The sequence below is a fragment of the Wolffia australiana genome, chromosome 8, assembly GCF_029677425.1.
Source record: "Wolffia australiana isolate 7733 chromosome 8, ASM2967742v1".
NCBI classification, from domain to species: Eukaryota; Viridiplantae; Streptophyta; class Magnoliopsida; order Alismatales; family Araceae; genus Wolffia; species Wolffia australiana.
The window spans coordinates 12,654,148-12,726,236 of NC_135842.1; the positions used below are offsets into that span (position 1 = coordinate 12,654,148).

Below are 72,089 nucleotides of genomic sequence, written 5' to 3' on the forward strand. Positions count from 1 at the left end.
ACTCTAGAGAACACTAGGCGCGTGTGTGGCGCATGTAGACACAACAGCAGGCTCGGAGGCGAGCGTGGTGGTGAGGATAATAGTGCTGCAACTAGGCACAATGACGGGCTCAAAGGTGGGTGCGGTAGCGAGGACGGCAGCACAACTAGGCGTGGTGACGGGCTCGGAGATGAGTGCAGTGACGAGGACAACCGAGGCGAAGCTAGGTGCAATGATGGGCTCGAAGGCAAGCGTAATGGCATGGACAACGGCAGCACATGTAGGCGCACCAATGGCTCAGAGGGGAGCATGGTGACAAGGACGACAGCGGTGTGGGTTGGCACAGCAGCGGCACAATGACACGATGTGGTGGTAGATGCAGCCCAGGCAAGCAATTGTGGCTACGGCTGCGCGGCTGCAGCTACGGCTGCTACACGGCTATGCGGCTGCGCGGCTATAGTTGCGGCTTACCATGCGGCTGCGTTGGTGCGGCTGCGGCTGCGAGTGTATAGCTGCAGTTGCAGTTGTAGCTGTGGCTGTAGTTGCGTCTACGGCTATGATCACTTGGCTGCGTAGCTATGCGACTACATGGCTACAGCTACGCACTACGACTGCGGCTCTGTGGCGGCATGGCTACACATCGGTTGGGTTGCGGGGTTCTGGGTACATAGCCAGGACGACAACTGCGGCCCCTACAGATAACTGTAGCTACTCCGGCAGCTTAGGGGGCTCCAACGGCTACGTGAACAGGACAACGACTGCGACCGGGCAGTTAGGGCTACTCCGATGGCTGTAGGGGCTCCAGCAACTGCGGCCACTATAGGCAACTGCGGCCACTATAGGCAACTGCGACCACTCTGGGGACTACGGCTCCTAAGCACAAGTGTGACCACTGCGGGAAAATGCGGCTGCTGTGGGGGCTCCGGTAGTTGTGGCCACTACGGCGGCTGCGACCGCTCTAGCGGTTGCAGCCGTTGCGGGTGGCTATGGCCACTCCTGCGTTTGAGGCTGCTATGGCGGTTGTAGCCTCGTCCCACGGCAGCGAACACCCTTGCAGCTGCGGTTGCTGTGGGAAGCCGTGGCTGCTCTAGCGGCTGTGGATACTTCACCCGCTGCAGGCGGCTGTGACCGCACTAGCGGCTACTTTCGCTGCGGGCGGCTGCGATCCCTACGGCAGCTAGGGTTGTAGCGGGTGATTGGGCTGTGGTCGGGTGGTGGCGTGGCAAACTAACAAACAGGGGCGGTGGCATTGGCGGCGGTAGAGACAGCGGTGCTGGCGAAGGCGTCAGCAGCACTCCAACGAAGGTACGATGGAACCCTAATTTTCCCCTTCTCTAGGGATATTTTCTAAAATACCACAAACTCTAAAACTAATAATAAAACTAACTAAAATAACCCATAAAATAACAATGGACTATATTTTTAACTCTTTTTTCTTCACTTGGCTCTCTTCTCTTATGATGGTCCCCCCCCTCTTATAGAGGAAATATGGGCCTTCCCCCATGGAAAAAAGGAAGAAGGCCCAAACGTTTCAAAGGGATGGCCCAAATTAGGGGAAAAAAATACAAATACACGTCTGGTGTGTGAAAAAACATAGAAGATATGCCTTTATGGCTGGATGGTCTTCCATCATCCTCCTAGGGTGGGGAAAGCTCGACCTCATCAAGCTTAGGAGCAACTACCACGCCTTCAAGGCTCTGGTACCAATATGATGTAACACGACCCCCCGGGATCAAACAGCTCGTGTTACACCACAAGGAGAGGAGGGCTGATTAGTAGAGCGGCATCATAGGGCAGCCGCGTAGGTAACAGTGACCGGGTGAACATCGGACTTCAACAACGACAACGTTAGGCGCCGCTACAATGGTGTTGGTTGTCGCTGACTAAGTCTAACTATCAGCGAACGGAGGTAGGCACCGGTGGCGACAGCGGCTGCGGTTCATCATGTACCAGCATGAACTTCGTAGCGCTGAAGTGGCAGCGGTGCGTCGTCGGGCGATTGCTCTCCTCATAACTCTAGAGAAAACTAGGCGCACGTGTGGTGCATGTAGGCACGGCAGCAGGCTCGGTGGCGAGCACGCTGGCAAGGTCAATGACGGCATAGCTAGGCGTAGTGATGGGCTTAGAGGCGAGCACGATAGTGAGATCAGTGGCACAACTAGGCACGGTGATGGGCTTAGGGGCGAGAGTAGTGACGAGGACAGCTGAGGCGCAGCTACGCACAGTGATGGGCTCGGAGGCAAGTGTAGTGACAAGGATGGCTGAGAAGCAGGTAGGTGTGGTGACTGGCTTGAAGCTGAGCACAGTGATGAGGACGGTCAAAGTGCATGTAGGTGTCGCGATGGCTCGGAGGTGAGCATGGTGACAAGGACAGTGGCCCAGCTAGGCGCGGTAATAGGCTTGAAGGTGAGCGTGGTGGCACGGACAATGGCGGCGCATGTACGCATGGCAATGACTCGAAGGCGAGCGCGGTAGCAAGGACGTTGGCACAACTAGGCGCGGTGACCGGCTCAGAGGTGAGTGTAGTGACAAGGACGGGTGAGGCTGCTCCAGCGGCTGCAACGAATGTGGGCGGCTATGGGCACTCCAACGGCTAAGGCCGTTGCGGCTACTGCGGGCGCCCGTGGCTGCTCTGGTGACTACGGCTGCTGCGGCATGCGCTTGATGCAAGCAACTACGCCTGTTGTGAGCGGCTGAGGCCCGTGCGGCAGCTATGGCCTGGTCTGGCGAGTGCAGCCTCTACAGGCGACTACACCCGCTATGGGCGCATGGTGCCACTACAGGCAGCTGCGGCCGCTACGAGTGGCTGTGACGACTCCAGCATCTGAGTGACAAATCCACTAATGGCATCTACAATGTGGGCATCAGGGGCGTGGGCATTGACGGTAGCGCCAGCAAAGTTGCTATGGAACCCTAATTTTCCACTTCTCGAGGGGTATTTTTGTAAATACCCCAAACTCTAAAACTAATAATAAAACTACTAAAAATAAACCAAAAAATACCAAAGGACTACATTTTTCACTTTTCTTTTTTCACTTGGCTCTCTCTCTTACGATGGACACCCCCCCTCTTATAGGCAAAATATGGTTCTGCCCCCTTAGAAAAAGGAAGGGCAAAGGTTTAAAAGGGATGGCCCAAATTTAGGGAGAAAATATAGATACACGTAGGGCGTGCAAGAAAACATAGGAGATAAGTCCTTGAGGCTGGATGGTCCCCCATCATGACTTGCTCTCGCACAAAATGAAAGTCTATTTTAATATCAAATGTAGTGGATGTCTAATGTAACAAGTATTTAGAGTTTTAGTGTGTGGATAGATGGCTTTTTTCACTCGCTTTACTACTAAGGCTCGAGGGGCTGTGAGGCTCAATGATAGGTGGCATAGGTTGGTACCGGACCAGATCGCTAACGTTGAAGGTGGGAAAGATCCCCCAACGCGGCAAGATATCCTCTACGTAGGCGTTCGCACCGACCACACAGACTATCAGAAAAGGCCTGGCAATATGAGCATGAAGCTTCCTAGCAACCCCAGGAGAGTATCTCTCGTGCTCAACCTGACCATGACAAAATCTCCCTCAGTGTAGTGAACTGACCTACGACTCACATCAACGGTGACCTTGTACTTCTTGTTTTGCATGACAATGCGAGTGAGAATGCCATGATGCAACTTTCTTACATGATTCATAAATGCAACTCCATATTCTAAGAACCTATAATGCATAACTAAGCCTGTAGGGTCGGGTGGCTTACGTGGTATCTGGCCGTGCATGGAATCGAACATAATCAACTTGATGATGTAAATCGCTAGCAACAAGGTAGCGAGCTCTTCCTAGGGAGTAATCCATTCCCACATTATGATATGATGTGGGAAAGGGGTAACTCATAATATGATGAACTCGTGTATCTCGGAGAAGCCACATCGACTTCCATAAATACCTCCCAAATATAACATCGTGATTGCAAAGGAAATACGAAGGTGCATCGGACCTCCTCTCGTGAATGCAATTTGTATCCATGGGGACACGATGTATATGTCTTAGCCTGAAAAGCACGGCTATCACCATCTCAATCGTGGGGTCAATAATGCGTACAAACTTATGCAGTGATCGGGAATCATCCATAAACTCTCTCAGGATATAAGCAGGAAGCATGGCAAAAGGCGGTTCTAAGTCTAGATCAGTACAAAATCCAAGTTGCAACATCACCAAGGGTAGAGGCGTTTCCAGAGGCCCTACCGGGAATCGATATCTAAAGGTAACAACATTTCAACTAACTCTAGAACTACAGGAACCGTATATTGTAGCGTATGTAGTGGTAGAGGCTCTTCCGGCTGCTAGTCCGAGAATCCATCACTAGACTTAGCCCCGAGTTCAGCTAGCTTAGGCATATCCAGAGAGGTAAACTGAAGATTCCCAAGTAGAGGAAACTCATCTAGAAGGTCTTCCAGGAAGTCGTAACATCTCCTAGCATCGAGCTCTACTAGCTCCAAATCAGTGAGTAAACTACCCTGAATGGTTTGTTGTGGCAGACTCTCTATCGGAGTCTCTATTGGGGGTCATTATTAGGCGTGGCATCGAGCACATCTACGTCTGGCTCAGTAACAAAAGTAAATTATAGCCTCAATAATGGTAGAGGCCCTTCTGGTGGGTCTACTAGGAAAGTAACACTCTACACAGTCTTGAGCTCATGTAGCTCAAGCGCAACAAGGACACAAGAAACTGGTGGGGACTCAGTAGAAGTCAAAAACATATGTGTGTCTCGTGCATTACGAGCACTTCTCCTAGTCCTCCAAGTGGTCATACCACGACGAGGTCTACAAGGAGGCTTTATAGCATCATCATAATACTCGTCGTCGAACAATCGCGGATAGGATTCATCATACTGCGGACCATAGTAGTCCTCATTGTTCCGCGGGGGCTCATTATACTAAGTGTCATACTCTAAAGCAATGTGAGAAGGCCGGTATGTGGCCGGGAGTGTATAAGTTGCTTGAAGCTCAAGCGATGCTAGTGGAGCACAATGTTCAAAGGGAGTCCACAAGGTGAAGGATGCATGTCGCAGGTGCAATAGGTCGTGGTGAGGCCGGCGAAGTCTGGTAATACCTTGAAGGTGGTGTAAAGTGTGTAGCCAACGCACGAGGAGCGGGCAGCGCTGGTGGATTATTCTGCCTATACGGAACTGGTGGCGCATGTGAGGCATACGAAGTATGCGCGACCGGTGGGTAGACATGCAGCGGTGGCATGTTGGGCCCAACACAGGGTGTGGGCTGCACGTAGGGCACAACAAGTACGACAGAAGTATGCTAGGCGAGGGGCGTGAGTGGGGCCCCATAGGTGTGCATCGCAAGAGGTGCGTGCAAAGCGTAACGCATCGGCGGTGCATGAGGGTATCCTTGCCCATGCGGGTCCGGGGCAACATAAGGGGCTGGTGGTGGGTATGGTCCACCCGATGTTGGGTACCTGATAGAAATCAACTCTCGATGTAGGCTCTGGTGGTCGTAGGGTGATCCTCTAGTCTCATGTATGTCATGCTGCTGGCGGCGGTCATCTTGTGGCTGGGGACGATCATCTGGATATCCATAGTAATCGCCATGTGGGCGGTAAGGATCGTCCATGCGACAATTGTCAAGGTAGTGATCGTCCTGAGGTCATTAGAGATCGTCATATTGCCTAGGATCGTCGTCATGCAAACGATAGCGGTCATATTGCTCTTGATAATGATCATCCTTAAGGAAATATATGTGGCCGGCAAGCCAATCACACATTCCACATCTCATCCCATATTCATTAATACAACATATTCATATAGTGTGCGTGTGATGCTTATAATGAAGTGTGTGAATACATGATCGGACTTAGTGAATTATGATGAGATTGTAATACGGAGAACACTAGTCTTTAAGCATGTGTTCTAAACATTCCTATTCAAAGGATACGCAAGAAAGACATCAAAGTATCTGGATAGAATAGCACTATCTAGCCTCATTCATATGATGAGTATGGCCGGTCCCGTAGCCATTAGTGTGGAGACAATAAGGATAAATAGTGGGTGCTCTTTAGTGGAAAGAGTTCACTGAATTGATCTGTATGAATCCATGAATAGTATTATACCGAACTGTCAATCAGGTCGATTCACGTCATAGTTGTGTAAGTGGTTCTTAGACCTGAGACACCAAAGACGTCTTGTGGACGGACGGTTGTACTTTGACTATGGCCAAGGAGTTTCTAATCATAGTATTCTAAATGATCTTAGTTCAGGTACATCAAGAAGTTCACGAATACGATTGAGTAGTCAAGATGGGGTCATCCACCCTCGGTATAAGGGGTGACAGCTCAAGGAAGATGAAGCGATGAAGTCCTTGGCCAAGGCAATGAAATATCGTAAAAGAGTTCTCCTATGATTTCTGAATGCATCGGTAATAACTCGGATGACCGATTAGGGTTTGACAGTTGACCATACCCTAAGTCGTCCAAGGAGCATCAAGTGGGTGAGGGATTATACATACACGGTAACCGACAATGAACAGGTTCCATGAGTGAGTCGATACACTCCGTTGTATATTCTAGGACACGAGGTGTAGCTTAGCACCCCACGTGTCGGAGACTCGACCTATCTATTGGGTAAATCGATCCGACGTTAATTAATATATATGATGATATAGTTAATTAATTTGGAAGACCAATAAAGGTTATTAGGCCTCTGGAGTCGTTAACTAGACTGATACATGGGCCTAGACGGTCACACGCAAATGGTCGTTTGGACGTCGGAAGATATACTTAAGTTTTGGGGGTTTTATGAAAAATACCCACTTAGTATAAATAGGGGAAGGCCCTGAAAGAAATTCACCCAGGCCAGAATTTTTCAGGGGCCTTCCCCTTCTTCTCCACTCTCCCCAAACCCCCTCTCCATGCCCGATGCGATCGGGACGGCATGACGACGATGGTGGAGGTAGAAAAGGGATTGTTAAGGAGAAGGAAGAGATTCAACGTGTCGAGGATAACGTGGATCTGTCTAAAGGCTGCAGACGTGAGCAGCTCAACTCATCTCACTCCGGGATCCAAGAAATCACGAATGTGATCCGTGCAAAGGTACATTGTTTCAATGATTTTAATGATGCCATTTGATTCCGTCCAAGGCTTCTGCTACGGAATATTTTGATTTATTCATCCATGTCAAGGCCTCTAGAACCCTACACATCCTAGGGGTGGTACTCGTGGTAGCGATCGTCCTCCTGGTGGTACCGCTGTTGATAGTGATCGCCCTGGTGGCAATCATCTAGGTGGCGATCATCCTCATAGCAATCGTCTCGATAGCGACCATTCTGTTGTCGATAATGATCGTCCTGATGGTGACCACCCTACTAGCGATCATCCGAGTAGCGATCGTAATCACCTTGATGGCGATCATCCTGGTAATGATCATCATGGAAGTGATCGTGATTGTTTGGATGGTGATCGTCCTAGTAATGATCGTCCCGATAAAGATCCTACTGATGACGATCGTCCTCGTAGCGATCATCTAGGTAGGAATCGTGATTGCCCTAATGGCAATCATCTTGGTAACGATCATCTTGATAGAGATCTTGATCCTTCGAATGGGGATCGTCGTGGTAACGATCATCCTGATTTACTTGATTAGTAACTTGATAAACCTTACGAAGAGGTTTAGTTTTCATAAGAATACTAGATTCAGGAGTATGATCAAGAGTAGACATTACCTCCAGATATTCTTGTAACATAGAATCAGAATTTATTTTTACAATAGACAGAGTCACAAATGGGGAACTATGATCAGAGGCTGATGTTGGAATTTTGATGTTTCCAGTAGTTTCTTCTGATATGGGCTCATTGAATAAAGTTACAGATGGGTTTTCCCATGTTTGTACTTTAGATGCGAAAGATGGTACACTTGGAATAGATGGAGTAGTTACAAGAAGGCCAGGACTATCCCTTATTATATTAGATGCAAATGGGAAATTATTTTCATAAACTATAACATGAGGGGAAATAAAAAAAATTCCTGTATTCAGAGAAAGGCACATGTATCCCACATGTAGAGAACTATAACCCATGAAGACACACTTTTCTGACCTGGGATCAAGCTTGTTAGTAGATTAAGGACGTAAATAAGGATATCATAAGCATCCAAAGGTCCATAGTAGAGAATAATTAGGTGATGTTTTAAAAAGAATTTCATACGGAGATTTTTGTTAAAACTGGTGTAATCATACGATTCACCAGAAATGCTGCAGTAGATACCGCTTCATCCCAAAATTTATGTGGCATATAAGCAATTTTTAAGAGAGAAAGTGTGGTTTCTACCAAATGTCTTTGTTTCCTTTCAGCAATTCCGTTCTGTTGTGGTGTATGTAGACAAGATAATCTGTGTAGTATGCCTTTTATTTTAAGGGTGGAGAGATTGATATTCTACACCCCAATCGGACTGTAGATAGAGTATTTTAGTATTAAACTGATTCTCAACTCGAGACTGAAATTCTCCAAACACTTGAAGAATATCACTTTTTATTTTGAGAGGGTATAACCATGTATGCTTACTAAAATCATTGATGAACACTACATGATACAAATACCCTGAATGGGACACGATGGAGCTGGTCCCCATGGATCAGAATGTATCACTTTGAGACATTTTAAAAATGTGTGATATGTGGAAGAAAATGGTAGTTTATGTGATTTAGCAACATAACAGGAATCACACACACATTTTTTTGTTTCAAAAAGTAGATGGTAAGCCAAAATTTCTAATAATGGCCTCCAAAACACGTAGTTGGGGGTGTCCAAATCTGGAATGCCAGGTTTCTGTTGATGCTCTTTCCCCAACTAGCACTGCCTTATTCCATCCTTAATTGTTCCTCATAGTAGAATCTCGTGCATAGCTTTGTTCTTAACCAAGAAACAATATTCATAAAATTCAACATATACATTATTATCAATGGTTAATTTTCGTATGGATAATAAATTTTTAGTAATGTCAGGTACATGCAATATGTCCTTTAAATTTCATGTGCTGTTTTCAGTGGAAATTTTTGAAAAACCAATGGATAAGATTTCCAAACCTGTTCCATTTCCAATTTGTATAGCATCACTCCCATGGTATTCTGGTGTTTGTGTGATGACATTCTGATTCAAAAGCTACGTGATGTGTAGTGCCGCTGTCTGGATACCATTGTCCGTTGAGCTTGTATTGACAGCTTGTGCAGTGTTAGCCTCTCGATTGTATGTAGAAGATGATGGTCTCCAGTTTGGATAGTTTTGTTGAAGTTCTGGATTTTCTTTAGCCCTGTGCCCAAATTCTGAGCAGAGCTGGCACCGAGGTTGGAATATCTGATACTTGCCTCTTCCTCGCCCACGATGCTGCGTGAATTCACGAGTACCACCATATTCGCTCTTTGTATATGATGATTGTGCTTTCTGAGTTTGAGCATTATTTTCTATTGGAGGAAATGTGGCATTTTGCTCTTCTTGTGAGAACTTGAGATAAGCGTCATGTGCTTTCAGATTGGTGAAAATTTCATCAAACTTGAGACGTCCAAAGTTCGCATTTATTCTAACCACAAACTGAGCATACGCTGAGCCAAGGCCTCTTAAAAATGCGTTGATTCTAGCTGACTCGTATGGAGGTTGCCCAGCTGCTTCTAAATATTTGTCAGTGTTCATTGTACCTTTTCCTCATGACGTGGAATGGCCTTTGAAGGTCCATAGTGCGCTCTTGATCCCATCCAACAAAAATGCTTTATAATTTTTCCCAGGCTTTCTTTGTGGATCTAGCTCTGATGATGTATGGAGCGATTGACTCAGAAATAGTTTGATGAATAAATCCAAGGACCTGTTGGTCAGTCCTCCACCATTTCTTGAATATTGGATTCTAGAATGATATTTCCATCATTGTCTGGAATAGAGACAGGTGGAGGAAATTCTTCAATGCAACGCATAAGGTCGTGGCTGTTTAGAAGCGGAATCATAGCGCTTTTCCAGATTAAAAAATTTTTGTTGTCGAGCTTTGTCAACACCATTCCTCCTGTGGGAATTATGACAGGGACTTGTCCTGTGGCTGTTGTAGACAGCTCATTTTTCAAAGCAGATGCAGTTGCGGAGCTTTCTCCCATCACGTTGATGCTTGCTCCAGGCTCTGGTACCATGTTAGAACTGGAGTATTTCACAAGATCAATAACAAGGAGGAAGAAGAGAAGGAGAAAGAGTAGAGAACACGAGAGATGGTGACACTGAGAGATCATTCTTAATCCATCAAGAATTTCATTATAATTGGTTGGTATTTATAATAATAACTATGACGTAAATTTAGTTAGTTTCTATAACATAATCGTAGACATTATAACTTGTTATAATGGTTATGTTACGTTTAATCCTGACCACTAGATCTTTGCCTATCTATGTTTAATCCTGATCGCTAGATCTTTGCCTATCTATGTTTAATCCTGACCGCTAGATCTTTGTCTATCTATGTTTAATCCTGACCGCTAGATGATCCTATATTTAATCCTATCCGCTAGTTTATCATAATGAGTATAGGACACGTGTCGGATTCTTACTAGCTAATCGAATTAAGTGTCCTATGTGGAGGTCGAGCTGGATGCTGATGTGGCTCCGAGTTCTCATGTGACGCTGAGTTTCCAACTCTATCAGATAACGATCCCGAACCGGGATCGTATCATGTCCCAAGAGAGAAAAATTGACAAATAGCGGCAGTTTTTATCCTCCACCATAGTTTTCTTTCTATAAAAAGCGTAAATTTATTTACAATTGTCATACAACTTCCAATCGAATTCCCTGAAGAGAGCCGAAATTAAGGTGACAGGAAATTAGTCTCAAGGCTTGTCACCAAACTTCCTAGACAAAGATGATTTCTCGCCGTCGTGTCATGCCGGGTGAGAATCCGTCCCCGAGCGAACTGATAGTTACGAAAATAACCGATGATCTGTTCATGGCGTACTCTTACAGTCTGTACTCTCCCATGGGAAACTTGTTCACCCAGTCAACGGTTAAGACAAGTAGAGCAGAAAGTAAGAGAACTAACTAAATAAATTCCTTGACCAATAAGGCGGATGGAAATCATAATAACCTCGTCTAAAAGGGTGCTTCACTGCCCTATTTATTCCAGATTGGTGGCAGAATTCTCACAGGAGGATGCAAAATAAGGCGTCTTAAAAGAGAGTAATCCTAAAGGCATGAATACTCGTGAAAATCATTGACCTTAACACATGCGAGCGTTTAGTAATATCTGGTCGAATGAATACTTTCGGCAATTCAGTATGCAATAGCGACTCCCCCATTGCGTTCCCCGCACAGAGACCGTAAAATGGTTCAAAGACCCGCCAAAGTAAACCGCCGCAACAGTCTGGCTAGTCTAAAACATCTGCCGGGTAGTAAGCTAAGTAAACGCCATCGATCAGATACCATTACAAACTGAAAACTCCCCATCCAAACACAAGTGGGTCAAATCGAATGTACCATTCTTCAGCCAAACAGAGTTCTTAAAACTCAGGGGACGTGTCGACAAAACGCAAATTTATTCTTCAAACAACTTTTAAACGTCACGATAAGAGATTTATTGTAGCAACTGCCAGCATCCGTGGTGTGGCCCCGTTTCTTAAGCAACCTTGGTGTTGGTCTGCCAGTAGGCGGGACCGTAAAGCACAACGTTACGGTCAGGCTGGAGGACGAGAATGTAATAGCCGAAGCCTCTGGCAGTGTTGGTCGACCACAGCGCGGTGCCAGTCCCGCTGTAGAGAACGAAGTTGCCGTCGTTTTGAAGAGTGGCGAAGCAGTTGGTGCCCCCGCCGGCGGTGTTCGTGGCGAGCACTACGTTGCCGTTGTCCGTCAACACGAGGTTACAGTCTGGCCGCACGGTCACGGCGTACTTTCCCTCTGTGAGAGACTGCCCGGAGCGGAGGGTCTGACCGCTGAGAAGGATGTTCGTCGCTGCAGAAGACAGAGAGACGAGGCAAAGAAGCAGTGACGAAAGAAGAAGCGCGGAAGCTCCTCGGTTGGTTGCCATCGCTTTAGAGTCAAGCTCTCTTCTCTCTCTCTCAGTCTATCAATCTATTTTTCTGTTCAGCTCTCCAATGATAATCAAGCTGGCGTGAAGTTTCCCTCTACTTATATAGGTCGATTATACGTCTTTGTTTGAGCGATATATCACGTCTGCGTATTTAAAGGAACTAATTCGCCTCCTAACTAACAACTCTTCGGCTTGAAGACGATCCGCCAGCGGATGGACGCTAGAGTTCATATTCATATCTGGATAAAATATATTTAAGATTTTCCACGCGTCAAATGGATTACGGGGCTCTGAGTTTAGGACCCTTGTCAAGCGTTGAAATGTAGTACTCATTTAATGTTTGATCGTATTGCATTTGCTGGTCGCGGTCTTTACACGGCAGTGTCAATGGTAGCCTTAAATATATTCCCAAGGTCAAAGGGGTTCACAGCAACTGGCTTGTGATGAAAACTCTGGCAATCACTGAGATAATTGACGACACTTCTTACGCATGGTCTCAAGCACAGTAAGGACGCTTAGCCGAATGCTGAGTTATGCTGTTTCTTCCAAGAAGAGACTCGAGAGAGTATTGAGACGTATATGTTATGGAGGAAAAAAAATATGATATTACGATTGTCCCTTAAAAACTTTCAAAACGCAACAGTATATCTCGTTTAAGAGGAAAGTAACAGAATGAGTGTACCAAGACAGTAGAGAAGATCAGAAGAGGTGAGACTCAAGATATAGTTGATCGGAAGCGGCGAATGACTCGTATTAGAATGACGTGTTTTCTACTCTACAGTGGCCTTCCTGTATAGATATTACACGGAATGTAATGTGTTGAGGAAGGAGTCAGAGAAGCAAACTCGGCGAAGCAAACTCTGCGACCTCCTGTTAGGACTTAATCAAGATTAGTTAGTAAAATAAACATATATCATATACTCATTAGAGACTAGAAAATAGGATTCCACATAAGTTCAAATATAGAATAGGATTCAACATAGACGGCTAGGATTCAACATCAGATAATTATAATGGTCAGGATTAAATGATATATATAAATATATATATATATGTATCCGTTATGACTCATGGGTCTACAGCACCGTTCAACTGTAGTGATCGGTGCACCCACTTTGTTATAACGGCTCAGATTAAATCAGATGTACACGTTATAGAAAGAGGTCTACGGCACCGATCAACGGCAGTGATCGGTGCACCCACTTTGTTATAACGGTTCAGATTAAACTATATTTTAAACGTTATATATCCATTGTAAACCGTTACAACGTATAAATACACAAACGTAAAGATTACTATTTTTAAACTACTTTATATGTATTATAATTACTCAACCAATGTTACACTTTAGTTTTAAGGGAATACAACGATCTTCTTCTACTCTTCTTGTTCCTCTTCTATCTTCTCTTCTTTCCTTCTCCTCAATCTCTCTTCTATCTTCAAAATCTGAGATCTTCAACATTATGAAGTATATGACCGTTTCAAAGACTGATTCAAGTGTATAGATACTGAAGATTGTTGGATCAAATATCCCAGAGTCACTGGAGTTTTGTATGCATCTTGATATATCCATGAATCTCTTCGATCGATTTCATACTCTTAATACGCCCTTTCAAGTTACATCGGTCGCCAATATTCAGCTTGTCTCCTAGTCGTACAAGTGTTTTTTAGGAAATGAATAAAATGTGGAAGTAGTGTGATGAAAATTGTTCTCGACAAAAGTGTAATTATGTTTCAACATGCATTGCATGTGCGTGGAAGATGTAAAGAATTGGTGGTTGCGAGAAGAACAAAAACATGAACCAAGAGAAGGATTCAGAAGAAAGAGTGAACAAGGAGAGAGACCCGTGGGCAAAAAGGTAGTTTTGTGTATTGAAATCCCAATAAGAACCTTACAACTGGTCAGTATATATAATAAAATATTTAACGTAAACTTTTTACCTTTTAGATCTTCTGTTATGTTACCGCTTATGTTTTAGATCTTAATCCTATCTATATTTAATCATGTGGTCTAGATTCGATCTATGTATGATCCTATGATATAGATTTGGCCCTATCTATGTTGAATCCTATGGTCTTGATTTGATCTTATATTTAATCCTATCAACTTAGTTTGTTAACCAGTATATTTGTGTGTATTCTTTTATTACTATACTCGTTATGTTAAATCTTACTGGGCGGGTGCTGACTGTATGATAGGTGGCCTAGTACCTAACTCCTAATTAGAATATTGGGTCGACTTGTCACAATGTCGACCCAAATTTCATTCACAAGTGAATGAGTCATTTGGATGGATATTTGGATGTTAATTTTCTGAAATATAGAATAAAGCCTTATTATTTTAGATGTGGTATTTTTTGGGATTTCTACAAACTTTTGTCATCAAATTGTGTTGTGATTTATTTTTTACACAACTTTTCATTGTTCAACCTGGGTTGGAGAATGCAAGACTGTCTTTGCCAGGTTTTGAGGTCCTTGCATGCTTTAGGCAATAAACCATTTGTTAGAAAATTCATTAAAACTATCTATTATTACCATTCACAATTTAGGTTATGAAAATTTCCTTCAGATGATGGATTTTAGGTATGAAATTCATGTCAAAGTTTTCTAAGAAATACAGTAGACTGAAATAATTCAAGAGAGCAACTATAATCCGCATGGCTTGCGAAAGTGCACACCAGTAGAACGGAACTCCATTCTTAAGTATGCTGTGGTGGGAGCAATGGGACGCTTGAGGTTTCCCAGCAAATACCACTTCACATGTAAGCTTTTCAGGGAAAATCATACAGTAGTCTGAAATAATTATTCATGGAACATAGATTTTTTCTGAAGGACTAAGATAAAACAAGCACTGAAAACTTTCTTTGTTACACCACGGTTCAAAGGGTAATACAAAATAAACACCAATTCGATCAACAAAAACATGAAATCATATATATAAGTAAAAGTACACAGAATAGTAAACACCAAGGAATACACAGAGGCCAAATCTTTTATGATCACGTAGCTAGGTAAAAGGAACATCCAAACACAAAGAGAAATGATAGTCTAAAATATAATTTTAGAAAAATATGTGAAGATGAGTTAAAGTGTTCAATAAATTTAATGCATTATCACATTTTGTCATCTAAGACTACATTACTATGGTTGATTATGATCATTGTTGATCATCAAAAAACAATATAAGTCTTTTCGAGAATGTTTTATTTCACCAATTCTTGTGATTTGCTCAATGGACACAACAAACCTCAAAGATATTTTGATTCCAGCTAACAACAATGCTATCATCTCAATCAAATTGCTTCTTAACAAATTTGTTGTTGTACCTTTTGTTGAACTTTTTACATTAAAACAATTTTATTATTAATTGGCGACATCCATAGATTTTTAATTCGACTTTTCTGCATAAAAAAAGTAAAATATCAAATGTAGGACAGTCATCCACTATTCCTATTGCAATTTTAGCTGCAAGTTGACCTCGATTCAGGTGATGACGAGGATGACAATAAAGATGGAACATTAGTTTAATATAACCGAGGGCATTTTCTATTAAGCGAACGATAAAAAATGGTATTCACTTTTACAAATGTGTGTTTACCCGGTTGTTTTCTTTCCTAGCATAATAAGAACACTTTTGGTACTTCCAATTGAATCATTGCACAACATACCCATGTTAAAATGCGAAAATATTTTTTGTTTGAGTTATATCAAAATCTCTTGAACAACTAGTTGAACTTGTCGCTTGCTTTTCTCCTCTGTCAAGGAGAGAGATGACAGAGGACGTGAATATTATTCTTTACCTTAGATATGGGCCACCAAAATATTGGCAAAAAACATCGCGGAGCGGCTCCGGCGGGACGACAGCGAGCACACTTTCCCAAGCGCCTGCGAGGTATCATCCATGTATCTCTTCTTTCCTTTAAAATGGGCGTGGACGAGTGGGATCCGAGTGTAATTGGGATATATATACTCGCTCCACGCCTAAAATCATTGAAAAACACTCCACTTTATAAATAAAAACCTCCTGGGTGGCGTCCAGGGCACGGATGGATCGGTCTGCGGGCACAACCCTGGGGTTGGCCGTACCCGGCACCGTGTTTTTTGCTAATAAAAAAAATAAAAATAAATAAATAATAATTAAAAAAATTGGGCCACCAAAATAACATTTTCAAGAATATTTCACAATTAAGAGAAACAATTTGGCTGTTTAATGCATGTATCAATTTTTTAATTTATCATATCATACATTGTTTAGTTAGCATATCATGTTTTGTCTTGACTTCATAGTCTTTGTATTCAAGTCCTCCATGTGGGGCTAACTCACTTGATAATTCTATTGTGTCTCATGGATGAGGCTTTGGTTATTTACTTCCTCTAAATACCGATGTTTTTATCTAGCTTCTTGTCACTCTAATTTTATTTCACTCTAATTAATGTGCATGTTTTCATTGAAATAATCATAAATCCATGTTCTCAACGGTTAAAATCATTCATTACATATTTAGAATGAATTTCCAATTATGCTTGATTTTATATTATTTAACATATTTTTATGACATTAATTTCATGAATAAAATAATTTAACAAGTAAGAAAAATAGTTATTTAGATTTAGTTAAATACTTTGAAAATGTCATTCAAATTTTGTTCGATTTTCTAGTGGTTTTATAGAATTTTCTGAAGCTAAATTCAAAAAAGAAATTATTTTATGTCAGAAAATATAAATGTGAATTTATTTGAATACTTTTAAATGGTTAAGTGACTTTTTCATCTCCTAAAAGTTCATGCAATCCTTGGAATCTAACATACAAATCAAAGTAGATAGAAAATAAGATGGCTCAGATTGCTCCAGAAGGAGTTTCAGTCTTAAGGTTTGAAGGTAAGTTCCACATTTGTCTTCTCTATGTATCCACCATCTTGGATCTATAGATAGAAGCCCTCGACACTGTTAAAAAGGTAACCCTTTTTCCTAATTACCATTAGTGGAGTGATTTGCTCATTCAGAGTCTCATTTGGGTCTATTCTTGTACTCAAAGGGTGAAGGAATGAAGGAGTAACATTATAAAACTTCAGGAAAAAGCACTACTCAGCCCGTGGGCATATAACGACAAAGTTAATGTGATCTTTATCTTTTTCCAACACACATCTTCATCCTTTTTCATAGGTTATCATTACAGATAGCCTAGGTTTCAACTATCACATACCCACTTCCAACTCCTTTACATATCAGCGTATATCTACTTCCATCTTCCCTGCATCAGTAATGAGAAAATCATCATCATTTGCCCCCACTCCTGATGGGGGACCATCCAACCTTAAAGGTATATCTTCTATGTTTTTTTTTTGCACGCCCGACGTGTATTTGTATTTTTTTTCCCTAATTTGGGCCCTCCCTTCGAAAGTTTTGGGCCTTCTTCCCTTTGCTTAAGGGGGAATGATGGGGGACCATCTCGCCACCAACACGGAAGAAGTCAGCAACCACCTCGAGCAGCCCAAGCTGATTGATGGCGGGGACGCCGACACATCACCATCGGACGAATCGCCACGGTCAACCGAAGTCAACGTCTCCATCACGGATACGCCGCCACGATCAACCGACGTCATCACTCCCACTACGGACATGCCACAACCGTCTCCGCCACGCACGTCTTCACGCACGCACGTCAACACTCTGGACATGTCGCAACCATCTCCACTATGCACGTCTCCACGCACGCACATTCTTTCGCGCGTCATGACACGTCGCCAATGGCAGATCAACAACTGCCCCTTGGCGTGACATGAAGCACGACTCGTCTTTAATTTCTCATCTTAAAGTTGTATTTTCTATTTCCTCCAAGGCCTATATGTATAGGCCATTGTTTCAAGAAACAGTTAGGCAGTCATAATTCAAGAATCGAGTTTTTGTTTAACTCTTCTTGGAGGACTGCCCAAGCCTCCCTATCTCTTCCTCAACCTACCTCCGCCGCCTCCGTCATCTTCGTCACCGCCGCCACCGCCTCACGTTGTCGGTCGCTGTCTTCCTCCTCTCCATTCCTCCCCTTCCCTCTTCTCTCCCTTTTTCTCTCCCTTCTTGTCCTTCGCCTTTGACAGCCCTAGGCCGCCGCCCAGGCCGCCAAGGCCGCCCTAGGCTACCGCCCTTGGCAGCCCTAGGCTGCCGCCCCAGGCCACCCTAGGCTGCCGCCCAAGGCCATCGCCTTAGGCTGCCCCAGGCTGCCGCCCAAGGCAGCCCAAGGCCGCCACCCTGGGCCGCTCCAGGCTACCGGCCAAGGCAGCCCAAGGCCACCGCCCAGGCCTCCCTAGGCTACCGCCCTTGGCAGCCCTAGGCCGCCGCCCCAGGCCGCCCCAGGCTGCCACCCAAGGCCATCGCCTCAGGCCGCCTCACGCTGTCGCCCAAGGCAGCCCAAGGCCGCCGCCCCAAGCCGCTCAAGGCTACCGCCCAAGGCAGCCCAAGGCCGCCGGCCCAGGCTGCTTGAGGCTGTCGCCCTTGGCAGCCCTAGGCCGCTGCCCTAGGCTGCCCCACGCCGCCGCCCAAGGTAGCCCCAGGCCACCGCCCAGAGCGCCCCAGGCTGCCAGTCAGCGCCGCGCATGCTTGTGCCACCGACGCCGATCGTTGTCGATGCCGACCGACGGTTCGAGCCGCACACGCTACGCGCACTTCAGGTGCACTGCACGCCCTCTGCGCACTCCGCGCGCGCGTCGGCACTCCACGCGCTCAGCGCCCATGCGCGCTGCTTCACGCGCGCGGGTATTCACCTATTCCTGACTCTGCGACAATGACATCTACTCTCTACCAGGGCTGTTCAACGCCCGGAACGCCCAGAATCTTCCTCGTCCAGTGGGCCGCTCAATGCCCAGATTTGCCCAACCTCGTCACGATCAGAATTTTCCACATCCTCTTCACGCACTACGGTGCCGAGGTACGCTTGAACTCTTTGGTGTCGAAAGTGTTCTCTGTCTAGTGTTTTCTCGAGAAGTTTCCACCGCCGTCATAATGAGATTTGGTTTGGATTTTCCACTTCTTCTCTCTCTTTCTTGCGTGTTTCTTCCCAACGCAAATTTGGATATTGATTTCGGTGCTTAGGCATCGTCGCGGTTGGGGAAGACAGTACTCCCGCCCTCGATAAGGGTCGGAACTGCACCACTAGATTTTCATCGGTTTTAAAGTCCGAATTTGACCATGTGATTTCTGTAACATGCAACCGCGCAGCCGCAGCCGCAGCCGGGCAGCCAAGAAGCCAAGCAGCCGTGCAACCACGTGACGAGACGTGAGTGCACGGTCGTTTTAGTTACTAATTAAGATTAGTGCTCACGCTCACGTGAGTGCACGTGAGTGCACGGTCGTTTTAGTCAAAAACATTTGTAATTCCGACTCAGTGAAACTAAGATTCAAGTATAACGGCGAGTACGGGTTGAATCCACAAGGAATTAGTGTTGAAATCGGAAAATCTCGGATATCGGTATCGAATTTCTATGAGATTAGACGGAGAGAATAGGTGAGATAATATAGAGGAATATATATATAGATAGAAAATAGAGGAAACAAACGTTCCGACGAGCCCAAGATCTTGCGAATCGGACTAGAATCGACGGAGAAATCGTGGAATGAAGATAAGATGCGCGATCGATAATATTGAGGAAAAGTATGGTCCTAATCCTATCTAAAATGAGAAATTAAATCTATCTAACGTGCTCCCATCGGGTTTCTCATCGATAGCCCTCTGTCCAATGGATTCTTGACCCTATTCGACGCCGGATTAAGGATGTAATCGACGAAATCGCAAGGAGAGAAGGCAAGGACAATTTGTCCAACGAAATACACGTACTCGGGGTTTGTACGACTCGCCGGAGGAGTTTTTCTTCTTCGATCACGTCACGAAGGCCCCGAGGATCACCGCCAAGAGATGGAGTCAAAAATCTCTCAAGAACTCTCAAGAATCTCCAAGAACAAGCTCAAAAACGGGATAATCTCAACCAAAAATGAAGAACATAGTGTTAAGGGAGGTCTCAAGGATTAACAGCTGTCGAATCTCCCTTTTGAGGAGCGCGACGGCTCAGATGTCGCCACATCACCCCAACTTTTAAGGTTTTAGAGGAGAAGAGAGAGAAAAATAGAAAAGAGAGAGAGTCGCATGATGCACACGCCGTTGGATTTGCGATCAGCGCAGATCGGGAGAAGATCTGGCCGTTGGATGGGCCAGATCTGACAGTCACGCGCGGGCGCCGCCCATTCTGATGACTGACGAGGGAGGAGAGAGAGAGACTTCTGTTTGAACGGGCCGTCCGACAGTTTCTTTTTTGTACCGCTTCTTTAGTCTTCGACCAATGGGAGCACGCCACGAGCTGGAGCGCTGTAAGTGACAGGTACACCGTACCTCGGGCTTCCTCTATCGTCCGATGAAGGCAACGGACGCCTTTCATCGCGCCACATCACCTGCAAGGAATGACGTGGGATCTTTTTAGTCCCACATTGGTAAAATTCCATTTTTTAGAGATTATATATATATAGAGAACTGTTAATGGGCCGACATAGGCCTCCAGGCACCCAATATATAAATTAAACTATATGAACCATGCACTCCCCTATGCGGCGCCACACGTGCGCCACCTGCATGCCACATGGTGCCATCTTTCTCTGCCATGTGTGCCACATCAGCGTCCTTATCACCTGCACGCCATGTCAGATGGGCTGCATGTTGGATCTTTTTACATTTATGCCACTGGGATTTTGAATATATGTAAGAAAAATCATATCTCCTAAAATATAAATGTGTTTTGAGTGAGATTTTTTTCATTGGTTTCAAATTTTAATTTTCTATATTTCTATGGCATTTAAAATAAATTTAAAAAATAAAAAAAACAGCTCTTTTAATGAAGTTTTAGGAACTTAGGTCTAAATGCCATGGTTTTCTTAAAATGACCACAAAACATGATAACATGCATCAATTTCATGACAAGAATGCATTAAAATGGTTAAATTAAGCATGTATTTCGAAGTAAGAATGCAAGTTATCACCGCGCAGCCGCACAGCCATGCCGCCATGCAGCCGCAACTGCACAGCCACAACCGTAGTCGCATCCCGCAGCCACAGCCGCACAGTCGCCTCGCAGCCACGCAACCACCAGCCGCGCAGCCGCGATGCCAAGCCCCAGTCGTTGTCCACGTCACCGCGCTTGCCTCCGAGACCGTTACTGTGCCTAGTTGCGTTGTGGTCCTCGTCACCACACTCGCCTCGGAGCCATCGTCGCGCCTACGTGTGCCATGGCTGGCCTCGTCACTGTGCTTGCCTACAAGCTCATCACCGCACCTAGTTACGCCGTCGTCCTTGCGGCCTGCTCACCTACGAACCATCGCCACACCTACATGTGCCGCTGCCGTACGTGCTGCTGCGCCTGCCTCTGAGCCTGTTAATGCACCTAGCTGCGATGTCGTCTTCGTCATCACGCTCGCCTTTGAGCCATCGTCGTGCCTACATGCGCCGCGGCAGTCCTCGTCACTACGCTCACCTCTGAGTTCGTCATCGCACCTAGCTGCGCCTTGACCATCCTCGTCACTGCACTCACCTCCGAGCTTGTCACCGTGCCTAGCTGCGCCTCGGCCGTCCTCGTCACTGCGCTCATCTCCGAGCCTGTCACCGTGCCTAGTTGCACTGCCATCCTTGCTACCAAGCTTGCCTCTGAGCCTGTCATTGCGCCTAGCTGCGCTGTTTCCGACCTCGCTACCGTGCTCGCCACCGAGCCCACTACCGTGCCTACATGTGCCACACATGCGCCTAGTGTTCTCTAGAGTAGTTATGAGGAGAGCAACCGCCGGATGACCCACCACCGCCACTTCACCCGCCGCGAAGTACATGCCGCCATAGGATGAACCGTCGCCGTAGTTGCCACCAATGCCTTCTTCCGTCCGCCGATAGTTAGATTTAGTCAGTCACAACCAACAACATCTTAGCGGCGCCTAACGTCGTCGGTGATGAAGTGTGATGTTCACCCGGTCACCATTACCTACGCGGCCGCCCTATCCTGATGCTCTACCGATCAGCCCTCCTCTCCCTGTGGTGTAACACGAGCCGTTTGATTCTGGCATGTCGTGTTACATCAAGTCGCCAACAAAAATATCCATATCAGGTTCATCAGGAACAAAGGAAAACTGGCTGATATGTTGACCAAGCCACTTCCTACCTCATGTTGAGAGACAAGCTCAACGTCTCTAAGTATCCACTATTGAGCTTGCAAGGGGGTGATAAGGGAGTTGGAAACCTGGTGCCACATCAGAACTCGGAGCCACATCAGTATCTAGCTCGACCTCCACATAGGACACTTAATCAGATTAGCTAGTAAAAATTAGACACATATCATATGCTTGTTATGAGAAACTATCAGATGGGATTAAATATAGGATCATCTGGCATTCAGGATTAAACATAGATAGGCAAAGATCTAGTGTTTAGGATTAAACGTAACATAACCATTATAACAAGTTATAACGGCTACAATTATGTTATAGAAACTAACTAAATTTACGTTATAGTTATTATTATAAATACCAACCAATTGTAATGAAATTATTGATGGATTAACAACAATCTCTCAGATTCACCATCTCTCGTGTTCTCTACTCTTTCTCCCTCTCTTCTTCATCCTTGTTGTTATTGATTTCGTCTGAGACTCCAGTTCTAACATTATTGTTCCACACTATAACTCAAAGTCCATACAGAAATGATGGTCCAAAGATCTATAAGCGTTCAAAGAGGGACGGCTGAGAGAGATATTTCTAGTGTATTGATAGAGAAAACACTGGATGGAAGGAGTGAGTGGCAACCGATAACTGACGAGCAGTCTTTGTTCAACAGGGGATGATATCGGGCCTGCAAGCACAGATAGGGAGAGTTACCAACGAAATGAGGTAAGGAGAAAGGGATTTTAGAGATTTACAGTGCAACCTACTTCTTGCCCAGTCTCCAGGGAGGAAGGGCATAGGTAGGAGTCGTAATGGGCTGGGCCTGCACGTCCAAAATGGGCCAGTGTCGGTTCTTCTGGCATAGACACATTGGCAAATCATATGAGTACTCCCCCCTATTTTAACCTGCTTGTCCTCAAGCTAGAAGTCGAGAAATTTGCCACAGAGGCCTGCAGCGAGTTCCCATGAAGATTTGGAAGCTGGTAGACATGGCGAATGATGAGGACTTGCCAACATGCTAGGGATAGTTGGGAGGTTGTTATCTTTTCTAGTGCAACTTGACATATCGGGCCTTCCCTGAGCACAGGAGGTGGGTGGGGCAGGGCGCTGGTGAGCGCAGCTTGCTTGAGCTGAGACATGGAAGAACGGGTGGATGTGGGCATTTGCCATAAGAGAGAGCTTATAGGCAACGGGACCCAGCTATTGAGTGATGGGTTATGGGCTTAAGTAGCAAGGAGCGAGCTTCTCAAAGGACTGTGAAATGAGTGATAGGCAATAGGGGCGCAGCTTGAGGTAGATGATATCGCCAAATGCAAATTCCATGGGGATGCAGTGTTTATGGGCTTGGGTCTTCATGGAACCTTTGACGAGAATAAAAGGCACAATATATGAATAGTTCAAGGAGGGCTTTGTAGCTCACACCTTCAACAATAACACAATGGCCATATAGATACCAATATGAGTTTAGCTGCTCAAATTCCAGTCAATAATCAACCAGAGATTCAAAGAAATCCATTGTAGATGATATAAGGTTCAAGCACTTGATAAACAAGTCCAAGAGAACAAAACAAAGAAACAAGGAGTCCCAATATCATTCACAATAGACTCTCCAATAGACTCAAGCACAAAAGCAATGTTACTATAGATCTGATGGAGAGTAAAAGAACCTGGACAAGAACCTGGAAGACCTTACTTAATTCAATGTGCCCCTTGAGAATTACAAGCTTGCTCCCTTCACAAGCTCCCCCTGCTCCACAAGCAATAGGTTGGGCTCTTCAGCCTTCTGGAGCTTCACCTAGGTCCTGGGAGCTGCTAGCACCTTCCTCCACCTGGTGGTGAGCTTCAGCCCTTATCTCCCGCATCACCACCACCTCAGGAAAATCAAAATTACACTGAAAGAGGGCTACAATGCCCTAAATGAACGATTCCCGTCCAAGATAATGGGCCATGTTTGAAAACATGGCCTAATGGGCAACATTTGCGAGTCACATGCCTTTTAAATGGCCATGTGCCCAACAGCCTTTGGGTGGTCCAAGTGCTAGCCAAAGCAAGATGGGCATCGTGGTCACAAAGCAGCTTGTCTGCAACATCCACTGGGAATGGGGCAGAGCAATAATGGAGGAGGATGAGTGGCATGCACACACACATAGATTCAAAATGAGTCATCGTGATGGTGAAATGGTAAGAGGCTTAGCTTAGCCTAATGCAACCACTGACTCTAGCGCTTGGGTTGGTTGCCTGTAAAACATCAAGAGTAAGCTTCCAAATTGTGGTTGATCACCTCAGTTTGCCCGTCTGTCTCAAGGTGGTATGTCGAGATGCGACAGAGTTGGGTGCCTTGGAGGGAGTGTAACTCCCGCTAGAAGCCAGGCATGAAGACACGATCCTGATCAGATTGATGAGAAAGACCAAGGAAGTGGGTGTACTTACTAAGTCAATCCACCACTGCTAGGATGGTGTCAATGTTGTGTGATTTGGTAAGCCCCTCGATGAAGTCCATAGAGATATCCTCCTAAACTCGGGTGGGCATTGGAAGGCTTTGTTTTTCTGGAGGAGGCCCACTTGGTTGAGTGTGGAGGCTTTGTTTTGCTAGCAGATGTGACACCCATTGATGCCATGCTTCATGTTTGTCCTAAAGAACTGTAAGGTGATGTGTGGATGACGTGGATGGCAAGAGTCTCGTGTGGAGGGATGCGCAACAGGATGTCTGTAGCCTCGTTCGTGCACCCAGCCTTGTATTAAATGGTGAAGCAATAACATAGGAGCTTTTAGAGCCATTTGTCATAGTCACCTTGGACATCGTGTTGCTACAATACGTGTTTTACGCTTTGTTGATATGTGAGAATGACCAAGGGTTGGAAGAGGAGGTAGGTGTACCACTTGTGGCTGGTGACGACAATGGACATTAATTACTGCGCATTGACCAAGTGAGCAAGAGTTGTGTGCGAGAAGACTTCGATGAGGTATGCCATCAGGCAATGATGCTGCATGAGCACCGCCCTTGCTCTTGCTCCAAAAGCATTTTCTTCTAACACAAATTCATGAGAGAAATCAGGGAGGATGAGAACCACCACTGTAGACAAGGTGTAGTTCAAACGATCGAATGTCATTTGAGCCTCAATGAACCACTCAAAAATGTAGCCAGGTGGTGAAAATCAAGCCCACCACAAACCACCTATAGTAGCTGGACAGCCCGAGAAACCCCCAGAAGTGTCGTAGAGTGAGAGATGTCAGCCATTCTTGGACATTGTGCGCACCTTGTCAACATTCGTGGCAACACCAACAAACTATACCTAGACACCTAAGTATTCTAGCTGGGACTAGAGCAAGAGCACTTACTAGCATTTTCATGGAGGGAATGGAGCTCCAAGAGTTGCAAGACCTGAGTGAGGTGGCCCAAATGCTCGTCCTGGGTGCAATTATGGATAAAAGCTTCATCAAAGAAGACCAACACAAAGGCAAGGTTCATCAAGGCTAAGAATAGGGCCTAGAAGACAAGGTTCATCAAGGCTAAGAAGCTCATCGGCACATTGGACAATCCAAACAGTATGATGACATACTCGTAGTGTCCCAAATGGGTATGGAATGTCATCTCATTGATGTCGCACTCGTGCATCCAAATTTGGCGGTAGCCCAATTTGATGTCAAGCTTAGAGAAATAAGATATGACTTACAGTTCTTCAAGGAGCTTGTGACCACGGTGATTAGGAACCAATTATGGACCATGGTTTTGTTGAGAGCTCGGTAGTCGATGCAAAACTGCCAACCATTATCCTTTTTGCAGACAAAGAGAGTCGGGCTCTGATGCAGGACGATGTCTTGGACGTCGTTTGGTCAGTACCGAGGTGATACTCGGATACCGGGGAGATGGCGTGGACGTCATCGAAGACGTCGTCCACCAGTGAGGACCTACGGAGATGCATCAATGTGATGCAATGCAATCCTAGGTGAATGTAAGTGCAGGCCCTACTCGTGGGGTTCACCGGGCTCCGTGCTCTAGGGTGGATGACCGATGATAGTGATGGTAACCTCCTGACCCTCGTGTGTGCGTCGAAGGAGTCTACGGTGCCAAATGGATTAAATTTGTTGATGCTCTCATGTAACAGGCGGGCTCAGCCCGTACCTAGGAAAGATGCTCTCATGTTCATTTACCCTCTCACCTACTCTTACCCGAGCACGGTGGAGTGCGTCAACAGATATACGACAGAAGATAATTAACGGGCGAGCTTGAGGAGCGAGGTACCTCGTGGCACGTCATCCCGCAGCGTACATAGTTGGTGCAAAGATACTGGTGGGAGTGGAGTTTGGTGGAGCTGTGCCAAAGGCGGGCACGATGTCGCTTGATAGGCAGCATTGCGCGGCGCTGGAGCGGTAGTGCACGGAGCGTAGTAGGATCATGGAGGAGTGAGGTGTAACGATGAGCGTGGCACGGGCTTGGGCTTAGGCTCAGCTAATGGGTGCGGCAGTGTGGCCCTCGGCGAAGCCTCGGCTCAGGCTCAGGCTCGACTCGGTCAACAGCCGCGGTGTGAAGACGGCGCTAAGCGGCTCGGTCAATGGGTGCGGTGCAAGGACGACGCTGGGCGACTTGGTCAATGGACGCAGCACGAGGACGGGCTCAGCGGTGCTGGCTCGATCGTGGGCAGCCTGAAGGTGGGCGCCAAGAGCAACGGCCGCATCGGCGTTGGGAGAGAACGGCACCCATGCAGTTGCAGGCAAAGCTGCGACATGCGTCCGACGTCGCGCGACCAGCGCAGCAGGCATCGGCACCCACGTCTGGAGCAGGCGGAGGTCTTGTAGTCGTAAGCGACGCAGCGTCGGGCATCCGACGACCAGCGCGGCAGGTCTGAGCAGCAGAGGCGAGAGGCAGCGGCCTCCGTGTCTGCGTAGGCGGCTGTCGAGAGCTCCAACAGCGGGGATCTACACCATAGGGCTCCAACGACGGGATCCGGTGGCTGTAGTGGCCTCAGGGGAGTGTGACAGCGGCTTCGGGTGGCGCTGGGTGGCGACCACGTCACGGAAGGATGGTGGCCTCTGAGTCGGCGTCGGGCGGTGGCCTCAAGTTCTCCCATGGTGGAGGGGCAGCTGGATCAGCAACGGGGTGCTAGCGGCCCACGTTTCGGTGCGGAGGCAGCCCAGGGCTCCGACGGTGAAGCAGTGGCCAGCCTAGGGTTCCGGTGGCGCAGTCCCAGCAGAACGGGAATCTGGCGGAACAGGGTTCGGCTGAACGGAGAACGGGCGACGGTTGTCTGCCCATTTCCCGTTCCGTCCTCCTCTCTCATTCTCTTTTTTTTGTCCTTTTTTTTCTTATTTTTTTCTTCCTCTCACATGAGGACATCGGGATACCTTTTTTTTCCAAAAATTCACAAATCTTCTCTCTTTAGGGTGCCCTCTCCTTCCCTAATGTAGGGAGGGTGATGGGCCCTAAGGAGGGACAAAAAGGGGGGGTGGCCCATTAGGAAAGGAGCCTTCTCTTAAGACCACTAATATAGTTGTTTTAAAACAAAACAAAAAGAGAAGAGGGTTCGAAGGGGATAAGACAAAACAAAAAGGGCCTTTGCACGGATAATGGCCCGAGAAAATCAAAACTATCTAGATACCTTTGCCCTCGCTTTGGCGTTTCATTCTGGCGGGGCTCGAGCCGGCGGGTGTCACTGGCGATGATGTGGACTCCGGTGTCATCCTTGATAGAGCAGGATCTCGTGCTCCATCAAGCTCAAGTGGGGGTTTCACGAGGGTTGGCTAATGTCTGGGTCTACTTGCTTCCGCACTAGCTGCTCCAGCTCGTTCATCTTGAAATGAGAATAGTGATATGGGTATGAGTTGATGGGGCTCATACCTTGATGGAGAATGATCTGGTGGTTGAGGGGGCATCGAGATGGGAGTCCCTCTGGATGATGGATCCAAGGGAATTAATGTTCCACGAGGGCTTGAACTTCAACTGACGCAGAAGAGGATGAGTTAGGGCTCTTTTGAAAGGTGCCCAGGGCTATGTGGGGCTGGTGTTGTGCCGTGCACCCGTGCAACTAGTATCCGGATTGCATGCCAAGAGGAGGAGGTCCCAACCGAGGGTGTGAAGCCACATACACTTCAACATGATGTTCGTTCTAATGTTGGGGATTGACAACAAGGTGACCACTACTGCATACCATTGGAGGCCCACTAGAATGCCCAAGACCTGCTCTAAACCATTGGTGATTGTGTCATTGTCATATTGGATTTGATATGGCAGTGCAAAACTAAAAGGGAGCCCCAACATGCGATCAAGGAGGCAACATATCAAGACCATTATGGCACCGTGTCAAGAGCACTCATGTGCCCCATCCGTGGATGTCACCCTTGATCTAGAGAGTATGGGCTAGGAGAGGCCCATGATTCCACGTGTATGTTGTAAGTTGGGTGCCATTGGTTCAGTCATCATCCTCTGATTTGGGGTGGTGATCCTCAACTGATTCCACTGTGGGGTCATCGGGAAGGTAGGTGACAATGGACGTGGAGGACCTTCCAGCAATGATGCCCCTGTGAGAATCTCTCGTTGCACTAGAAGCAGAAACTTTGTGCCTAATATCGAAGGAACCCGTCTTCTATGAGGTTGAGGCCCCGAGCTGGCAGCGCTCTACCTCACCTAGCTCCTACTACAGCTAGTGATGGTTGAGGAGGTTCTCCTCAGATAGAATGGAACAATCCCTTGCTTGACGCTCCCCCTAGTCTTGGAATTCGGTGAGTGTCGACTCTTCCTCAAAAGCACATTCAATCAATTCGTCAGTACTGCTTCAGCAAAGACAATTCACCTCGCTGGAGGGTGGAGGGGTTCTGGCCTGAGTGTCCTGGGCAAGAGTTTGGCAGCCCCTTTCTCTGCATTGGTAGCCCCATTTCTTTACATCAGCAGCCCAATAAGGTTGGTCGGTGGGGTTCTCTCGGCCCCTGTAGTCACGTAAGGGCATCGGGACAGCCCCTAGGGTGGTAGTGACAGCAAGCGGAGGGTCGACCGCAATACCGTGGTCATATAGCGCTTGTGGGGGTGGCAGAAGGAGGCCTACATCATCATTTTCAGACAGAGTTTGGTGCGGTGAGTTCAGTAGTGGCAACGCCGTGCTGCAAGTCAAGGTCTATGCCCTGAAGTGGCGGCATCGTTGGAGTGGCTTGTCGGTGTTCGTGTGTGGGCATAGTTACTTTCACGTGCTCAAAGATGGGCGTGAGATGGTGCTCCAAGAATTCGGCTATAGCCTTAGCCATCATGCTGTTACACCCACATCGAATAAGAGCATTCTGATTCTGATTTCATGGGAAGCGATGTTGGCAATGGAGATGGGATGGTTTTGGTTGTGACACCAATGATACGATCCCCGTTCGGGATCCTTATCGTTCAAAAGTGTAACTCAATGTCCAAATATAAATCATAATTCAAACATCTCAAAGATTTCACAGAGAGACGAGAGGAGACTGAGAGAGATATTCCTAGGGTACAGAGACAGAGAAGAAACACCAAGGGTGGAGGGAGTGGTAAAAGATCACTGACGAGTGGTTGTTGCTTAGTAGGGGGATGACATCGGGCCTGCAAGCACAGAGAGGAAGAGTCATGACCGAAGCGAGAAAAGAGGAACAGGATAAGAGAGACCCACAATTCATCTTCCTTCCTGCCCTAGCTCTAGAGAGGACGGGCTTAAGTAGGAGCTGAAACATACTTGACATGCATGTCCCAAATGGGATGATGTTATCGGTTCTTCTGGGCATAAGAGGATATTAGCAGATGTTAAGTTTTGGTTTAGTTATACAAGGTTGAGAAAAATTCATAAATATAATATTTGAGAATAGTTGATCAGATGGGTTACCACTATGCAATTGTGACGTGGGAGAAAATATATATGCCCTCATTCATTATAAACATTTATTCAAATTATCAGGTTAAGTCATGACAGTTAAATTACCCATTTCAATGGATGCCTAAAAATCAAACATCTAAGAGTCGCCTTCTGCACCAGAATTGCCCCCAACGACCAAAGAACATAACCAGGAAGCCATGAACGACCCCACGTTTGTATGCATGTAGGGAGTCGCAACCGCAGCCGCCATCCTTTCTCCTCCCTGCCCGCCTTCTTCGTCCTATATATGGATCTATAATATCCCAAACTCATGCTTTTTTAGGTGGTGAAATTTTCTTTGAAGAAGTTGAGCTTGTTCGAACATTTCATCCACCAACCTCTCAGGTGTCAATGCTGTGGTCGCTGCTGCCTTCCCCGCCTCTAAGGGATATGATCATTGCTAAGGATACACTCTTTTCACAACCTTTTCTTCTCCATCGCCTTTTTCCTCCATTGTCTATCCTATTTCCCCTGTCGATGCTCATTTTCTCCATCCATTTTTTTTCTTTCTCCCTCCCTCTCCTTCCTACGTATCTCCATTTCTATCCCAATCCATCTTCTGATTGATCCCCATCTCTATCCCTCTTCCAGCCTATCGCATTCCATTATCTTGGCCACAGGCATCACTACTGACCAAAAAACTTGAATATTCATTGGTCAACCTTGATTGGTCAACAGTCAGCTGCTACCCTAGTCAACAAACCACCCAAGCCCAATCAACAGTCAACCTCAGCCAATAACTAGCCCCGATCAAAAATCAACCCATCCGGGTCAACAATAATCCAACCAGTCAACCTCAACCCCGGTCAATGATCAACCTTGAATCAGTTAACTGTCATATTTACCTAGTCAATAGCCTATGCCTGTCTGGTCAATGGTCTGCCTTAAAGTACTAATGAAAGTTGCCCAGCAATTAGGTGTGTCTGTTCCACTCTCTTATATGTCGCTTTATTCCCCTCAATACTTTTGTACTTTCACATGTGTCATTGGACTACATATAAACTTGACTGATCATAATATCCTAACAGAGACCCACCAATGATTTAATCTAGGGCAAAGTATATGCCACGGTGCTTACAGAGAGTCCTCTCCTCAACTGAGAAAAGGAACTCCTACATTACTAATATCCCTGGATTTAGATAATCTAAGGCATCTTTGTGAAAGGCAGATTTTTTTTCTATCCACCTTAGGTCCTCATCAGTCATCAGTCATTGTGCACATAGCTTTCTAGAATCACAAAGTTATTGTGTTAATTCAAACAACTCTAAGAGAGGTGCAGGTCCCTTCATCTATTTAGATCAAGTATTAGTCAATAAAAGTGTAGCAACACTAAGCAATAATTAATAGGATGCTATCAGATACATAAAATGTGATTAACAGGCCAACCTATTGATGACACCCTAAATTCAGTATTTACTTCAACAATTAGCACAATTTAATGTATTTTAAGAGTTTAAAATACGGTTGTTTCATACATTTACATGTTAATTAATTTTTCCAAGTGGATTCAAATTTTTCCCTATTTTCTTGTTAATTTATGAATTTTATGGAATTTATTTAAGCTTGGGATAAATCTGTTTAAATGGAAACGGCAGGTTCAAAAGTTAATTATAGTGTTAATTAATGCGGGGACGAATTACTGAATTTTCTAGATTTTTCTAGACTTTTATTGGATTTTTTGAGAATTTATTCGAGGAAGAAATGAATTTTTAAATAGAAAAATGATATATATTTATAAGGAAAAGACGAGTTTCAAAGCAATTTCTAAAGTTGGAGGGGCTTTTCTTAATTTTTTGTTGCAATCATGCCCATAAAAAAGCTCTCGATCATCCATTGCAAGTGTAAAGATACAATGAAAATAATTTCAGGGTTTTATTGAATTAATCAGAATATTTCTATGGTTTTCTATGGTTTTTTTCAGAAATATGGAGGAGAGAGAAAGCAGAGGGGCATATACATAAATACTTTTGGGTGGCAACAAATTGCGCATGCAAACTTTAGGAGGGACTTTAGCACAAAATTTCAAGACAATTTTTTGGGTGGCCACATGGCCAAATCTCAGCCGTCGGATGCATATCCGACAGCTTAAATGCTAAACGAATTTATTTATTTTGAGGCCGGTAAGTCCATCGCCCATGATGCGCATACAAAATGTGTGCACGAGGGGTGACGTGGATGACTCTGATTGGGTAGCAGTATTGAAAACAACATGTAAGTGCATTTCATATGTATTATTACTCTCTTCTTTCGAGGAGGGGGTACGTGAAGCGTCGAGAGAGGAGATGTCAGATGAAATTAAAATTTTTCCAGCCAATCAGGATTCGACACGTCATTGCATGTAAGGTAAAAAATTAATTAAATGAACAAATATTGATCCAACGGCTATGATTGGTCAAAATTCATTTATTAATAACTTTTGATCCTAAAGTCCGATTGAGGTAAAATATTTATGGATTTGCTCATCTCGATCTCCTATTTCTATCTGTGTGCCTACATCAATATATAAAAATTATTTATTTATTGGGGTTAAAATGGTAATTTTTACCACTTAACCTAAGTATAAAAGCTGAAATTTGAGAGGAAAAGCTCATTCTGGAGCGGGATCTTTCACAACTACAAGATAGAGAGGACAACCAGCATGTATCAAGCCTATTTGTTACTTTGTATGTCATTGTATTTGAATTTTTAGTGTAATTTGGATGATTTCTTACTGAATTTATTTATTGTTTTTCTCGATCTTGGTCTGAATTCCTAAATAAATAGGCTTGAGCAGAATGTACAAGCCCTTACTGGTATTGAGAGGAGAGATTGTGAAATTTACCTAGCTATTCCATTTGCACATTAAAAAATTATAAAAATTTTAATTTCTAGGAGATATTACATTGCCTTTATGATCTAATAGTTAGTAAATTTTGTTAACAAATTTCCCAAAATCAAACTAAAAAAAAATCAGATTATCTTCTTATTCCCTCTGATTGACCCTTTGGTCCTTTTTATTGGATCAAAGAAGTCAATCTAGAGCTCCTTACTTCTTCTATTCTTATCTCTTCTACCCCCCTTTCTAAACCCGTCATCTAATTAGGGTGATTTGATTTCCATTTAAGATTAAATTAACTCTAATTGGGGTCAAATTATTCAAGCAAATCACTAATTGACTTCCTTACTAGCTTCCCTTGGATGATACCTGTACTTATCACTATACATCTTAAGTTAGGTTTTATAAATTTTATTGTATAAGCTAAAATTAAGAATGATAAGATATTATACAATTTCATAGTTTACCCCTATTTTTGGCTTATCACCTATTACTATTGTTTCTTAGTGCATATAGTATAGTGTTGTACAGAGTATCCACTAAATACTTTAAATAAATGTATAAGTAAAATATGCAATTCAATGATGTCATAGATTCTAGTTCAGTAACAGTCTTGAATGGTACTACTGATTTCACACCTTGAAAAGATTTAACTAGTTACATTACCCTCCTTGACCTCTTTACCAGTACAAAGAGATCAATTACCGCACACATCACTACAAGAGTATAGTCTTAAGATGATGGCTTAACAGTGTTTTCATCCAGAATATAAAATTAATTCCAATATAAATTCCTTGGCAAATACTAGGATGAGGATATTGCCCCATGAAGGGACAAGTGATCCAACAAAATTGAATTGATCAAATTTTTGCTAATCATTCTGTCAATAAAAATCAATTGATTCGATCTGATCGAATTTCTTGATCTAACACTCTGGTTGATCATGATTGATCTAGAAATTTGGACGATCTGATTTCAGTAATCATATAGTTACTCAATTGCGCTCTTAGTTCAATGTTCTCAATTTGAACGATCTTCCTCAATTTTATTAATTTATCAATTGATTGATCTAGAAACTGGATGTTCTTAGTTCAATGTTCTTTTGGTTTATATTTATCTTTCATAGGATTGACTTATACCTTAATATTATGCGGTTTATCTAATGAATATTAATAACCAGTTATTTAATACATGATCTCCAAGGATGATCCTTCAAAACAGAACTTCTAAATTATTTATTGTCATGATGTTTGGCCCAAGTATATGGTAATGCTAGCCGTGTGATTGGCATGATTTCCAGAACACAAGAAATTTTTTTCCAAACGGCGATCATTTCACCAATTCAAAGATTAATTTTTTCCAAATTTCAAATATTTTATAGTCAATATATGGCCGAATGAATATCTCAAAGTAAAAAAACTTCACAGTTTTTAGGAACTTAAATTAGTTTCAAGATTCATAGAAGACTGAAGAAATATTTCAAAAGCATCTCAATCTCTTTCTTTTTCATCTAATTTTCATTTAATTCATATCAAAAGACTTACAAGACTAATGGAATTCAATCATTTTTCCCTACCTAGGAATGTGAGGGTGATACCAATTTTTGTTACTGCCATCAATGCCCTAGAGACCTTGATAGGTGAGTGTTTACAAACAGTTGAAATTTCACGAGCAAGAAAATGAATATGAACAATAAAATGGACTTTTTACAAAGGTTCTGAAAATGAAACGAATCCACTAGCACTACGAATGCCATCTAGCCAATAAATCTATTGAAACTATATCCAAAAATAAGCACAAAAATCAAAGGATTATCTTTTTCAAGTGTGAAAGACCTTGCAGCTTAAAACATGTGAAAATTAATGTTTATTTATATATGTTGACTCTCGTGTATCATTCTTTTATGAGTAAGATAATAACACAACAAAAAATAAACAGACATAGTGACCTTTATTAGAATTTGGAACCCTACGTAAAGATGACTATAAATAATATACATAACAAATATCCAAAAACTAAATAAGGTAGTATATAGGTAAATAGATAACCAAAGCCCAATCCATGAGACACCAAAGACGAGTCAAATGAACTAGTCCATCACCGAGCAACCCAATAAACTCTACTAATGATTTTAGGAAGAAACGTCCCTAGGCAGTTTCTAATGATTTTAGATACAACTTTGTTGCATACTTACAAAGACGAATGGGTAAAAAATTACAAAAAGAAGCTGGGTTATCCATTTTCAGGATAAGTGCAAGGAAAGTGGAGTTTTAGCTTCTAAGAGAGCCTCCATGGATGAAGGCCTCTTTGGGAGACTTTACTAAGTCTGTGCCTATGATATCCCAACAAGTTACACTGAACTTAGCAAAAAATTCTTCTGGTCCTAGGACCTTGTTCCTCTAAGTAGGAAGATCACATCCTTGATCTTTGTTCGCGTAGGGGTGGCCATGACAATGGTGTTTTCTTGGTCGGCCAACTGATGTTGGATGGAGGAAAGATATCCTCATTCACCTCTATCAGTTGGAAGGTAAGTGAAGTATGTAAATAGTCAACCCTCGCGACTGCCAATCGGTCAAGATTCTGATTATATGTCTCTAATAGGGATGCATCGTTAGGTTTAGATCTATATCTGATAGAGGCATTAAAGAAATGTGTGTTTCTCTCACCCTCAGAAAGCCATTAGATATGCAATTTCTATAGAAAATATTTTTTGTCATCCCATGGCTTCTATAGTCTGAATTTCCTCCCAAGCTGCTTCAATCCAAGCTGATGCAGGACGTCATCTAGAACGTCGTCCGGTCAGTACCGAGACAATGCTCAGTTACCTAAATAGTGGTGTGGGTCATCGTTAACGACCTCATCCAATGAGTAATTTCCCTATGGGAATGTAACTACGAGATGATGGTCCTATGTGAACGTACTTGCAGGCCCCGACTCGTGGAGGTCACCGGACTCCGAGCTCCAAAGGGGACTATCGAGTGACAGTGACGGTGGCCTCTTGACCCACATCAGAGGGACAACAGCAGCTACGGTGCCAAACGGAATAAATTCATAGGGCTTGCACCTAATGGAAAAGCTCAAACCGTACTAGTCAGAGGCTCAATTTTGTAGTTTTCTCAATACTCTCTCACCTATCTTAGCCCAAGCGTGGTGGAATGCAATCGAGAGTATATTGCAGAAGATAATGTAACAAGCGTGCAAGAGTATATCTGCGCCCCGCCGATCGTTGCCAACCGGCGACGTCTCGGCAAACGATGCCCCGAGATGCCATTCTTCACTGCCCCAAAGAGGTCGTCGCCCGGAGCGCAAGACGTCCTCAACGAGTCTTCCGCCGACCTTTACGAAGGGCTCCAACGCTACTCTGCATGTCGAGCCGCCGTGATCTCTCCGGCAACTCTCCGCCCCACTCGCTTCAAATCGCCGCTGACCATCGATGACACTACACTACGAGCCACCGACGGCGAGGTACACCGTCATCTCCCGTCGCTCGTTTATTTACCACTTGCAATATATCGTCGTCTTGACTCCACCACGCTCGGGCTAGGTAGGTGAGAGAGGACGAATTGAGAGAACTACGATCAACTGAGTGTCTTACCGGTACGGATGAGTACATCCATTACGTGTGAGCCTTACGGATAGATTTTGTTCAGCCGTAGATGCCTTCGTCACTCCGACGAGGTTCGAGAGGCCACCGTCGCCGTCACCCGGTGACCCCGTCCAAGCTTGGAGCTCGGCGCCTCCCTCGAGTCGGAGCCTGCACGTAGGACACGTAGGGCATTTAGAGCATCGTAGTCGCATAACTCGTAGGATTTCATCCATCGGACAATGACACTGTCGACGTTTGATACCATCATCACTTATCGACACCGAACCATCATATTCGGTGTTGACCGGATGACGTCCTAGACGGCGTCCGACATCACTCTGTCCGGATTGAACTAAAAATAAAGCACCCAGATGAAGGAAAATATACAATTCAACCGCAGAGATTCATGAACGTACCTGAATCGCCCTGATTTGAAGACGAGAATGGCGATGCTGATTGCCATTGCCTAGCTTCGGTTTATGGTTTCCCTCATTCTTCTCCTTCCTCCGGGTGCAAATCAAGGGACACTCTGACTTCTCCTGGTACCATCCAAAGCTTTTTGAGCAGGCAGGAGGTTGTCACGACCCTCCTGCTGCTCTCGTTGTGGCCGAAAGGGTCTTCCACTGCTTATGGAGTCACGGTCGAAACATAGATGAATTGGGAGCTTTTAGGCCCCCTTTAATGGCTTGGGAGGAAACTCTCAGGCCATCTGATGGAGGGGGACAGCCCTGGGGGCCCTCCTAGGCTGTTGGATTGCCCCGCGGTCCCCCTTCCCTGGCCGAAAACAGCCTCCAGTGGCAGCATCAACAACCAGGGGTGAGGTTGGACCGAACTGCCCCTGGCTGTTCGATCACCCTCATATGGGTCTGACGGCTGCAATTTAGATCCAGATTAGTTTGATGTACCCTTGTCTTCCATCTCAGCACACCCCGTCAGCTGCCTTGTCAGTGCTCCATTAGCATCCCTTCCTCTGATTTGTCCATAGTTGGGTCCCGCATCCGCATCATCCTCACCAGCCAATAGGAATGCCTGAAATAGATATAAAACAAATTAAATAAAATGGGATAGATCTCACTGTCTGATCTTCTTCAAGAAAATCAGATGGATGAGATCATATCCATCTTCTAAAATTAGCTCGAGAAGACACGGGCTTTAGGCCAGGTTGGCTCAAAGCCCGGTTGTATTTTTCTTTCTAAATTTGATTACTCATCAATCTGGCCCTCTGCGAAGGTAAAATAGGTTGTGTCATGTAAATTTTAAAACATAAAACACTATAAAACCTTTGATATATATGTCCTATCGAATTTGAACAGTTTACCACTCTTGCTTGCGATCACTCCATCTCTGTGGGCCTATAATTGGGCCTCTATAGTGGCCTCTATTTGGGGATTGGCTGGTCCTGCTGCTAGGCGCCGGCCTTGCTTGCTGCGGCAGGCTCGAGCTTTGTCGCTCGCTCGCATGCAGGTTGGCTTGGGCGTTGTTGCACCTGGTCAGCTCCTAGTTGGCCCAAGCCTAATAAAAACCTCTTTTTCTATTTTCCCTTTTTCTTATTTATTTCTCTCCTTTCTTTCTCACTCATTCCTTTTTTTTCATTTTCTTCTCTTCAACCTTGACTTCACCCTTGCAATAGCATAGATAACATAATAAATAGAACATTAGAAATTAACATGTCTTAAATATATTTTCACTAAGAAATTCTTGAGTGTGTATAAAATGTATAAAAATTACATTAAAATGCATTTTTTATCACTTTCTCTATTTACTGCTGAGATGCATATTCTATCCCTGTTGAAGAAAATACAAATGAAATGTTCCCAAAATGACTTTAAAATATGTATGATTGCATGGCACATTTTGGGTCTATCAGCGCTTGCTGGCTGGCGGTTGGCTTGAGTGCCCCCAACTCTTCCCCCGTATAGCTGGCCACTAACACATTTTTATTTTATTTTATTCATCTTTCTTCTATTATTCTCTCTTTTATTTCTTTCTTCAACTTCAACTTTTACCCATACAATAGCATAAATGAAAAACTAAAAAGAGCATTTATCATATTAACAATGACTTAAACATATTTTTTATTAATAAATTCTTGGAAATATAAATCATTTGAAATTTTTGTTAAAAATGCATTGTTTTATCATTTGCTCTATTTAGTGCATGAGATGAAAATTAGTGTATGGTTGAAGATAACACACATGAAGTGATTTCAAAATGATCTTAAAATGCATATGATTGCATGCCACATTTTGGATCTATCAGCCACACAAAGCTGTGAAAGGCCTAATGCTGAATCCACATGGTCTGAAACCAAAAAGGAGCTCCGCAAATTCTTGATCTCACGTCAGGGAGAAGGAGGATCGGAGGGTGTTCAGAGAAATGGCACAAAGAATCGTGACTGTGATGGAGCATTAAAACATTGCAATGTTGTTATGAAAACAACGATTGAGCCTCTCGTACATACGAGCATTATCTTGGCGCTAATTACACCAAGTCCAAATCTCTCCCCGAATAGGTAGCTCCACTAGTGTTTTCTGGTGGACAAAGTCATTGAACGCTTGCATGGATCACATGTGAGGGGATTGTCCTCCTCAGCGTTCATTCACTACAAGGATGCAATTGAAATCCCCAGTTAAAAACCAATGAAGATCTACAAGCCAAGGGTACTCCTGAAGATGTTATGTGAATTCCCTCTGTTGGGCCTCCCACAATAGCTATCGATGTGATGCATAGACGATCGTGAGCATGTAAGGCTGTGGGTACACGGCATAGCAAGAGTTACATATTGAGTCCCTTTAGCAAGGAACTCCAAATAATAGTATGTGATCCATAATAACCAGATCTTATTCCAAGAGTGGCAATAAGAATGGTCTATTCTGAGTTTCCTCATGATGGAATGGATAGTGTTTGATGTGCTCAAAGGTTCAATAAGCCCGACTATACGATCATATTTTCAGTGTATTGAATGAAAGATAAACAAGATAAATATATTGTTGATTCACATTTTTTGATTGAAGAATGAAGAGATTCATGCTTGAAGGTTTGTTGAGTGAGGATCTAAGGGAAACGATGAAGTACGGCTTTCCCAAATCTGTCTCTGATCCCTTTCTTATCACTAAGTCCTTATTGAGGTCCACTTTTTAAGGATAAGACGTCCATAAATTAAAAGGTTTCCCTGCAAATTTCAAGCTCTTAGATTTTATAATTATTTACTAAATATATTAAATAACCATACTATTTATTAATAAATAAGTTTCTCATAAAAAATGCTGTATAAATCAAAACTCTAGTTTTCGACTTTCTTTTCCATTTATTGAGCTTCCTCTATATGAATTAAACCTGAATGTAACTCTAGGATTTTCTTAATGAAATCAAGAATACAAATAATATTCATTATAAATAATATTTTCACAAATATGTCATTAGAATGGAGAAAATTATTATCAATTGCACAAATATGTGACAAGTATTATTGTTTTATGTTATTTGATGTCTTCACCTAATACACCCAATCAGGTGTTTGTGAAACTAAATTTTTTTTATAATATAAAAATCTCTGTTTAATCTCTCTAAATGGATAAGGAGAGATATAGAGATTAAAAAAGAGAGATGAAGAGCTCAGCTGCATGAACAAAACCCCTTTATTTTTTAGGTTCAAATGTAAAAATAACATTTTATTCTTCCCAATTTTAAGTATTACATATTTTCGAATTTCCCTTTCATTCTTTGTTTGAGTCCACACTAGAAAATATTAATTCTCATGAAAATTTTGTTAGTACGAAATAGACTGAACACTTTTTATAAACCGTACAAAGTAAAGTAAATAACCTTAAATAAATCATGGAGTTCAACTTCAAAATTCTATTGAAGTTATTGAACAATACATAATATATTTCAACTTCTAGTCAAGAAAGACCACTCAACCGTATTTTCTTTTCAAAACATTTAAATTAATTCAATCTATGATGACCGCTGTACAATATGATTCACAAAAATAATTTCTCTAAATTATTTCTCTAAATAATTTCTCTAAATATATTTCAACTTCACAAAAAGTTTCCATGCACGGACTTGTATTTTTTTGCTATTCATATTTAAAAATCATAATTGAAAATATATTAGATAAAGTTTTCACTCAAATACAATATAACATAAATTTATATTCTTTTACTCGTATGTGGCATAGGCAGATATTTATTTTGGTATGCAACACTTTTTGTAATTATATTCATACAAAAAAAATTTCCAATTCAATGTGTTACTTTCTAGCTCAATGATATCAATCTTACATGAAATATACTGTATCTCATAATCAACTTTCACCAATAAACTATATATTGTTTTATCTAATAAAAAATGCATATTGTATTTCATTATTTTCAACCAATGAATCCAGTTATTTCAACAACGTTATTTTTTACCAATTTAAATAATAACAGCGATTGTGTATTTATTGTTGAAATAAATATGAAATTTTATTCAAAATCATAAATGATTGCTTTAAAGTCTGAAATTTGTGATTGCTTTAAAATAAGACACAAAAATATTTTGGATTTTTTGGTAAATCATTTTTTAAATCAGCTAAGAATAAATTTATAATGAATAAACTATCCAAGCTCACTGAACTGACCACAAGAACATGCGAAATAATAAAACATGTTTTGAAATATAATGCCAAAATCAGGAAAAACTAAGGAAATTTTCACTAGACCATTAATTATGAGAAAAATTATACCTATTCCATAGATATTGATAGAATGAATCACTTATTGTTAAGAAAAAGATGAGATTTGAGCTTGGTTTAAAGTTTGATCATTATCAGATTCATCAAAAGTAACTTTTCAAAACTTAATCATGGATTACCTACCATAGAATGAAAAGTTATCAGTGAATCCATTGGGATTGAACTTTAATTCCATACAATGGGAATTATATTTAGAGGAATAAGGATGAGATAGATAATATTTAGAGAAGTTATATTCAAACAGATCTAGTCTAAGAATGATGAGCAGGAAGAAAAGGGAAACATCAATTCTTTGTGGGTGCAAGTAAATGAAAAGTTCTAATGTTTCTACAATGAATGAAATGTACTAATTAACTCTGAAGATCACAGGATAAAACACTTTTCTAGATGGTTGGTATGCCTATCCAAGCCTTGATAATTTCAAACAAGATAAATATCTCAGATCTAAGCCATCTCCAAATATATCCCCACCATTAAATGGATCTTGGATCTGCTTTCACCTCAATAAATTATAGATATATAAATCAAGGTGGCCGGATTCCCCCTCCTGTTTGTTTCATGTATTTGGGTCAGTCCATAAGAATCATGGTTTTGTTTGGCCCTTTTTGACTTTGGATCTAAAATGACTCTATTTGATCTTTTTCGTCTGTCCTTTCTTAAAAAAATGTACCAATGAGCAGGTCAACGTCGATCAGACTAAAACTTTTAAAAGAGTGAAATATGTTGAGTTGGTGAAAGGAGGATGAAACAAGTTTAATAATACTCATGTAATACATTTATGCATTTAACCATTTGATCTTTTAGATCTAAGTTTGGCGCTTGAATAAATTCAAGAGTAGTAGTCTACTTGACTTCAATGAAGCCTTTCAGGCTTAATATATAATATATAAAAACGTGCATGTAGATGACTTGGGAAATTTGAAAGGAATGCATCAATGTGGATCAATTCAATGGTGATTAATTAATTTAATAAAAGTTCATATCGAAGTGTCCAATCTCAATGACTCAGGAAATGTATCTATAATGCATTGAAGTGACTAATTCCAATGAAAATATCCACTAATAATAAATCTATATGCATGAATATGATGATTATAAGCATGCTATCAGATAGCAAATAGAAGTATCATGGAACATAATGATGAAAAGTGTGATGAGTGGCCATTCACCAGGAATACAAGGACATATCAGTTACGTAGATAACAAGAAAAATCTCATCTCATAGCTGAACAAACTTACTTTATTTGTCGTATAACCAAAGTCTCTAAAAATTTAAAACTTAATTGGAACCAGAATGAAGAAGAATCAATGGCAGAAAACTTGCTAAGGTAGGCTGGAAACAATTGAAAGAGTCATTTGTTGAACAAAACACTGAAAAGAATCACTAGACTGAAAGGAATACTTAATTATAATTTAAAAGATGTTTCCCATTGAAATAATTCTTAACAATATATTTCCACTATAGATGGAAACAGAGATTGAAGTGAAAATGTAGTGTAATAAACAAGGCAAAATATAAATTTAAAATAATGATGAATATTACATCATATGACACAAAATTGAATCCAAATAAGAATAAGAATATGGGACAGCTAGTTCAGTTTAACGCATCACTGAAATGATTCTACCTGTCCGGGGTCCAATAAAGAACAAGTGCAACGAAAGTCAAATGGCAGTCACTGTTTTATTAGTTTAACAGATTTGCAAGATTGCACATTTGATGAGAATGATGAAATAAATCGTTGGACAGATGCTTTAAGAAAATATTGAATAACTGAAAACCGAAATTATTTAATAAGATGTGAGCCGTGAAAATGACGCTACAGAAGAAAAAAAGTATAGCACAATTAAGGATAAGAACTTAAAAAAATAGAGAGATCAAGCTTCAAGTGAAGAATTTTTATAACATAAAGCCAGTGATTTACTTGATTCTAATTTCATCCAAAAAAACCAAACCATTTGTACAAGACGCCGTTCAAGCTAGGCGGAGAACGTCAAATGTCAGGGTGAAAACAAACTAAAGCTTAATGTAAATAAAGATCTCAGGGTGATAAAATAACTCCTTGTACAAAACTAACTTTGCCCCCGCCCCAAACCATCGAACCTCCTACCTTCATCCAGCTCCACTTAATCCTAATGTTAACAAAGTATGATCGACTGAGGATTAATCAACAGCAAGAAACAGACAAAAGATTGCCACCAAGGAAAATGCCATCCAGTAAGCAACTCAAGGGGACTCAATATAATACTTGGCTTTATGCACTTGATAGTTCTCTCCTTCCCCTAGATACATGAATTCTTTCATTGGGCATCATCCTCCAGAAAGCTCCAAGATTTTCCTAATTAATGAAGAAGAAATTACCCATGGAAAGATTCGACAAATATCAGTAGTTCAAGGGAGTAAAAAGAATGTTAAAACACTTACATCTTGTGTAAGGACCAGCCCTGTAAGGAGGATTTCCTGATCTCCCATATGGTGGATACTGGAAAGAAAGTACAGAAGTATCATTATGGGAAGAAAGGAATGTCTTCTTTGACTAGAAAACGAAATGGTTGGCTCTAACTATGTCACAGTATAAGACAAACTATACACTTCGTTTGCAGTTTCTTCAGGAGTTGGTTGACGATGACGAAGTCTTATTGTCATCATCATCCATTTGTTTCAATCTTGTCACTGTTACTTGGACGAATGTTAATGACACTGATAAATTCAACTTATAGATGATACTGATGACGACTACCCTCGGAAACTGGACGATAATGACAATGACTGACGACATAGTCCGTGCTCTATTTTCGCCAGTAAACCAATTGATGATGATGAAGATGACAAGGCTCTTGAAAACCAGATGACAATGCTGACGAGAATGATTGCTCTGGGGAATTGGATACGTCATTGATGAAACAGGACCCTAGTTTTTTTTTCCAAGATATTAATATTTTGTCCTGATTAGTGAAAAAAGACCGGAATGCATAGTTTTATTTTATTCAACTCAAGATAAATGAACATGCCTGGTATGGAACGTCAAGTGTCCCTCCGTAGCTGGGCCCTGTAAATAGGGACTTCGTATCAAGATAAAATCATTCTGAATGAACCGTTCACAAGTCATTAATATATTCTCAGAATCATACCCACTCCATACTGATCATAACTTGGCCGATGGTAGTAATCATACCCTCCCCCATTATGGGGAAAAGAGCCATAGCTGAAAAAAATAAAACAAGAAATTAACTCCAAAGTGTCTACTACATAACTGCACCCAATAACCTAAACCATAAGGCCATGAAGAAGCAAACAACAATGCGTAAATATCTAGAAGGCTGTTAAAATAATGTCACAATCAAACCAGAAACCCTTAACCAAAAACCATATGGCTGTGATGACACAAACAACAACGCACAAATGATACAATCACACCCGAGCCCTAATCCATAAGACTGTGGGGAAGCAAAAAATGTGGAAATATCTAGAAAGCAATTGAAGCGGAAATGTCACAGGGCAGAAGAAACAACCTTGGGCTTGTACCCGGATAAGGGACATCCATCCGGGAACGGGGATATGTCCTGTATTCGTCATAGTTCATATCCTCTTCCTACAGGAAATAAGTAAAAGCATTGACATTATGATACTGCATCAAAAGAACGGGGATATGTCCAATTCGGAAAAGCTACCAGGGCATATCGTGTTCGCTTCCCTCCACGTGGTGATATTCCATAATCGGGAACATCAGGTTCTGGCCAAATGAACATCTCATCAGTATTCTAGAGTTGAGACTGACGATCAGCAAAATTCATAAACTATAAATGTACGGAGGGAACTCATTATAGGATTATTTCAAACGAATATCCGTCAATTATTTTGTATCTCTATTGGGTTTACAAGTTATTCAACGAATAATTTACCCACGATGACATCATTCATAAGAATATGTGCGAGATTCATACACGGCATCTCTTTCTTCTTCGAGGGTTCTGCCATTTTTATTTTTCCACATATAATTTCTTCATCTGTATCTTCAATTTTTCAAACCTTGTGAAATTCTCCCATTGAGCCCTGACTAATTGAGTCCGTGTAATACCCACCTATTAAAAAAATCCCTCATTTTCAATGTTTGGTACTAAAAATAACGACACTCAACTACTATTTTTCATGATTTGATGCGTAAACACAACTTATCTTGCTAGCTGTCATTACCCAGAATATAAGGGAACTTAAAACAAAAACAACGAACTTTATCCAAAAGTTTATCCCGAATTAAGGAACTCTATCCAGAAGTTTACAATACAGTATGTTTTCAAAAAAAAGTTTACAATACAGTAGATCTGATTTATTGTAGGTATATAGAAGAAAAGTCTTTTCTTTTGCCAAGAAACTAACCCTGGAAGGCATATAAGAGAAAAGAAAACAATTTGCTACAGAAAAGAGACCCACCCGGAGAAATATAAGTTTAGCATACCAAATTATTGGTATCTGTTCCATGAGAACAAACAAAGATGACTTACCTCTGGGGTAATTCATTTCCCTCCAACTCGCACGCTCTCTAGGAATATGAGGAAAGTCACGATAACTAGAGCCATTGTCTTCTCGGATGTTGACACGTCTACCCTTCGATGGTTGCCCTTGCATGGAGTTCTTTGCCTTCGGGCCACCTACAGATTCTCCAGATTAAAAACATATATTAAATATTATAATGGTGTTCTTCTGCAATCTATAACATGGCAAACATTTATTCATTGTGGCTATTAACTGACTGCAGGATCCAGGGGCGAACAATGAAAGAGTAGTTTCCAAAATTACACACTTAAACAATAAAGTTTTTTTCCTGGAAATGAGGAAATATCTTTAAAATGGGAAATCTCATCAAACCGACCATGGTCTTGCAAATTGTGAGAGGATCTCACTCTCGACAGAAATTTTAAAACACAAAAAATGAAGGCAACTCAAAATGACATTAACGTCAAAACCAAACGATAATTCGATGGTGAAAATTTCGAATTTAGACAAACATGGGGTTCTCACTCTTCAGGCATCTGGTGTCAGGAAGATAATTTTGATTTGCGGTTACAATAAATACCATGTCATGTGATATTTTAGTATTCAGTTAGGGACGGTAATGGACGCTGAAGTCCGTAGCAAGGTGTCAAGAATATAAGTAGATAAGAAGCAAAAGAGAGCAAGATTATAACCACCAAAAATAATAGGCAAAATAACGGAAAGATAAAACCAAGATAGAATGGTTTTACGGGTCAAATTTTCAAGAACTTGAAAAAAATGCCCTTACAGGAAAATATTAGAATGACAAAAATAACCAAGAAAAAGAAGACAAACTTGACGAGCGAGAGGACTGGTGCCTAGTAGGCGCTGGTCTGCCCATGAAACTGTCTCTTTCGCTTGTTCTTGAAACTGCTTTATTTTTCTTGCTTTTTTGTATGGGCTTGGCAATCGAAACTTTCAGATTAGCCTGGCAAGCAAGAAAGCAAATTATTACATTTATAAAGAAGTTACACGATATAAAATATGTATTTATAACTTCAAAAAAAAATGTGTATTTATAATCGAGAACCTGTGAGCCAATAGCACTTGGATCTTTATCAAACAACTCGACGCAGGAAAGGGCAGCTTCCCGAGTGGAGAAGTTAACAAACGCGTAGTCCTTTCTTTTTGCTGACAGCATATTCCGAGAAAGTGCAATTTTTTCAACATCTCCATACTTTGCAAAGCACTCCCTGACAAGATTCTCATCCCAAGAATCCGGAACACCTTCTACAAAAACAGCTTTTACCTGAATAAAGACAATTAAAAATTACAAAAAATTAAATTCCGCGCTAATGATGAAGAAAATGTTTAAAAATGAAATTCAGCACAAGAGTATATCTCTTTGCAGTTCCAATGAAACGTAAAAATTAACAGGTAATTTAATATCCTTGAAGATTTATTATACAATGAAAGCTACCTTCTCCAACTCTTCTTCATCTGGTTCATTATACGGTTCAGCCCAAGCAACCTTGAGAATGCGTCCTTCACCAAAAGCATCTTTATTCTGGAGTTTCTTAAAAGCAACTTGTGCTTCTCTATTTGTCTCAAAATCAAGAAAGGCAAAGCCGCGATTGGAGTCAGGATCTTTGGGATCGGGCATTAGTGTCAGTGAGTCAATCTTATCGATTCCAATCCCATGCAATATCTTGGAAATCTGCAAAAAATGTAAAATAAAATAAATTTCGGAACATAAAATCAAGTCTGAGAAACTCAGAAAAAAGGAAATTCACATCTTCTTTCTTCCACTTCCTGTCGATGTTTCCGAGGTATAATGTGTCGTTGCCCTCAAGAGCTGCCGCCGCACACTGCTTCCCACAAACCTAAATTTGAAAAAGGAAACGATAAAAAGAAAGAATATAAACCATAGTGACATTAATAATACAGTAGTCGAGTATTTTATACTGTAAAAACCAAATTTCAGATTAATAAAAGGATAGTAATAGTAGATATATCATTGAAATTTTCTTTCACTGAAATTTTTTAAAAGATTGTATATGATTTTCAAAATCCCAACGACAAAAATTTGCTCACGAAGAGCTGCCCCAAAAATACCCTTCTTATTTCAGGCATGGAGGACTGCCTAGAAAATTTCGATTTTCAGTTTTATTAATAATACATTGCATGAGATCACATAAATACAGGCCTTAGACTAAATTTGTACCAGACGAAACTCAAATACATAGGAGAATACGGAGACCGTGTGTTTCATCCAGTAAAAACCTAATTCCAGATATATTAAAGGAAAATACTGTATATTTACAACTAAAATACTTTCACTAAATTGTCAAGAAAATATAACCGTAGGATTTTCATATTTCAGAAAGAAATAAAAGATAAAAGAAACAGATAGATGAAATAAACCACACTAGTTATCACAATAACAGCTCCCCACTAGTTTCATGGGGTTCACAAAGAATTAATTTGAATTTTGAATTGCTTCATTCACTGGATGTGCCATTGAAAGTACTACAGAACATGAGAAGTAGCGCATTACATTCTAATATTCTTCATCCAAAAAATCCTGAGTAAAAGTAAAAATTTCTGAAATATGTATAGCAGTTTAACGTCTACAGTCAAGAAATATTATCAAGGTGCCAATTACGCTGACCAGTTCGGATTATTATCTGGGACATTTATCTCCATTTTTTTTGCCCGATTTGAGTATACTATGACAGATGTCTAAAACCAAATTTGACGGCGACCTCATTCAGAATCGAGCATTGCCAACATATGGCACAGAGCTTCAGCTGAAAATAGATTTAAAGGCCCAGAGATCTATAAACCCTCAAAACATTAAACCCTAAGACATATTTCTAAAATTCGAAACCATAAACCCTAAACCCCCAATTCTAAACCCTAATCCTCGAAACCCTAAAACCGAATTGTAAGCCTTAAAACTCTAGACCCTGATTCCTTATTCTTGAACTCCAGAACCCTACACCCGACACCTTAAACCCTGGCTGATCACTTCTTTCACAGTACAAATCACAAATCTTTATGTTTTATCTGAAAAAGTTGCGATTCCTCAGACTAACAACCCAGCAATGCCTAGGAAATAAAGAGCAAATACCTGCGCTTAATCATAAAAATGTAAACCCTGACCCCAGATCCAACACCCAAACTCTGAAATTTTAAACTTTAGAGCCCTAAACCTATATCTCAGAGGCAGCTGATCGCTTTTGCACAGTAAACAAGTTTTTTTTTTTTATTCTGAAGAAAAGTTATGATTCCTCAGACTTCAAAAACAAACAATACCAAGGAAAAAGAAAATATCTCGACTTTAATAAAATTCAGCGACTGCCCATTTTCACCTTGGCTGGCGTGGCGTAAACCCTAACCCAAAAATTCCTATCCGTAAACATAGAAACCCTAAATCCTGAACAACACATCCTAAAAATCAATCTCAGAGGCGGCTGATTCAAATCACGATTAGTTCCCATCTAGTAAGCAGAAATTAAAGTTCCAAATATTACCAAAAACAACCAATGCCAAAGAAATAGAGAGAAAATACCTCGGCTTTAGATAACTCATTGACTGCTCGTTTCGCCTGGGCCGGCGTGGCATACCTCAAGAAAGCATACCCCTTGTTCTTACCCGTCCTTGCATCGATCATCAACCGAACCTCCACAATCTCTCCCACTTTCCCAAAAACCTCCCTCAAATCCTCCTCCTTCGCATCCTTGTGCAACCCACCAACAAAAATCTCCATCTTTCTTCGTTTCTGGCACTCCGTCAATCCCATCAACTCCCCACTGGTGCCCATATCCTCGTTCCTAATCTCTTCATTCTCACCACCTCGGGAACCTTCCACTTCTTCTACCTTCACATCCTCCACCGCAACCTTCGGTTTCTTCACATACTTCTTCACAATCACAACTTTCTTAACTTTCCTCACCTTCTTCTCAACTTGTTGAGCTTTTCCAAGATCCGGGTCAGCATTCTCCTCCCGGGGAGGTTCAGAATCGGGCTCTTTCTCCTTTTCTACAACAACAGATTCCTCTGTTTTCTTCGCGACTCTAACAGGAACCTTCCTTGTGACCTTGCGAACGATCTTCTTGGTGGTTCTTGGAGGTAATGCCTTGATGGGTACATCTCCGGACTCTGGATTGAGCTCATCTGAAGGCCCATTCCGGGCGGCGATAGAACACGGTTCTAGAACAGAGGAAGAAGAAGCTCCGTCGTTGAGGGTTTTCTGGGCAACTTCGACGTTTTCGCCGGTAGGGTTTTGCGCCGCCGGCTCGTTTGTAGGGTTTTCTGCGATTGTCTCCTCGGCTGCCACCTCCAAAGCGGCATTTTGAGCAGTTGTTCGGCGAGTAGCCGCTCGAGTCGTCTTGGCGATCTTCTTCGTCGCCCCGACTGCCTTCCTCGGAGGCATGTTTCCCTGCGAGAGGAGAGAGATAGAGAGAGGGGAAGGAGAGGGAAAAGAGAGATATAGAGAGAGAGAGAGATGAAGAACTGAGGGAGAGGTGGGGTCTCTTGGAAGGATATAAGTATATCTCTGTGAGAGTGTATGTTATGGCTGATTGATTTTTAAATTGGAAAGCCCAGTTGGCCCAATTGGCTCAATTGGCTCAATAGGCAAGAGGGCTGGGTAGACATGGTTGTTCGGTTCCTTTTGAGGCAATTTGTGAGAATTGTTCGTTCTGTTCAATATCAAATTCAAACAAATCATCGCACAGACCTCGGTGCGAATGGGCAAATTTTGTTCGAATGTGAGAATTTTGTTTGTCTTTGCACAAAAAAAGAACAGAACAAAGAACAAGGCCCCGTGCGGTTCTTTCGTGCGAATTTTTTTTTTGTTTCAAATGAACAGAACAGAACAACCATGTCTAGGGCTGGGTTACTACTGTGGTTTTATATTGGGGTTTAGTATTAGAATTGGGGGAAGGATGATGAATCGTCATCGTTTCATCCCAATCTTGCAACCGTCTTCCGTTGCACTGGTAGACAAAGGACTGTATGAAGTCATTTCTGTCATTAGTCATCAGTTATATGTCTGAGATGATGGATTAGTGATTACAAATCATCATCTGTTTTGTCCCAATCTGGCAACCGTCTTTCATTGCACTGGTAGACGGAGGACTATATGAAGTCATTTCTGTCATTAGACATTAGTTATATTTCAGAGATGATGGATTACTGATTACGGACAGAAGACTAAGAAGGAAAGAGTGGGCAGGAGTGACGGATGTATGAGTGGATGAGACTGATAATAGAATGGTGGTGATGATGAAATGTGGAGGGATGACAACCGAGACAAGGATGAATCCTCTAAATGGATGGCTGAACAGGCAGTGTTTCATTTCCATCATATTCATTTGTGAATGTTTCCTGTCATTCATCCTATACATTAATTTATAAGATTACAAATGCCCACTTTCTTAGATTATTTTCTCTAGGTGAACACTTGGTTTTTCTTTTTATCTTTTTCTACCAAATGACTAGTTTTTTTTTTGTTTTAAAAATATTTGATCTCCTTGATGTTCACATTATTTTCATCTCAAATTCCAAAAAAATTATTAGACATAAAACAAATGCAAAATTTAAAAATATATGCAAAATTTAAGATGTGCTGGGGACAAATAGAGAGAGCATAGCTCCATGTGTTGAAATGAAAACATGAAACATTTATTTTGGTTTTGGATAGTGTCACTAATTGTGTTTGATCAATTATATTTGTGTAGATTCTTCGGTTTTCGAAATAAAAGGATACATATTGATAGGGATTTAAGGTTAAATAATATATTGCCCAAAAAGGCATAAGGGATTTTTAATTTTTATGTCCAATATATATATATATATATTGTCTGATTTATACATCAAGATTAATGATCTACATTATCTTTGAGGAGGTGACAAGTTATTTCATAAATATTGTCTTTCGATAAATTTCAATACTTAATCATGATTAGTCCCACGTATGCAAGCTCTGTCATTTAAAAATATACAAATTTTAAACGAAATTGGTTTATAAACTTGAGTGTGAAGTTTGAGTGGTACATCATGGGCCACGTTTTTTTATATTTAAACAAAAATTGCGGGCAAACAAATAATTGATCATCTAAAATTGATAAATTGGTTTATTAAATACGAGTTCATCATGAATCATATATATAGTACATGAATCTGTCAAGACCACGTCCCTGAGTTGTTTTTATTGGGAAAGTACATGTTTTCTCCAAATACCATTCATTTGGGATGGCAGAAGATATATGTGATTTTAAAAATAGATGTTTCTGATAAAAGTAGTGGTAGGAGAAATGGGTCGTGAGAAATAATGAATTGTGTTGGAGAAGTATTGAAAATTACTTTTCATGTAAGCTAAGACTAATATTCTCATGAATCACAAGCATTATTGTCAATTAAATGAAAACTTGTTTCAGTAACCCCTCCGTCTTAAACCTACCTAAATGTTCATAAAAATAAGTAATTTTCTTTGAGAAAATACTCTCAAGAAACTTGCAGAAAATCATAGAATGCTTGAAAGTAAAAATTTCCAGACTTCATTCATAACTTGAAATCCCATGAATTAATTCTAAAAGCTCCATAAATGATGTTCTAAAGGTTATATTTTGGCATCCTACATTCCATATAATAAATTTAGACTGCCCTATAAGTTTTGGATGTATAATTAAAAATTTATCAAAACTAGGAGAAACAAGGTCAACAAACATTAAATGTTTAATATAATCCAATTTTGTATCAAATGTTGATTCTAGCACATTACTATCATAATGACTATGAAGCAAGTTTTTTGGATGAATTTTGATGGATCACAAATGTCATATTGTATGATTCATGAGAACATTAGTAAGTTTTTTTGTGGTGCACACAATTCCTCTTAATTATTTTAGTTAGAAGCCTCCAACAGTATATATATGTTATCATGCCATCATAAAGCATTCAATAGAATATGACTATTGAATGTGACATTGTGATGCAGCCATCTAATGTTCATGAGATAATCACACCTTACTGAATGGTGGTGCTAAGCTTTAAATTATATACTAATTAACGGGATCCAATTATTTCTACTACAATATTACAATAGAATATGACTATTATATGACATGGACTGACCACAGTGGTATTTAGGAAAATATTGGCAAAAAAAGTTTATTAATGAACTATGGAGTATAGGAATGATTATGAGATTCCATCAGGCATTTTAAATATATGATCATTTGTGAATAATATTGGCATTCGACTGTCAAATATAAAATAATGTAATTAAACATGTATATCTAAAATAAAGAGTAATACATCCTTATGTCTTCGATACTTTTGATAACTACCACATATAGCTTGTGAGAATATAAGGATATATCAAATAAATATGAAACTTTTATGCGATTGATGTATCAAGAGAGAAAATGTGATCACTACTAAAATACTTAATGTTATGAGTTTAGGAAAGATATTCCCATTGAAGTTGAATTTTAGATCTAATACCCCATTCAGAAAAAAAAAGTATGAACATGGCTCTATAGTATTTTAATTTTAGTCGAGAATGGTAAATAAGTGTTTGTCAATACTCACCTGGATTCTTCTAACATTCTATATACATTCTACTGTGGAAAATGTTAAATTCTTGCTTACAAGGCTTCCTAAAATTCACTTATTTAACATTTTTTTAATTTTATACTATTAATTTTATATTTTAACTTTAATGTTAAATTTAATTCATACCAAAAGTTTCAAACTAAATAAAAAAATAATGAATTTTTTTTACTATTTTTTCTTAATTTTACATCTTTATTTTATTTCATGGTAGTATATCCTTGAGGACAACACATGTGCTTCCATATCATGTTTGCAATAGAAGAATTTATAAATACATGCTTTAATATTACAAGTCTTTTCCTTTGACTCATAGTTTGATTTAGCTTATAGATTCATTTATAAACATAAATTCATGTATTTACCATGTTTCCATTTATAGTGCATAAACATCATAAAAGGAACATTGATGGAGGAAAATTACAGCATTAATTTTATGTCAATGAAAAATTAATTTGCCTAAATAAAATAAAATTAATAATTATAGAAAACTCACAAAAAAGGTAAAGTAGGAGTGAGGTCGTCTCCACAAATACTGGCTTTTAGAGGTGAATCTAATACTTAAGTTAGGATTGGATAAAATAAGATGATAAAATGAGAGATTAGAGGAATTAAGTATATAAGGTAAATAATATAAAAGAGGGGTAGTAATAATAATAAAGATAGTGAAAGGGTATAAGATAAGTGATTAGTAAGTGGGAGAAGGTAATTATAAGGAGAAAGAATTTAATATATCATGTAATAATAAGTAATATTGGATGGTGTTAGGGAGACCAGGAAATAGGGAGAGATAATATAATAAATTATTTATATTACTTTAGGGGTAATATTTTCATAGATATAAGAGATAGGATCACATTAATATATGCAGTAGCAGAATTATCTATAGAGTTTTAATTAAATATTGAAGAAAGATAAGATGATCTAATAGTGAAGTAGTGTGATTATGATGGGAGATAGTGGGAGTATTCATTTTACTAAAATGTTCGATGAAGAAGAAAGGGGTATCAAAATATTTATTGGGCGAGGTGATTATAGATATAGAGATAAGTGTAAGAATGAAGAAGATAAGATGATAATATTTTAAAATAAATTTTATCAAATAAAATAAAAGGAAAAATAAGATAAAATTGGGAAATTACTCAATTTACTATACATGTTTGACAGAATGCCCCAATAGTAGGGGTGTCAATCACCACCCCCTAACTTTGGTATGTGTCCCTGCTTGTCTTCCCCTGTACTAGTGCAGATCTTGGTCTTCCTCTACTCTCCATGCCCTCGTCTTGAACGCTTGGAGCCATTGGAGAAGTGTCACCCTCACCTTGCTTGCCTCACTACCCTATGTGTACAGGTTGGAAGAAGCAAACTGGGGGGTCATCAAGCCCTTTAGAAGGCCTGGTAATGTCCCCCGTTATCGTAGAGGGTGTGGACCAGTCCTGGAGGTCCCCACAAGCTGTTAGATGGCCTATGGTGGTCCCCTCAGCCGAAAACTATTGTCCAGCCAGAGGAGAATGACGGCTAGGGGTGTATATGATGTATCTGCCCCTAGTCGTTGGATGCCCCGTTGGATGTCCCTGTTTGGCATCGTGTCTAATTAGACGCCTAAAAAATAATTGAAAAGAGTTTTTCGATCTAAGGCAAACTATCTGATCTTTTGCAGGAAGATGAGACAGCTAGGAGTAAAAAACGACTTATGATTCAGCCCATTATGACTTGGGCTTCAGGCAAGGTATATTCAAAGCCCGATCATGGTTTCATTCTTATTTGTTTATGATTGCAACATGTTGGGCTGTGAACCGGTTCCTCTTTTATTGACCCTGACCGGTGTGAAGCTTGATGAGACTATTTTTGGCAATCACATATCAAAAAGTTTGAGATATGAAATTCCAAATCAATGACAATCAAAATTGCTAATTGAATCAAGATACCTTTTTGTTCCATGTGTGTGTAAGTGCTGCACTCTCTTGACTTGGGCCTACTGATGATGTGCCAACTATGTGGGCCTCCTTTGGACATTAGTGTGTGACTTATGATGCCTTCCCATGTGCTGTGCACATGGCAGCACCCAACAATGGTTAGGCTTGAGCACTTTGCGCTCGCCAACCTGTAGTGGTTTGAGTGTTGGTGCGCAGGTAACAGCCTCAAGTGACTCACTTAAAAACCAAATATTTTATGTTTATTTCTTCTTGCATCAGTCTCTCTTTATTTCCTTCTGCAATTTTATTTCATCCTTGAAAAATATAAACTAACATACTATAGAGTAGAATTAAATTCATAAAATTTTATTATGTATTAAGCAGAATTTCTGTAAGAATTGATGGGATTGCAAATTATGTACAAAGTTAAATTGAAATATATTTTTTAAATGGCCCATTTAATTCATGAAATGAAGATACTTATCTAAATGAAGATTATATCATTAAATTAATCCAAAAATGATCTTAAGATGAGTATGTTTTCATGACTCATTTTACGTTCATCATATACCCCCTACTTAAACATTACTAGTCCCTTATAGTAATGATTCATAACCGAGCCATTTTTTTTCTTTTTATGTATGTTGAATTTCAAGTCTAGTTCTCCCTTAATTGGGTGAAATCCTTTGAAATGAGGATTATGATGGAGGGTTTTCTCATCACATATTGGTCTCTTTGTTCACTTGGGGCTATTGTAGAGTGGAGTTCTCTATGATCTTCTTTTGCATTCGAAATAAGATTTGAATCTCACTCTTCTCTTTTGGTATTAACCAACATCTGTTGATCCCACTATTTTGATGAGCACACATACTATTGGCCACTCTATTTGAGAAAATGTGAACGAATAACCTAGATGCCTCTCAAAAAACATTTTTTTTACTTTCCCCTTCATAATTTGCTTTGGCTTATGCTTTTGTTGGGTTGAAAACATAAGGCATAGAGATCACACACTTCTTTGGGCCTTACTCCAGATCCTGCTTATTACACTAATATTTCACTATTTTGGGCTAAGACGAAGATATGCGTGTATTCTTGGGCATGGGCCAATAGATTTGCAGTACAACTCAAAGCTATTGGGTCAGAATTAGTGACTGGAGAGTGGTCTTCAAGTTTTTGATTGGTCATGTTGATCCACTAGGTAGTACAGTGAGTCACTGATAAAATGACAAATTCATGTATATCTCCATACATTTTAGGTGTTTTGGTATTAGTAATTTAGAATTTATCGTGTTATTATTTGAATTAACTAAATATTTATGCATTAGCTAGAAATTCCAATTTTTGTACATTATGCTTATTTTCCACTAACTTCCTTGACTTCACTGAAGTCAAGCAGTTATATTACTGATGAGTATTTTATAGTTCCCAATGTGCAGAAAATTACAGGAATGAGAAGATACAATTCTTAGGGAATTGGAGAATATTTGGGAGCTTAGTGATTCTCAAAAGCAGCTTGAAAGGATCAAGTGGAGTTGTGGACCTTCAAAAGAGATATCTGAGGAAGATGGGCCATTACGTGCCCACTAGGCTCTCAAAAGCCTTAGAAAGAGAGAAGCTGAAGATCACAAGGGGGAAGCTCTCAACCTATTGAGAAAAGAGGCAAAATGGCACAAAAAGATAATGGAGAATGCCCAAAGGGGTATTTTAGTAATTATTTCTATGTATAAATACTCCTTTTCTCCCTCATCTCTACTCATTCTGGACGTGCTCTAGCAAGTGGCTGGCCAGCACGACAAGGCATATTTTAGAATCCAGGTTGCTCAAACTACTTGATGTAAGTTTATTGAAGTTTTCACTCAACCTCAACTCTTGTTTCCATTAAAAATGCCTGATCCTGGCAAAATATAAGGATACAGACTTGAGAGGAAGCATTGAGGGCTCATTAAGCATGCACTGAAGTTTGAGGAACTTATATTTCCATTTTCCCATCATTATCCATCCATTTCCCCTTTAAAATCATCACTCTCTCACTCTAAACACTCATTTTCCCTATTGTATCTCTCTATAATCAACTCTTTCTCTCTCTAGACCTTCATCCATATCACTATTTCATCCCCTCAAAATTTCATAAAAAATATCCCTCATTTACACCTTCAATTCCCATTTCGAACTCCTATACTCTCTCTTCATTTTCTCTCTCTATGTCTTCATTTCAGTCATTTCATTTCTCTAAACTCGTTTCTTTATCTTTCTAAAATTCAACCCTATATCTTCCTAGATCCTCAATCACTTCCATTTCAAACCCCCAAAAAAATCCCATTAAAAAATCAGTTTTATCCTTTAAAAAACTTATTTTCCCCCTTGCCACCGCCATCATGCGTTGGTAAGCGGTGCCATGCAGCGCTTGTGCGGCAGGAACACCCCTCTGCCCGCCAGACCGCGTGCATGTAGTGGCGCGATCGCAGGGCATATGAGTGCTGTGTGCAGGACTTAGCCAAATCAGCTAAGTCCTGACCCTATTGGGTCAAGTCCAATTGGGCTGCATTTGGCTAAGTCCTGACCTAGCCAAATTGGGCTGATCCTTATTGGGCCGACCCACTAAGGCCAGCCTAAACAGACCGGGATGGGGCTCGCTGACCCTAAGGCCTAAATAATCTGCCACTGCTGCCGCCGTCGCCTAGCTGCTACTGCCTACCTCCTCTACAGCCAGCAATCGCCGAAGCATGTACTTTCCTCATTTTCTGCATTTCAAATTACAAAAAAATAGGAAACATTAGGAAAAAATATTTTCTGCATTCAAAAATCTGAAAAAATCAGGAACAATCCCTAAAATTATTATGATCAATTTCTAGTGATTTTAACATCTAAAAAAAATCTAACTCTCGTTTTAAATATTTCTACTGGTTTTTGGTGTAAATTAAATTCCAGAAAATCTTCAAAATATTTATTTTTCATTTCTGGTGTTAATTAAAAAAATTAGCGTAAAATATTTTTAGTGTTTTTCTTTGTATTGTTGCTTAATTTAAAATCATAGGAAACCATATGAAGTTAAAATGTAATTGTCCATTCACGTGGTGTCCTTGGTGTCTCATGCTAGTGGATCACTTATACAACTGTGACATGAATCAACCTGACTGGCATTTAGGTATAATAGCATTCAGGTATCCATGCAGATCATTTACAAAAAGTCCATAAAAATCTCAGAAATTATATTTTTCACTTTTAAATTCATTTCCTTCATTCTAAGCTTGAGAACATTTTGAAATTAAATTTCTTCCTCTATGTGGATCGACCCCTTATTTGACCTATATTAATTACAGAGTATTTAAGTGGAAATTTTTATAAATATTGTTAGTTAAGTCTGAATTAAAACACCAACATTTAAACTCAAAATTTGGACTTACCTGTCACACACTGACTTAGTATCTACTCTCAAATGAGATACCAAGGAATTTTGATCATGATAGAGGTGATAGGTTCCGAGCTTCACCCCTCTCCCTTCTTTGGTGGTTCGCCACACTATTCCAAAGATGCTATATTTCTTGTTCACTCTACATCCAAGAAATAGTTGGCTTGGGGGTTTAAAAATGACAGCTAGTATGTAGCATAAAAGCTGATATGACGATTCATGCATCATGAGTGAAATTAGATCATATACCCCTATACACCAATTAACCTTGTAAAATATATGTAAAATCTAACCTTTGGAGAATAGTGGGGGTAAAACCAAGATGTTTTGTGCCTTGATTTCAAAATGGGGTTGGCAGCTCCATGGTCGAGGCAGTTGAGGACACATGATGAATCTCTGAGATTCACCTCCTCAGCATTTTATTGGAAAAGAACGGAAATTATAAACCAAGTGAATTCATTTAAAAGAAATAAAATTTTCCCTTATTTGGGGCTAGCTCTTTATATGAAGGATGTAATTAATTAGGTCTTCAGGTGGCAACATGTCTCCTTCCACGTATGGCTTAAGCCCTTGCCCATTTACTTGAGGTTTTTCCTTTTTGTTGTCTTTTATTAGTAATGTGCATATTGTGTATGGGCCATCCCATATCAATCTGAGCTTTCGTGGGAATAGTTTGAAGTGAGATTTGAGAGCCAAAATCGATTGTTTATCTTAAAAATATTTCTTGATAAAAAAATAGAATGAAAGTTCATGATAAAATGTATGTTTTGGCACTCTCATATGAATCATCTCTGATTTCCTAAAATTCATAAAATTGAAGAAGTTGTTTCTTCCTTGCAACCCCAAAGTCCATATTGTTTTGCAAAATTTCCCAGTACGCTTTATGTTCCAACTTAATGGGTGCACGACAAGACTTACCATAAATCAGTCAAAAATGTGACATGCCCACATTGCATTTCTTAACTTAAATGACCAATCATTCCCATCGGCCTTTTCAATTTATTTTTAAAGTTGCGTGATTTCCAAATTGCTGATTTCCTTTTGCTCATGGGATTGTGGGTGATGAAGATTAAGCTTTAAGGGAATTTTATCACAATACTTTAATGTGTGTTTTGATGAGTGATAAAAGTAATTCAGGTCTCAATAAGAGTGGTGATCAAAGTATAATAGGTCCTCAGTCAATTAGTTGACTGATTGCAAGTGAAGATAAAATAACAGCCTTAGTTATATTAAAAGGCTACTTAGTTTGACCATACAGTGAACAAGTAAAATTATGTATGTATGGCTTGTATTTCCTATAACATGAAGATAAACATACTTTCTAGCACTGATAAAATATTTTGAACTTATGGCAGAATTGTATATTTAAATATTCAAAATTAAAATAATAATTTTTTTATATTGATTAGTCATAATCAATACATATGACTATTGGACTTCTGAAAAATTATCATCATGCCGCTTTGGATTTCAAAGTCCATACAGTTTTGAGCTCTAATTTCAAACTCCCCTCTCCTCACCCTTTGAAAATTGCACTCCAAAAGCTTGAGTGATCTCTCAATCCCTTGAGCAAGTTTCAAGCAGTTTTTGAGCAATCTTTGAATATGCCATTTGTTATTAAAATCAATCCAATTCCATAGAACTTGGAATCGTGGTTTTTGGGGCAGGTTGTTTCAAGATTTAAAGGAAAGAAGGCTGGCCTCCAAAATTCACACATCCTGGACCTTGTGATAAGTCTTAAAATTTTAACATACCTTTTATACTGATTTCAAGATTTTTTCAGGCATATGAATAGTTTCTAACATCTATATGAAACTGAAGAACTTGGAATCACATCATTTGGTTGAGTGTTGAAAGAGTTAAAAGGGTTTAAAGTTGGACACGAAGGAATCGAGCAGTAAATTAAGGATGTGGAAAGATTGATCTCTAGAGATCTATCTGATTTGGTTTTGAATACTTTGTGAGATAAAAGTTGTGTGACATTGTGTTACAAAACCGTTCCAGGTAGAATCATCACATTTGGTGCAGGATTGAAAAATATATTTGAGTTTTAAGCACCAAAGGTCAAACACGAATTAACAATTTCATCCAAAGAAAAATGTGGAGGAGAAGAGGACTGAAGTAAGAATGAGCACAAACAAGGAGGTATTGTTGAAGGGAAGTCATAGTTATATTTATGAATCTTTATCTATGAATAAAATTTTGAGATAAAAGTATTCTTGTTGAAATACATAAAATTGGTCCTTGTCTTGAATACTATTTAAGTAGTTGTCATACTAAGTGCTATTGAGGAGAAGACACCATTCAAAAATATATTGTCATTTCTATATCTTTGTGATCAGTCAAGTTAATTCTTTGTAGGCCATAAGAAGAAGGCTTTAGGGGCCAAGTTGAAGTAGATCAAGTGACATCATTCCGTGGAAGCCAAGGTTGAGGACAAGAAAGCTTTATCTAATTTTTCTTTTTCTTGCTATCCTTGTTCAGACCTATTTCCAAGTGATTTGCTTGGGGGGCATTCACACAAACATGGTTAGGGCACATCATCACCTCGAGACAGATACCCCCAAACAACAATAAGGATTAGCCTAAGCTGTCTAAAAATAATAATTGTGTCTCCCATTTCCTATACCTCATTTCATAGGTAGAGAAATCCTAGGCTAATTAAAAATAAAAAATGTATAATAAATAGAGAACCTAATTCTACCCCCCCCCCCCCCGGTTAGGTTATTCCTTGGCCACCTAAACTAACAGGTGATATGGCATTGCAACTATGTGTTGCACATCATAATTCTTCAAGAGAGCTCTTAAATGTTGATTTGTGTAATGGGGGCCTTCATCTCTAATAAGGGTGTGGAGGCATCCAAATTTCATCAATATGTTTTCAGAAAGGAATTTCAGAACCACCTTATGCTCGTTTATTTCAGTAGGTATAGCTTTGACCCAATTAGAAACATAGTCCATGTTGGCCAAAATGTGTTCGTTTCGAAATGCTGGAGGAAATGGACCCATAAAACCAATTCTCCATACATCAAAGATCTCGACTTCTATGTTATGGCTTAGTGGCATCTCATGCCTTTTTGATAAGTTCGTGAATGCTTGACATTTTAAACACTTCTTGGAGAAGCATTGAGAATCCTTGAAGAGTGTGGGCCAAAAACCAGCAGAAGTGCGGCAGTTCATTGCGTGAATTCTTCATAAATTAGCTCCTAAATCCTTCCGGGTACTCCTAGGCTCAGCTCAAATTCAACTTACATTTGATTTGGTGTTTAGTTTTCACGATTTAATAATTCACTTCCAATGAATGTTTCACCTGAAATTTAGATCTATTTCTGATTAATTTTACAAATGAAGCTCAGTTGGAGAGAAATTCGACAAATGATAAGCTCAAAATGTATGTATTTATATGTTGTTCTTTAGGGGGTTTTTTGAACTTAATAACTAAAATTTATATATCCCTTAATGCTTGAGTAAGGGGTCGAACCCTAGGGAGGCAATCAAGAATTTCAGTTTTCTTCAAATTAGGGATTAGCCTAGCCCTCTAGGTTTTAACAGATATAGTTTCTTTAAATTTTAACAGGTTTTATGATCAGTTAGCAATTCTTGAGAAGAATTGCTAACTAATCCCCTACTAAAATTAATCAGAAATAGATCTAAATTTCAGGTGAAACATTCATTGGAAGTGAATTATTAAATCGTGAAAACTAAACACCAAATCAAATGTAAGTTGAATTTGAGCTGAGCCTAGGAGTACCCGGAAGGATTTAGGAGCTAATTTATGAAGAATTCGCAACGAACTGCTGCACTTCCGCTAGTTTTTGGCTTGAATTTTTTGGAAAATTAGCGGCGCCGGATCATCGAAGCATTGAGAATCCTTGAAGAGTGTGGGCCAAAAACCAGCAGAAGTGCGGCAGTTCATTGCGTGAATTCTTCATAAATTAGCTCCTAAATCCTTCCGGGTACTCCTAGGCTCAGCTCAAATTCAACTTACATTTGATTTGGTGTTTAGTTTTCACGATTTAATAATTCACTTCAATGAATGTTTCACCTGAAATTTAGATCTATTTCTGATTAATTTTACAAATGAAGCTCAGTTGGAGAGAAATTCGACAAATGATAAGCTCAAAATGTATGTATTTATATGTTGTTCTTTAGGGGGTTTTTTGAACTTAATAACTAAAATTTATATATCCCTTAATGCTTGAGTAAGGGTGAACCCTAGGGAGGCAATCAAGAATTTCAGTTTTCTTCAAATTAGGGATTAGCCTAGCCCTCTAGGTTTTAACAGATATAGTTTCTTTAAATTTTAACAGGTTTTATGATCAGTTAGCAATTCTTGAGAAGAATTGCTAACTAATCCCCTACTAAAATTAATCAGAAATAGATCTAAATTTCAGGTGAAACATTCATTGGAAGTGAATTATTAAATCGTGAAAACTAAACACCAAATCAAATGTAAGTTGAATTTGAGCTGAGCCTAGGAGTACCCGGAAGGATTTAGGAGCTAATTTATGAAGAATTCGTGCAACGAACTGCTGCACTTCCGCTAGTTTTTGGCTTGAATTTTTTGGAAAATTAGCGGCGCCGGATCATCGAAGCATTGAGAATCCTTGAAGAGTGTGGGCCAAAAACCAGCAGAAGTGCGGCAGTTCATTGCGTGAATTCTTCATAAATTAGCTCCTAAATCCTTCCGGGTACTCCTAGGCTCAGCTCAAATTCAACTTACATTTGATTTGGTGTTTAGTTTTCACGATTTAATAATTCACTTCCAATGAATGTTTCACCTGAAATTTAGATCTATTTCTGATTAATTTTACAAATGAAGCTCAGTTGGAGAGAAATTCGACAAATGATAAGCTCAAAATGTATGTATTTATATGTTGTTCTTTAGGGGGTTTTTTGAACTTAATAACTAAAATTTATATATCCCTTAATGCTTGAGTAAGGGGTCGAACCCTAGGGAGGCAATCAAGAATTTCAGTTTTCTTCAAATTAGGGATTAGCCTAGCCCTCTAGGTTTTAACAGATATAGTTTCTTTAAATTTTAACAGGTTTTATGATCAGTTAGCAATTCTTGAGAAGAATTGCTAACTAATCCCCTACTAAAATTAATCAGAAATAGATCTAAATTTCAGGTGAAACATTCATTGGAAGTGAATTATTAAATCGTGAAAACTAAACACCAAATCAAATGTAAGTTGAATTTGAGCTGAGCCTAGGAGTACCCGGAAGGATTTAGGAGCTAATTTATGAAGAATTCGTGCAACGAACTGCTGCACTTCCGCTAGTTTTTGGCTTGAATTTTTTGGAAAATTAGCGGCGCCGGATCATCGAAGCATTGAGAATCCTTGAAGAGTGTGGGCCAAAAACCAGCAGAAGTGCGGCAGTTCATTGCGTGAATTCTTCATAAATTAGCTCCTAAATCCTTCCGGGTACTCCTAGGCTCAGCTCAAATTCAACTTACATTTGATTTGGTGTTTAGTTTTCACGATTTAATAATTCACTTCCAATGAATGTTTCACCTGAAATTTAGATCTATTTCTGATTAATTTTACAAATGAAGCTCAGTTGGAGAGAAATTCGACAAATGATAAGCTCAAAATGTATGTATTTATATGTCAAAAGTCAAACCTTTGTGTTCTGCGTGCCAGGAAGCGAGGCATATTATAACCCACTTGATACTCATTAGTCACCTGCTTTCAGATATAAAAATTAATTACAAATCAATGGACTGAATGGAGCAGCCATTTTTCAGATATAAAAAAAGACCATTCTGACTGATCTTTCCTGCTAAAATCCAATGCCTTCGCCTAACAGGATAACGTCAGAATTCTTCCATCGCGATAACAAATCTCCGTAATCTTCTCCGACTATGATGGGTTGACTAGTTGACTGTCATTCAATGATTCGTTGGCGATTCTTCTGGCCTCCGTCTTACTCGCTCTCTTGAATCCGCCAACGGCGAGATTTTAGGGGCAGCCGAAGAAGCCGCCCAAGATATGCGATGGGTTATTCCATCTCAGATCCTCTAAGTTCTTTCTCAATTTAAAGGCCCGCCCGTAGAAGAAAAATCACCGATTCACAATTGCAAGTTCTCCTTTGTCGTCTTCTTCTTCTTCTCTTTAGCGGTTTCTTGTTGTGGGTCTTCCAAGAGAGGGAAAAATGGCAAGAAGGAATGGGTTGTTCTTCGTAGCATTGTTGGCGGCGCTTCTGCTCAACGAGGCCGTAATTTGCCTCGGAGGAGTCACCAGTCGCTTCATCCGACTTGAGGAGAAGGCCATCGACATGCCTTTAAACTCCGACGTCTTTCGCGTCCCTCACGGCTACAACGCTCCTCAGCAGGTGCGATCTTCCGTCATTCTCTAATCCCACAATCTCTCTATCCTCTCTCGACAATTCTTTTTTTTCTAATAGAAAAACTCTGTATCTGGTTTGACGTGGACGGCTATCGATCTGTTCATGGATTTTCATGAATTTTCTTCCACCATAATCCTTCATTTCTTTAATCCCACAGTGTCTAGTTATGAATAAAGACTAATTTTTTTACTCTCTATCTAGTTAATAGGTAGGCGACTGCAATCTGTTTATGTATCTTTATAATTTTTTTATCTACCATGATGTTTTCTCTCCGGCTTCTGTACCTATTTATTGATCCCTCTCGTGGATGGACCCATCTCTGTGGGTACCCCTATTTCCTCATTTTTGTTCGTCACCAATGTATCTGAATCCATTTTCTTTCTCGTCTCTAGATTATCTCCTCCATGTCATGTCTGGCGATGAAAAAGTAGAATAAATATAAAAAGCACGTTTTGATGTTTTAAAATTAGAGAAAGGTTATATAAAGATGGAAACGATATAAAAATGAAAGAGAAAGAGAGAGAGAAGCTCTATAACTCTCTCTCTCTCTCAAATTTATCAAGCCCTCTACCTATCAACGGTACAACTATTAGAAAAAGATAAATGGAAGTTTCTATCCTTCTTCTATTCCTGTCTCGACTTAACTATCTACGGATCTATAGAATTACTCGCGTATAAAATTCCACAACTTGGCAAAAATTCTGACGTGGGTCTGCATTTGAAGGTCCATATCACTCAGGGGGACTACGACGGTAGGGCGATTATCGTCTCCTGGGTAACCCCCTCCGAGCCCGGTTCAAAACTCGTCCTCTACGGCAAATCCCCGGACAAACTCACGTCTCATTCATCAGGCATCGTCCTTCGCTACACCTTCCACAACTACACCTCCGGCTTCATCCACCACTGCCGCCTCCATAGCCTAGAGGTATCTTCGACTTCTCCCCTTTCTCCTGTTGAGTTTGGAATTCCTTAATAAAAATAATCTATTAATGAAGATTTCAATCTATCCTATCATTCCACTTAAAAGATACGATCACGTTAAATATCTGTGGCGTTGGATCGGCGCGAAGAGGCCTAGTCTATCCCATTTGAATTGATGGGATAACAAGGGATAGATTCGACAGGATTAGTTTTCCACTGTTGTTTGAAGTGATGTTTTTATTTTCTGAGGGTCTAAATCACCCTCAACACCGATGTTACACTTTTTAAATTTAAAGGACTAGCTCTTAACGGAGATGACACTATATCTTCTTATTATTTCATCTGAACTTTATACTATGTACTCTTAAAATAGCTGACTCGCATGAACTCTCTCTCTCTCTCTTTCTTTCCCTTGCCTAGTACAATACCAAGTACTACTACCAGGTGGGAGTAGGGCAGTCGCCGAGGACGTTCTGGTTCACTACGCCGCCTGAAATCGGCCCTGACGCGCCCTACGTGTTCGGCTTGATTGGTGATCTCGGACAGAGCTTTGACTCCAACAATACTCTTTCGCACTACGAGGCGAACCCTGGAAAGGGTCAGAGCGTACTCTTCGTTGGCGACCTCTCCTACGCGGACAACTATCCTCTCCAAGACAACAATAGATGGGACACTTGGGGCCGCTTTATGGAGCGCAGCACTGCCTATCAGCCATGGATATGGACTGCCGGGAACCACGAGATACACTTCGCCCCTGAAATCGTAATCTCCGCTTCTCTCCTCCTGCTTTCACTGAATCCTACGTTCAATCTCTCTTTGAACCCTACTTTCATTTCATTCTTTACTATACTCATCGCTGTGGAACGCAGGGCGAGACTGAGCCCTTCAAGTCATACACGTCGAGGTTCGCCGTGCCTTACATGTCCTCTGGCAGCACGTCGCCGCTCTGGTACTCCATCAGGCGGGCATCTGCACACGTTATCGTTCTCTCCTCCTACTCCGCCTACGGTACACGATGGATCTTCCCTCAACGACTCCTTTTTCTTCCCTTTTTATCCTATTTTTGGCCAAATGGGCGAGCTTGAGATTTCTGAAACGGGTTTTCTTCTTTGTTTTTATTCTTACAAGGCAAGTACACGCCGCAGTACAAGTGGCTGGAGGCGGAGCTGCCGAGAGTGAACCGGAGCGAGACGCCGTGGCTTATCGTGTTGCTGCATTCGCCGTGGTATAACAGCTACAACTACCATTACATGGAGGGGGAGACGATGAGGGTCGTCTTCGAAGCCTGGTTCGTCAAGTACAAGGTCGACCTCGTCTTCTCCGGCCATGTCCACGCCTACGAACGTTCGGTCAGTTCCTTAACTTATCAACCTCCACACACCCATCCATCGTTCTTCTCTACCAAAGCCTTGTCTTCGAACCTTGGTTTCAACCATGCAGACGAGTCGCGGTTTTTAAAAAATGGGGTTTTGTTGATTTGTCTTCTTCGTTGACGAGAAAATTCTTACTGGGCTGTTTCCTTTGGTTTTCGGCTTGTAGCATCGCGTGTCGAACATCGCCTACAACATTACCAACGGGGAGAGCGCGCCGGTGAGGGACAATTCGGCACCTATTTACATCACGATCGGTGACGGAGGAAACCTTGAAGGGCTCGCCACCAAGTAAATCTCTCTACCAATTGTTTTAAAATCTTTTCTCTCTCGTTTTTCTCATTCTAATATTGACGATGTGCTTTTCTGCAGCATGACGGAGCCTCAGCCGGAGTACTCGGCATTCAGAGAGGCGAGTTTCGGCCACGCCATTTTAGATATAAAGAACAGAACGCACGCCCACTATAGCTGGCACCGTAATCAGGACGGTGTCGCCGCCGAGGCTGACTCAATCTGGATTTACAACAGGGTCTGGAACCCCGTACCGGAGGCCGAATAGATCTCTCTCTAGCTCTCTGTCCCCCTCTTGTTTCGATTTACACCTTCCACATCTGAATCAAATTATTTTAATATTATTATTACACAGTAGACAGAAAATTGTTCTACCCTTTTGTCGCTCACGGAGAAAACACTGTCCTAGATTTTCACAGCCTCTGGGCCTTTTTTCCATAAAAGGAAAAGGATACCCAGACCATAAGACAAATTGGAGACAAATGCGGCTGATTCTTTTCTCTTTCCCCTCCTCCACTGTCTGTTCTTTTCTTCTCTCCAAATATTGGCAAGAAATCCAGAAAAAGGAGAAAAACTTGGAAGAATCATGCCTTCTTCGTCGGTCTCTCTCTGTCTCTCTGCTCTTCCTCTTTATGTCTCTATTTCTTTCTCTCTCCCCCCTCTCCCTCTGTCTCTGTCGCTATCTCTCTCTCGCTCTCTCTGTCTCTGTTTCTCTCTCTCTCTCTCTCTCTCTCTCCTCTCCCTTTGTCTTTCCCTGTCTGTCTGTCTGTCTCTCTCTCCCCCTCTCTCCCTCTCCCTCTCTCTATCTTTGTTTCTCGCTCTCTATATCTATCTCTATATCTCTCTCTGTCCCTCCCTCTTTCTGTCTCTGTTTCTCGCTCTCTATACCTCTCTCTATATCTCTCTGTCCCTCCCTCTCCCTCCTCTCTATCTCTGTTTCTCTCTCTATATATCTATCTCTATGCCTCTCCGTCCCTCTCTCTCTCTCTCTCTCTCTCTCTCTCTCTCTCTCTCTCTCTCTCTCTCTCTCTCTCTCTCTCTCTCTCTCTCTCTCTCTCTCTCTCTGTTTCTGTTTCTCGCTCTCTATATCTCTTTGTCCCTCCCTCTCCCTCTCTCTCTGTCTCTGTTTCTCTCTATCCCTCTCCCTCTTTGTCTCTGTTTCTCTGCCTCCCGCTCCCTCTCTGTCTCTGTTTCACTCTATCTCTATCTTTCTCTCCCTCCTCTATCTGTCTCTGTATCTCTCTCTCCCTCTCCTTCACTCTGTCTCTGTTTCTCTCTCTCCCTCTCCTTCACTCTGTCTCTATTTATCTCTCTGCCTCTCCCTCTCTCTGTCTCTATTTATCTCTCTCCCTCTCCCTCTCTCTGTCTCTGTTTGTCTCTCTCCCTCTCCCTCTCCCTCTCTTCGTCTCTGTTTCACTCTATCTCTATCTTTCTCTCCCTCCTCTATCTGTCTTTGTTTCACTCTCTCCCTCTTCCTCTCTGTCTCTGTTTCACTCTATCTCAATGTGTCTCCTTCCTCTCTCTGTCTCTGTGTCACGTGGTCAATTCCCGATCTAGAACAATTGCTCGAATCTGGCTACTACACCCTAGCTCATCCCTAGTTGCTCACTTAAAACCAAATTTCCTATTATTTTTATATATACATACATATGTATATTAAAATATATATATTTATATATGTAAAATTTTTTATATCTTTCTATCTTTATTTCTTTCTTCAACTTTGATTTCCTCCCTGCAAAAGCATATATTGACATACTAAAAGGATCATTAATCTCATTAATATTAATAATGTTTGAAACAAAGTTTTACTAAGAAATACTTGGTCTTGAAAAAAATGCAAAAATTACATTAAAATGCATGGTTTTATCACTTTCTCAATTTAGTGCATGAGATGATAATTCTTGTACATTTTAAGGTAATATGCATAAAATGATCCTAAAATGACCTATAATGTGTTATAATTTCATGTCGCATTTTGGGTTTATCATGGAACTATACTTAAATTTCAGCCCAAAACTTATTATCATCTATATGTATCATGCATTGGTAGTGTGACATTGAATCATCATATTTCCTATATATTGTGTCAAAAAACATGTTTAAAAATGTGCTCCATTTATGGGCTCACTTGTGTCCTTGATTTTGGCGAAAAGCTGCCAATAGTTTCATCAAAATCTGAGATTTGAATATCATGTGGACACATTAATGGTTTATCATGCTATGATCTAGAGCTTGAAAAGACTTTTCAATGCAGAAGAATGTGAATGGCCAATTCATAACTGATCTGTCAAGCATAAGTAATCAAATTACCTTATGGGGAACTTATTGCACCTTTGACTTGCTCCCTGAAGGAGTGCTTTCACGCCATTCACAAGCCCAGCCTCTAGATGTATCCATGCTATCAAGGGACTGTTTGATCTCTTTTTCTTATCTAAATCTTCTTGGTGATCTGGTTGATCTTTTCGCCATCAAGATTTTCTAGTGGAGTTAGTAGATAGTAAGAGAAAGAGGGGGGCATGTCTGGCTAGAAAGGACACCTAAAATGGGCACCCCTGGCTATCTATACTTATTTAAGGATTTTATCATAAAATAAGGATAATTTCATAGATAGCGTTTAGTTATTTCTTACGGCGCTAAATACAAATTTTCAAAGAATCCTACGACTGATCTTTAACAGATCCGGCAAACCAAAATAGGGAAAATCAGTACAAATGTTACTCATGAGTAAAGTTATTGAAAAATTTTAGGCAAAATCATGAGTTTTATAGCCATGATGAATGATTTAAAGATTATTCATTTAGAGGATGAAATAGAATTGAATCAGTTTTTTAAATTTTTAAAAATGTTGATGACTGAATCGCCTTATGAGGAATCAAATTTGATATCGTTTCAATTACTTGAATGAGTCATCATGCGATGCACACATATCTGGCTTCTAGATGTATCCACATTGATGGAGCAGGAGAGTCCCCTCCGTCAAGGACGACACCGAAGCCCCCGTCGTCACCAGAGACAGCCGCCGGCTCGAGCCCCCTTAGATCGGCACGCCATGGCGAATGCGAAGGTATCTTTATAATTTATATTTTCAGGCCATATCCACCCGCAAGGCCCTTCATTTCGATCCCTCTTTCTAATTCGTCTGTATTTCCTTTTTCCTTTTGTTTTTTTTGGGTTTTTAAGGGGGCCCCAATGCCTAATAGGCCCCCCTTGTTGGACCTCTTTCAAGGGGTCCATTACCATCCCCATAAAAGGAGTGGGCGCCCTAATCCCTTAGTCAAAGTCAAATTTCAATTTTGAAGAGAGGGACCCACCACTCCACGTTCGTGAGAGAGAGAAAGAAGGAGAAAAGAAGGAAGAAAGGAGGAGCGGGCGTCGACGTCTTAATAACTTCAGAATACATCCTAAATCCTTCAAGTATTCTTCAATTAGATCAGCTTTCATTTTGTTCATATTTTTTTAGAATAGGTCAGATCAGGCTTTGTACATTACATAAAGTACACAATGACACCAATTGTTGAGGTACAGGGGATTATTTTCATCTCAGCTATCTCTTTAAGAGTATTTGGTTCATGCTCAGTAGAGATATTAACTTTATCTCTTTAGTATGAGATCTCTTGGAGTTCTCTATCTCAAACCTTTTTGCAGATGGTTTCTATGAGCATAGATTGGGAAAATCCTAACTACCGGCTTGATTTACCTCTACAGATCTGTATCCCTAATATTCAGGTTGCTTCTCTCAAACACTTCATGAAGAAAAATATTTGACTTGCATGCTCATAATAAAAGCAACATTTCTAAATCTGTTCTAATGATAAAATTTTTCTATATTTCTTTCATTAGGTTCAATCCATAAGTGAACCTGTTATAGCTTCTATAATTATCTTAGAAATTACTCGGACGAAAACCTTTAGGTTTTCAGAGTTAAATATATGTCTTTTAATATATTTGTTCTCCATGAAGTTTTCCTTGAAGGTGTCAACATATCTCTTATTCCTTGAGATCGTGTATCTCAATGTTTCCATATGTATGCAGTTTCTATGCTTGCATTTGATGAAGCTCAAGGATTGTTGAGTCATTATCCAATGAGATTGCTTTGGTATTAAGATTTGAAATTTATTGCAAGACTACTTTATTAAAAATATTTTATAATAGAAGATATGTGTCTTCTAGGAAGATAGACATTATACAAATAAAAGCTTCCGATTCCCCATGATGATATAATTAGTATCCAACCAAATGTTTTGGATATTCGTAAATCACTTCAGAGTAGTAGATACAAGTTTATCTCTTCTCGTGGACAAAACCCCCGCATTTGAACATATTTTAAATTGATTTTACTTTCTTTCTATTAATCATATATAATATAAGTCATGGGTTTTATAAATAAAATGTCCAACAGATTTCTGACTAGGGCAAGTGAATATGACCCAATGAACACCAGTAATCTAGGAGTAGCTCGTAATGAGTTGCATCATGTCCATCAGGGTCCAATTCCTCCTCTTTGATAAACCAATCATCTGAGCTGTATGTAGAGG

The 72,089-nt window shown here is 40.8% G+C and overlaps 3 protein-coding genes across 3 annotated transcripts; 1 reads left to right on the forward strand and 2 right to left on the reverse strand.

Annotated features, from left to right (window-relative positions):
* Positions 1-11,605: 11,605 nt before the first annotated feature.
* LOC144707133 (mannose-specific lectin-like) lies at positions 11,606-12,013 on the reverse strand. The gene has a single exon (XM_078580249.1). The coding sequence runs from the start codon at positions 12,011-12,013 to the stop codon at positions 11,606-11,608; it is 408 nt and encodes a 135-aa protein (XP_078436375.1).
* A 31,064-nt stretch (positions 12,014-43,077) lies between these two features.
* Positions 43,078-50,187, reverse strand: LOC144706467 (uncharacterized). Its single transcript, XM_078579435.1, has 12 exons — positions 49,242-50,187; positions 47,461-47,550; positions 47,148-47,384; positions 46,758-46,976; positions 46,523-46,655; positions 45,697-45,843; positions 44,866-44,927; positions 44,707-44,786; positions 44,326-44,399; positions 44,206-44,243; positions 43,619-43,676; positions 43,078-43,532 (listed from the first exon to the last, which is right to left on the reverse strand). Coding segments are annotated over exons 1-12 (2,004 nt in total). The 5' UTR covers positions 50,106-50,187; the 3' UTR covers positions 43,078-43,530.
* Positions 50,188-64,546: 14,359 nt separating this feature from the next.
* LOC144706887 (purple acid phosphatase 2-like) lies at positions 64,547-67,925 on the forward strand. The gene is made up of 7 exons (XM_078579965.1): positions 64,547-64,954; positions 65,694-65,894; positions 66,311-66,652; positions 66,760-66,898; positions 67,019-67,239; positions 67,430-67,551; positions 67,633-67,925. Exons 1-7 carry the CDS (start codon positions 64,775-64,777, stop codon positions 67,817-67,819), a joined length of 1,392 nt encoding a protein of 463 aa, XP_078436091.1. The 5' UTR covers positions 64,547-64,774; the 3' UTR covers positions 67,820-67,925.
* Positions 67,926-72,089: the final 4,164 nt, after the last annotated feature.

Bases quoted from the DNA above. Each gene is read 5' to 3' on its own strand.
- LOC144707133 (XM_078580249.1), bottom strand. From the start codon at position 12,013: ATGGCAACCAACCGAGGAGCTTCCGCGCTTCTTCTTTCGTCACTGCTT.
- LOC144706467 (XM_078579435.1), bottom strand. From the start codon at position 50,105: ATGCCTCCGAGGAAGGCAGTCGGGGCGACGAAGAAGATCGCCAAGACG. The intron at 47,551-49,241 runs GTATTTTCTCTC...TTTCAAATTTAG, and splicing joins ATGAGTTATCTAAAGCCGAG to GTTTGTGGGAAGCAGTGTGC. The intron at 45,844-46,522 runs GTTTGTCTTCTT...GAGAATCTGTAG, and splicing joins CCAGTCCTCTCGCTCGTCAA to GTGGCCCGAAGGCAAAGAAC.
- LOC144706887 (XM_078579965.1), top strand. From the start codon at position 64,775: ATGGCAAGAAGGAATGGGTTGTTCTTCGTAGCATTGTTGGCGGCGCTT. The intron at 64,955-65,693 runs GTGCGATCTTCC...CTGCATTTGAAG, and splicing joins GCTACAACGCTCCTCAGCAG to GTCCATATCACTCAGGGGGA. The intron at 65,895-66,310 runs GTATCTTCGACT...TCCCTTGCCTAG, and splicing joins GCCGCCTCCATAGCCTAGAG to TACAATACCAAGTACTACTA.